The sequence below is a fragment of the Cannabis sativa genome, chromosome 1 (genome assembly GCF_029168945.1).
Source record: "Cannabis sativa cultivar Pink pepper isolate KNU-18-1 chromosome 1, ASM2916894v1, whole genome shotgun sequence".
Taxonomy (NCBI): Eukaryota; Viridiplantae; Streptophyta; class Magnoliopsida; order Rosales; family Cannabaceae; genus Cannabis; species Cannabis sativa.
Window position 1 is genome coordinate 33,660,739 of NC_083601.1, and position 71,186 is coordinate 33,731,924.

The 71,186-nt window shown below is 31.3% G+C and overlaps 8 protein-coding genes across 11 annotated transcripts in view; 3 read left to right on the forward strand and 5 right to left on the reverse strand.

Annotated features, from left to right (window-relative positions):
- The first annotated feature begins 15,751 nt into the window (after positions 1-15,751).
- On the forward strand, positions 15,752-16,701 carry LOC133036636 (uncharacterized). Its single transcript, XM_061113217.1, has 2 exons — positions 15,752-15,927; positions 16,021-16,701. Exons 1-2 carry the CDS (start codon positions 15,793-15,795, stop codon positions 16,444-16,446), a joined length of 561 nt encoding a protein of 186 aa, XP_060969200.1. The 5' UTR covers positions 15,752-15,792; the 3' UTR covers positions 16,447-16,701.
- A 48-nt stretch (positions 16,702-16,749) lies between these two features.
- LOC133036633 (uncharacterized) lies at positions 16,750-18,819 on the reverse strand. 3 transcript variants are annotated; one of them, XM_061113214.1, is made up of 5 exons: positions 18,673-18,819; positions 18,489-18,581; positions 17,871-18,395; positions 17,237-17,727; positions 16,750-17,136 (listed from the first exon to the last, which is right to left on the reverse strand). In XM_061113214.1, exons 3-5 carry the CDS (start codon positions 18,030-18,032, stop codon positions 16,941-16,943), a joined length of 849 nt encoding a protein of 282 aa, XP_060969197.1. In that variant the 5' UTR covers positions 18,033-18,395; positions 18,489-18,581; positions 18,673-18,819; the 3' UTR covers positions 16,750-16,940. The 3 variants fall into 3 exon arrangements, with proteins under 3 accessions (XP_060969197.1, XP_060969195.1, XP_060969189.1); XM_061113212.1 differs by having other exon boundaries at positions 18,489-18,819; XM_061113206.1 differs by having other exon boundaries at positions 17,871-18,819.
- An 85-nt stretch (positions 18,820-18,904) lies between these two features.
- On the reverse strand, positions 18,905-19,749 carry LOC133036637 (uncharacterized). The gene is made up of 2 exons (XM_061113218.1): positions 19,417-19,749; positions 18,905-19,338 (listed from the first exon to the last, which is right to left on the reverse strand). The coding sequence occupies exons 1-2, from the start codon at positions 19,738-19,740 to the stop codon at positions 19,147-19,149; spliced, it is 516 nt and encodes a 171-aa protein (XP_060969201.1). The 5' UTR covers positions 19,741-19,749; the 3' UTR covers positions 18,905-19,146.
- LOC133036635 (uncharacterized) lies at positions 18,905-22,288 on the reverse strand. The gene is made up of 3 exons (XM_061113216.1): positions 21,569-22,288; positions 20,826-20,888; positions 18,905-20,720 (listed from the first exon to the last, which is right to left on the reverse strand). The coding sequence occupies exon 3, from the start codon at positions 20,604-20,606 to the stop codon at positions 19,800-19,802; it is 807 nt and encodes a 268-aa protein (XP_060969199.1). The 5' UTR covers positions 20,607-20,720; positions 20,826-20,888; positions 21,569-22,288; the 3' UTR covers positions 18,905-19,799.
- Positions 22,289-30,324: 8,036 nt separating this feature from the next.
- LOC115706217 (MLO-like protein 11) lies at positions 30,325-37,325 on the reverse strand. Its single transcript, XM_030633795.2, has 15 exons — positions 36,062-37,325; positions 35,306-35,363; positions 34,924-35,153; positions 34,606-34,722; positions 33,969-34,029; positions 33,655-33,749; positions 33,469-33,543; positions 32,988-33,073; positions 32,250-32,299; positions 32,020-32,060; positions 31,757-31,921; positions 31,569-31,604; positions 31,385-31,452; positions 31,239-31,299; positions 30,325-31,006 (listed from the first exon to the last, which is right to left on the reverse strand). The coding sequence occupies exons 1-15, from the start codon at positions 36,185-36,187 to the stop codon at positions 30,620-30,622; spliced, it is 1,656 nt and encodes a 551-aa protein (XP_030489655.2). The 5' UTR covers positions 36,188-37,325; the 3' UTR covers positions 30,325-30,619.
- A 10,556-nt stretch (positions 37,326-47,881) lies between these two features.
- On the reverse strand, positions 47,882-52,556 carry LOC115706218 (nuclear/nucleolar GTPase 2). Its single transcript, XM_030633796.2, has 11 exons — positions 52,153-52,556; positions 51,765-51,898; positions 51,469-51,598; positions 51,201-51,361; positions 50,831-50,932; positions 50,642-50,746; positions 50,391-50,519; positions 49,683-49,826; positions 49,451-49,551; positions 48,985-49,042; positions 47,882-48,499 (listed from the first exon to the last, which is right to left on the reverse strand). Exons 1-11 carry the CDS (start codon positions 52,379-52,381, stop codon positions 48,131-48,133), a joined length of 1,662 nt encoding a protein of 553 aa, XP_030489656.2. The 5' UTR covers positions 52,382-52,556; the 3' UTR covers positions 47,882-48,130.
- A 4,359-nt stretch (positions 52,557-56,915) lies between these two features.
- Positions 56,916-65,719, forward strand: LOC115706220 (plant intracellular Ras-group-related LRR protein 6). The gene is made up of 21 exons (XM_030633797.2): positions 56,916-57,165; positions 57,245-57,308; positions 57,432-57,568; positions 57,681-57,767; positions 58,207-58,282; positions 58,563-58,637; positions 58,759-58,828; positions 58,905-58,982; positions 59,080-59,140; positions 59,237-59,315; positions 59,539-59,629; positions 60,061-60,121; positions 60,196-60,263; positions 60,729-60,799; positions 61,097-61,234; positions 61,832-61,936; positions 62,550-62,674; positions 63,330-63,426; positions 63,893-63,967; positions 64,330-64,385; positions 65,394-65,719. Exons 1-21 carry the CDS (start codon positions 57,101-57,103, stop codon positions 65,467-65,469), a joined length of 1,755 nt encoding a protein of 584 aa, XP_030489657.2. The 5' UTR covers positions 56,916-57,100; the 3' UTR covers positions 65,470-65,719.
- A 2,242-nt stretch (positions 65,720-67,961) lies between these two features.
- The window catches only part of LOC115706222 (uncharacterized), a 4,583-nt gene continuing 1,358 nt past the window's right edge, over positions 67,962-71,186 (forward strand). Inside the window, exons 1-4 of one of the 2 annotated variants that reach the window (XM_030633800.2) lie at positions 67,962-68,297; positions 68,433-69,096; positions 69,761-69,970; positions 70,506-70,616. In XM_030633800.2, coding sequence (XP_030489660.1) covers positions 68,758-69,096; positions 69,761-69,970; positions 70,506-70,616 — 660 coding nt within the window. In that variant the 5' untranslated portion in view covers positions 67,962-68,297; positions 68,433-68,757. Of the gene's footprint in view, positions 68,298-68,429; positions 69,097-69,760; positions 69,971-70,505; positions 70,617-71,186 lie in introns of both variants that reach the window. The other variant, XM_030633799.2, reaches the window with a different exon arrangement.

Sequence of the window (71,186 nt, forward strand, 5' to 3'; positions counted from 1 at the left end):
ATTTGAAGTGTCATGTTTGGATTTATTTATAATGATATATTAAATTAGCGAGTAAGTGGTTTAGTGGCAAAGTGCTTACTCTTAATCAGTAATTTCTATAGAGGTTATGGGTTCATATTTAGATGGCTTAATTCTTTGAAAATCTTAAATGTGAGAGCAATGACAATGACATCCATCTCAAGGGCATTAATGCACAAAGTGCACGGCAGGGCTGACCAGCCTCAGAGGGTGGGCGAGGTTGGAGCTCTCATGGTTATATTGTCCACCATAGGCCTTATAATCCCATAGGCCATAGCTTATTACAGAGTTAATTACAAGACAAGTACTCTATTAAATTTCTGTCAAATAGTAGAATTAATTAACCATTGGTATAATTCCTTCAACAAAAAACATAATGGTATTATACCCTATATTTTACGAGAATAATGGCTAACTTTTTCAATGATCAATATCGCAGCTTAGAGAATAAATAATAAGAAGTCACTTTTCCACTTGTATACAAATCGAATCAATCAAAAAAGTTGAAGGCCCAATTGAGAGAGAGAAAGAAAAAGAGCCAAAATGGAGTCATAATAATGTCCCCACTGTTCGATGAAATGTTGCCAAAAATGTCCACGTAATTAAGTACATGTTCATTTCTCATCACTACATGTTGTAAACACACGCCCTTAGTGCCTTACCTTATGCATCCTGGCATCCCTACTTTACAACCCCATCAGAATAAATTGGCCCATAAAAGAGACACCGTCGGATATATGAGCAATGCCAAGTGTAAAGGAATATTCTACCACTGCTAAGCTATATGCATGTTTTAAGTCACTAACACACACAATCAGCCACACTCTCTCTACGAGGCACCACGAAGTAGCACACCACATATTGATAGCAGGGGACCATATAACAGTCTTTTCCTCTTGTATATAATGCTCAACAATTTAAGCTATTACATAACCATATCTTACATCACTACTACTTCTTACCAAAACACACATTTCTTCTCTCTATTACTTTAATCTCTCTTCCTCTTTAAGAAGATGGTGATGCTTGTTGACCTTGTTGACTCATTGTGGAGCAAGAAGCATGTAAGTGACTTTACTGCCACTACTACTGCCCATAACGTCAACTATGGTTACATTTCAGAGGGATCTATGGATGGAGATGACGATGACGATGATGATACTGGTTATGATTATGCTCCGGCTGCATAATCTATATATATATAATTATATATGTACCTTGTAACTAATTCAGGGCTATCACTTTATAAGTTCAGAGCAAAAAAATTTCTTGGTAGGACAGGCTACATAGTTGGGGTTTAATTTCTTGATTAATTTGTACGCCTTAATGGTTTATATTTATAGAGGTATCTATAATGTAATTGTGTCAATTAGTGAAGTTATTATGTATGCAGCAAGACAGAGATGTTATTGTTTAAGCAATGAAATTAAGTTACGTAATTATAATTTTGTTTTTAGGACCTGTTTTAGTCACTTAGGCTAACTACTTATCTGTTAAACCTAATCAAGGGTCCTGCTCTCATTTGTAGTATCAATCTTCCTTTACAGAGATAAAAGAAACACTTTTGTTTTCAGAGCCATTTAATTCACACCTATCCAAATGATTAAATAGCCGCATGAGATCCTAATTTATATCATCATAATTAATTATCAATTATTTTGTTATTTCCAACAGTGGTTGGATTCTTTACTAAAACATCGCTTTAGCATCCACCCATTTCATGTTTTTGCTTTGGAACTAATTATAATTTTGTTATTGTGGACGGTTGGATGCTAATTAATTAAAGCATGTTCAAGTTTTGTATTTTACGATTTCCCTCATCCAGCATGCTAATTAAGGGTAAAGACTGGAATTTATAAAGTGACGAAATGGCGTGGACAATTGGACATTATTTTTGTAAGAGCCACAAAAATGTGTTAACATTAAAATGTTATTTCAATAGTAAAATGATATTTGCTAGATTTGGTGAGGAGGATCATGATAAATAGGCCGTTTGGGATAAACCCGATAGCAGAGCCATAAGGGTGATCTTGACCCAAAATGGATCATGTCGATTGGAGATAGATGGTGCCCAACATTTTAATAATAAGGCTTGATTACACAAAGTTTCTAGAACAATGACACCTCACCAAAGGGTGAGAAAACTCTAACAACAATGAGAATATACTCTGACAAATGTAACTGAAAGGATAAAGAAAAGTATATTAGAATATTTCTAATTAAGGAAATAAAATAATATTATTGATTCTGATAAATGAATATTTTATATTCATTGAATCTGGACAGAATCAATTACGTAATATTCTATATATGGTCAGATTTCTATATTCATTACCTGATTTGATTTCCTGAATTAATTGTCATAATATTCTGACAATTAATGTGGCATAGATACTGATGGAGTATCTCACCTATAAATATAGGGTCTCGGTCCCCGAGCTCCTCACTCATTCTGTTCATAACAGCAAATTCCATCTAAAGAGAGTTGAGAGAGCGAGGAAGCCCGATTACCCATGGTAGTCAATTTCCTTTGCAGATCAAAGCTTATGTGGGTTTGAAGCTCAAGATTCAATGGCTGGAGGTATTTCGATCCTTATTCATAGTGTATATATGTTTGATTAATTCCGCACTTAATACTTAAACATATACATTTCAGTTTATATATATAAATTATTCTCTAACAGTTGGTATCAGAGCGGTTTTTATCTCTGCCTTGATTTTAGTTTGAGTTTCATATATATATATATACTCGTATGTACAGTGTTTATATATATATATATATTTAATTCAGTGTTGATATATATATTTATTTTCGTTTGTGTATATATTTATATATTCATATTCATTCAATCCCAATTATATATATACATATATATTTTCATACATATATACTTGTTTATTCATTCAGTTCATATATATATATTCATATATATATATATTTTTTCTTCATTTCATTACGTATATATGTTGTATATATATATATTATTTATATATCTAAATGCTATATACAAATATATACATATATACATTTCATGTTTATATATATACATACAGTATTTTTATTTTTCTGTATATATATGTATATATATTTATATATATATATATTGTATATGTATTAATACATTCATATATTAATATAGATTGTTCTAAGCATGAAAATCCACTTTGAAAAAACAAAGAAATCTCAAAATTATTTTTCAGAAAATTTTGGTGATTTTTAAAGTCTTTGTTTTATGTATTTTCGATGCATAAAATCTATATGAATGTCTTAATTTTGCATTTAGATTCATTTGGAATTGATTTCATGATTTTTGGAAGTTTAAGGAAATTTTATTATGTCGTTAATGGCGTGTATTTTTCAAAAAAAAAAAAAAAAAAAGGGAAAAAAATTTCGATTTTTTTTTTATATATTTTTTATTTATTTGGAAATATAAATTATTCTCCTATTGTTAATTTAGTCAATAAATTGCATTCATTAATTTCCATTTTTAATTTAATACATATATTTAGAATTAATATGTTATTTAGTATAAACTGAAAATGGAAATTTGTTTTAATATGGTAATTAATTACATGATTTATTTAGGCATGTAATAATTGTGCAATTTGTATAATTGTGCATTTAATTATTTATTACCAAATTTATGTAATTTATTGTTTAAATTAATAAAATTTGAAAAATCTGCCATTAAGTATAGTCTTTAATTTTGCATTTAATTCATTCCATATAATTAATTGTACTAATTTGTATAATTACCTTATTTATACAAATTAATTATTAGTATAAATATTTAAGATATTATATGGTCATAAATGCATAATTAATTATATATTATGGAATTAAGCATTTAATTTATTATCATACAATAATTGTATTAATTTGTATTTATTTGGCAAATTTATGTTTAATGCAATTAATTTAGATTTGTATGATTTAAATGCTATACATAAATTCCTTTTATAGTGCTAGATATATTTAGAAATATTCAAACATTAAGATAGGTTGAATATTTTATATAGCACATTAAGTTTCATAAAACTTCATAAAATATTCATAAAACTTCCTAAAATGAATAAAATATGAATAAAATGTAAGTAATTTTGTGGTTTGACATAAGAAAACATGAATTTGGGACAAATGCTCATATCTAGAACGGTTTTTAATGATCTTCGGACGACCACACTAGGAGCATTAATCTCAGTGATTGTCTACTATGTTAATAACGAAATTACTTTTAGGTAGAGCCCAATACCTAATGTCAAAGTGAAAATATAATTTTATATAATTAGGGAGTAGCCACAGCATCCTTATTTGTATAAAATTATATATTAATTAAAATTCACCTTAATGGACATAACTTGTAATTAATTATATAGGTATAATAATTTTACCCCACAGGGATTTTATTATATTTGTATAATTAATTAGGATAATATGTTAAATTAAATTCTCTTAATTTACCCCGGGGAGTTATGGGGATTTAATTTAATAGTGTTATCACAAATTTAATTAAAGATAGATAATAAACCTTCATTTTCCAAAACTAATTGTTTAATTAAATCTATCATAAAGTTCATCTAATTTTATTAAATTTAAAATTTAGCCCACAGGCAATTTTGGATTTAGTAAAATTTTAATCTTCGATTTATACTTTGGTGTCTAGTGAACTACATAATTTTAAATAATTAGGGAGTAGCCACTGCATCCTTAATTATATAAAATTATATATATTAAGTGGATTAAGATCACATAATGGACATGAATTATGTGAACATAATAATCTTACCCTACAGGGATTTTATTATATTCACATGATTAATATGTTAAATTAAATTCTCTTAATTTATCCCACAGGAATTATGTAGATTTAATTTAATAATTTTATCATAAAGTATAAAATTTTGAAACATTTATAAATAATTAAGTGTTTCATACCTTTCATTAAGATAGAAATATTAAACTTTAAGTTTTTCATAAATTGTGGAAATCTATCATAATCTACATCTAAATCTAATCTTATTAAATTAAAAATTTAGCCCACAGGCAATTTTTGTTTAATAAGATTTCATATTTAAGCATGTTTATTCATTGGTAAAAACATGATTCATTTAAACCTCAAAACTATATATGTAATTTTATTACATCACTATTCATAAATTTCTTCCATACTAGTAGAAAATTTCTTCCATAACAGTAGAAATTTTCAAAATTTATTACGATAATTTCATCTAGCATATACGAGTTTTTCTTGTATAATTAAGAAAAATAAATCACACTTTATTATCACCAATAAATTTTAATTTATTGTGTATGAATTCATTCTAATATAGTTAATGTGATTATTAACACATAATGGATTATTTTAGATTGTTATTCCACATTCATAATTTCTTGCAAGGTTTACAAATAAACCTAAGAAAGTCAGTAACTGTGAGCAAATCTTATCCACAGACAAGATAACTTCTCACATTTAGAAGTTTAAGGAACGAAGCAATATAGTAGTGACTTTGTTTTAAAATTGGCAAAGATCTTTATGTTCCAAGATTCTATTGAAACTTGATTTAGACACATTTAGAGGTCTTTACTACAAATGATGTCACTCATAAAGATATGCAAGTTCAATCTGACAATAAGAAATGTGTTATTAATAAGAATTCTTCTACATTATAGCACCAAAAATTATGGAACATATCTCCATAAATAGAATAAATGTTAGTAAATGGTGGGGATCTTCATTACACTTGATTTTACTAACTTTATTTAGAACTTGTGTGAATTTCATTAAGAATATGTATTCCAACAAGTCAAAATCGGTGCATACTAGAATTCTATCATATTAGAAATCATACAAGTCAATTAATTTTGAAGACATGGACTCAAATTTTGCATCTCTTTTTAACGATTACTCACATAAATAATTTTTCTACAAAAGTATGGATTTATATGTTTCAAAGACATTTAAATCTTAAGTAGAGAAATGGTGCATTTTGCATATTAAGATAGTGAGATCAAATATAAAATGGAGAATACTACATCAAAATTCGTGAGTATGGATAAACTCCCAGTGTATTTGTAAAGTTTCTTTAAAAGCATGGGTTCATTGCCCGATACATATGCTTGGTACACCCAAATTATAGTGTGTAACAGATTTAAGAAACTAAGCATTTTTTGGACATGGGGTGGAGCCTACATAGCAAACTCCAATCTTTCCTAAATCTTTGTCTATTGATACTCAACAATGGGGTGTACATATCGAATCGTGTTCTAACCAAAGTTGTTTCTCAAACATATTTTGAGTTGTGATAAGGTTGAAAACCGAGCTTGATGACATGTACACATTTTATAAATACCCATATATAGTTAGAGTACAATTGTCAAAGAAAAGATCTGGGCCCTAAACCATAAATGAGCATATTTCATTTGAAAAGCTATAAGGTTTAAGGGTTACATATTTTATTATCCATCTCACAACACTAGAATTGTGGAATTAAGAATTGACTTGATCAGTGGGAGTGATCAATCTAGGAACCTAGTTTCCGAGAAAGATCATTCATATTTTCTCAAACTTCCACCTCAAGTGTTAGATTAATTATGATTCACAACATCCCTTAAGATTAATGGTTATTGAGAATTCATAACTAATCATTAATAATATACAAGTCATTGGTAAAATTCTAATAAGTTATGTTATTTAGTAATTGCTTACAATTTCTAAAATAACATGTTATTGAACCATTTGCTCTTTTAAGAGTTTGTTGGTCCATCCTTAAGATGACTTATTAGAACAGTAAGATCAATGTTTTCTAGTGATTATATTTTGTACAATAAGAGTTCAACTACAATATTAATTTGAGACACAAATTAAATTATAGAATGATAAAGAATTGAAGTTGTAGTACAATATGCCATGAATGAAGAAATGAATATCTTAAATAGCAATAAAGTTTATCTTTAGTAAAGTTGTCTAATGGGGTGGAGAACATTAATTAAGCATAGGTTTTTTCACCAATAATATTCATTAGGCAACATTGAGAAACATAAAGATATAAAAGAATATTCATTGCTAAGAAGTTCATTTTGAACTAAGAATCAATAACAAATGAGATTTACATTCTCACTTGTTTTTATAAAAGATTCTATTATAGACCTTGGCATTTGTTGCTTGTTTCAATTCATTAATCAATTCCAAACAGTGAACTAGAGAAGAAGGTATACAATGCCATAAAGATTTTTCTCTAATAGTGGTGAACATATGCAAGCTTAAGATGTCTACCTATAGATTAAAACAAACATCTCACAAATTGGTATTATATCATCTTTTCCTTTAGGTTTGAAAAGAGAATTATGGAAATAATTATATACCAGAAGGTTAGTGGGAGTAATATTTGTTTTATACGTAGACAATATGTTACTTGCAAATGATGATAAAAGTTTTCTATATAAGTTGAAACAATTCATATCTCAAATTATTATTTTGAGATAAGGAATATAAATAATATATATATTTTTAATTAATTAGAGAGTAGCCACAGCATCTCTGATTAAATAAAATTATGTATTATTCATCTGATATAACTTTTATCTTTAAGTGTGATAAATTCAACTCGAACCAGCATCTGAAAAATGATCTGGAGTGAGAATAAATTAAGAACATTCATTTGCTTCTATTTTAGAAGCCTAATGTATGCCTAAGAGTCTGAATAAGACTTTGCATTTGTTTCAGGATCGTTAAGTAGTATCAGAATAACTAAAGTTAAGACCACTTTATTTTTCATCCAAAGTGATGAGGTATCTTTAAGATACTAAAAATTATATTCATACATATTTTAAGATGAATTGACCATATGGAAATATAGTTAACCAATTAGATTCTAACATACTTCACTGGTTGTATTTATTAACGTAAATCAATATTTTATTACGTCCTTAAGATTACCAGTAAGTTATATTGTAGAGAATCTTGATTGTTATTTCACTATAGAAGTCAGATTCATTTATTGTTTTGAGGATACATCTCGTATGATGTATTATAGAGTTTCATAGTAGGCCTAGAGTTCAGAATTACAGTTTCATTAGGCCATTAAGAAAATTTTGCGATAAATTCAGCTACAATATTTATGGCTAATAACTCTAAGAGTACTGGTCGAAGCTAGCATATCGACATTAAGTATTTAGCCATAAAAAGGCGTGATAAGTGGTCATTAAACTGAATTGGGTGATCGCATAGATCCTTGACTAAAGGCATGCCGCAACACAAATTCAAGGATCATAAAGTAAATATGGGATTCAGTTAACCCATATGCAGTTTTTTTTTTTATTTGTACAACCAAAAATTATTTAATGAAACTCTAATTTCGATATTTTCTCATATTTATGTGCACTTTAATTTCATCTGAGAAAATTATCGTAAGAGGACCTGAATAAACATAAGGGTTAGGGTTTATTCACTTAAGTACATTGTCACATAAAGTACATTGTTATATAATAAATATATCGTAATACATGGAAGATAATACTCGACTTATAATGAGGACATGTCGCTATGATTCGTATGTTTATTATATAATGAGGAACGTTTGGGTTTGAATGTTTTAGTTTAAATGCTGACCAAGTGGGAGAATATTAGAATATTTCTAATTAAGGAAATAAAATAATATTATTGATTCTGATAAATGAATATTTTATATTCATTGAATGCGACGAATCAATTACGTAATATTCTATATATGGTCAGATTTCTATATTCATTACCTGATTTGATTTCCTGAATTAATTGTCATAATATTCTGACAATTAATGTGGCATAGATACTGATGGAGTATCTCACCTATAAATATAGGGTCTCGGTCCCCGAGCTCCTCACTCATTCTGTTCATAACAGCAAATTCCATCTAAAGAGAGTTGAGAGAGCGAGGAAGCCCGATTACCCATGGTAGTCAATTTCCTTTGCAGATCAAAGCTTATGTGGGTTTGAAGCTCAAGATTCAATGGCTGGAGGTATTTCGATCCTTATTCATAGTGTATATATGTTTGATTAATTCCGCACTTAATACTTAAACATATACATTTCAGTTTATATATATAAATGTCTAACAAAGTAGGGTTACATAATTCGCAAATGATTACAAAAAAAGAGCTGTCAAAATAGTAAAGATAAAATCTGCACAAGGGTAACTAATTAGTCACTGGTAACTATATCATTTTCTACCAAAAAAAAACATATATATTTGACATTTATCTTACGTTGGTTGTTTTAAATATAATATTGACGAGATATTAATAGAATTCCAATACCTCAATAATAACATCAGCTAAAATAATGGTTTAAATCTAGCTAGTATAGGGAGTTAATTATATAAAATATATAGAATTAAATTTCTCATTTTTTATTCTTAGCTTAGGTTGACAAAAGAGCTAAATTAGATAAATATTTATTTATATTTAAATGGTATTGACAAATTTTCTAAAAGCTGAAAACCAATATATTTTGTATTTTTTTAATGAAGGTCATCAATTCTTTCAAAATATATTAATTAGTAACTTAAAAGAAGTGTAATTATTTATGTGAGTGTGACAATATGATTATTAAAAAAACATAGTTTAATTTAATTATTTATGTGGGTGTGTCAATAGATACATATAATTATAATTTTTATCTATATATATATATAAGTGCATACATGGCCATAAAATGTATAAAATATTTATTACTGAGTAGTAGCAAAATGATGCTAACATAATTTTGACCAAACAAAAAAAGACAAAAAGAAAATAATTTGACTACGTACCCCCAACCAAATTATTATTGAAAGAAACAAAATCAATTATAATTTTCTTCTCATAATTATCAAGAAACACTCTTAATTATTTTTACATATATTCTTCTATGTCCACGAAATCATAAATGATTTTATTTTTGTATAAGAAATATAAATATTGCATTTCTTTAATCTTTGATAATCGAGAATTATAAGTGGTATAGTATAGCTAATTAATGGGACTTAAAGCATATACAATGTAGTAGGATATTAATTAATTTACATTTACTTGTGTAACCCGAATATGCATGATTCCCAGTCCACACAACATAAATGTAACACCACTTGCACTTTCGAATATTCTACTTTACCAAAACAAAACATTAATCCTCATGCTAGATATTGCACAAGGGGCATTTGTCCCTTCAACTTTATATTTTACAAAATAAAAATAATTATCCTTCAAATTTATATATGGCAATTGTGTGTATTATTAATAAATGAATAATTTTAAAAAATTAAAAAAAAAAAAGAAAGTATATTTATATGTCGGACGTGGCTGGAGCCCTATAATTGCCTTCTTCTGTTCAAAGGGTATCAAATGTTTATTGTTTCATGCACCCTCATACATAAATTATAAATTTTCTACTTATAAAAATCAGGAAATATCAAGTTGGTGATATTAATCAATTACTTTTTTTTTCTAATAATTTGAATAATTCATATTATATGATCGAATAATATAATTTAGCGCATGGGATCATTTGTTATAGTATAATTCAAACATTTCAAAATGCATATGTTTCTCAATATATGTTTATATATAAGTTATAATATACTGTGTGCTCATTTATTGTTATAATTATTATTTTGCTATTTAAAGTATTTGAAAAATTAATGATACCATATTTTTTGTCCTATTTTATTGAAGTGTATAATATTTCAATTGTTATGAACACTATATCATGTAATGTAATGAATTCAAAATCAAGAATGTTACTCAGGTTAATTGACCCTTAAAAAATAAATTCAAAAACGTGTTGATGCTTTTTTTTTAAGCAAACAACTGTGTTGACTTAATTTTCTAACTTTATTATTTTTTTTATTAAAAAATAAGTATAAATATAATATAATTAATGATTCTGCTTGTGGAAAACCACACGCTCACACGACATGCTGCGTGTCAAAAAAACGTACGCGCTAACTGTAATTTTTATCCCTTTTTATCAACAGCAACAAATAGTAATTAAAGGGATACAAATTTATATTATACACTAAAGACTAAATTCTCTTCTCTCTCATATCTAATTAATAATGTATTTAACTATTAATCCAGTCCTATATATAAAGACCAGACTCTTACATATTATTCAGCAAAAAAGAGTGAGCTGACATAGTACAATATACTAGTATCAGCCTCTGGATATACACATACTTGAACTAATTTGTTTCAACTTTCAAGAGTACTGAATTAAGTAACTACTTATCTATATTATCAAAAATGAGTCCCAAATGTAGTATTCTGATTATTTCACCATCGTCCCCATGCTACTATTACTATTATAAGATTAAGAAGCAGGGTGACGGAGATGATGATGGTCCAGATTACGATTATGCCCCCGCCGCATGCCTTCCCGGCCTCCTCCCTGTCCCCCTCGACGGAGACGATGACGACTACGACGATGATGCCCCCGACTATGATTATGCACCGGCCGCATGATTAATTGCATCCACCACCACCACCCTCCGCCAAATTCATGCTTTTTGATATTATTTATATCGACCCTAATTAATTGTGTGACATGAAAAAGTTTTTTTTTATTTATTTTATTATATTATTGTTTTATTTACTAAAGATACTTCATTCCCTCCTACTAATAAATTCGTTTTCTTTCTTATAATAAAAATATATAAATATATGAAAGATGACCTTTTCTTATTTAACCTATACTGTACTACGTACTGCATATTAATTACTTGTTCATGTAATATGTTCTTTAATTATAATTTTGTTTAATAATAATTTTCTGTGTCAATTTCTTGATCATCTACTGTTATAATAAGTTTCATTAATTATTATTAGAGGGTATTATTTGACTCTAATTTTATATATTTATAATATAATGTACGTACGTATAGTTACCGCAATCTCAGACGTTGTCAACCATTAATTACTACTCAGAAACACAAACACTACAGTGATCAGTGTGTAACTAGAAAAATCTACATATATCCATCCAGGCATGTCCACATCAGATTAACTGGTATGGATGAATATAGATAGATATTTATACGAGTATTATTATATTTTCAGTTTTATACATTTATAATATACTGTATGTTTTTTTTCTTTGGATTAAATTCTATATAAATGTTACGTTTTCATTAGAGCTTTTAATCTCAATTTCATTAAATCTTATTATATCGGTCTAAATTAACACGTATCAATTGATTAATTATCTACTGTCAATAAAAAAATTACTAAATAATTTCACAACTTAAAAAAGAACTAAATAATTATTATTAAATTATAAAAACATAATTTCTATTATAATTTTCTATATTTCAACTTCTGTTATTATTTATTTTAAAATATTTAATGATTTTAAAACATATATTTAGACAACTAATATGTGACATTTTATAACTTAATCAAATCAACACTTAACTAAATTTGTAGTTGAAATTAAAACGTAATGTATAATATTTATTTTATCGAAAAAAATGTTGTGTAAATGTATGAAACTAAAAAAGACGATAAAATACTTATATGGTTATTATCTTTATATTTTATAACAATTAAATTAAAGTCATGTATGATCTGACATTTGATTTTACTAATAATTACATAATATATGCTTTTTTTTTTCTGAACAAACATAATATATGCTTTTTAGAATTTCTCACATCTATATATTTACTCACATATAAATATATATATATATATATATATCTGTACTTAAAATATGCCAACAAATTAAATTTATCTAAATGAGGGATAATGTTTATGCATACTAGATAGAGATTTTTTCTATTATAGACCAAAAATAGATGAAATTTACATTTATGGCCCTAAAAAAGGAAATAAACAAAAGTGGAAACTAAAAAGTTGGTAATTACAAAAATACCGGCTGAGAAAACGGAAACCACCATTCTCAACCATTTTTCTTCCAAACAGCCGATCCTTCTTCGTGACCCAGCCGTCCAACCCCAACAACCCAATCTCAACCATTTTTCTTCCAAAACCAGCAAAATCAAAATCTAAAAAAATGTAGAACTCCTAGGAAACCAGCTGAATCCCGAAAATCCAAAATCAAAAACGAAAAGGAAAAAAAAAACCAGGAAACCTCCATTGATGTAAAAAAAAAACTCAAAAACAACAATCATTGAACAAAGAAATCGCGATCAGAGGAGAAGAACCGAGTAGAAGGAGAGCTGGAAATCAAAGAAACTCACCCATGATTGAATCAGAAGGAGAATTGAAGGTAAACAAATTTTTTCATGAACGTGAAAAAAACTTTTAGTGTAGATGAATAGAAATTTGATATTAATTGATGAAAACCGGATTAAATTGAAATAATAATGAAATATTGATGAAGCTGAGAAAAAAACAACAACGGTTTGCATGAAAATAAACATTAACGCATATAAATAGTTGCTACAGTGTTTTATTCTGAAACTGTTGTTTACAAGTTGTTTTACAGTGGAATAATAGTTGTTTGGGATCTACAAACTGGAAAATATGAATCTATTGTTATTAATTACTGATCAGTTTTAAAATAGTTGTTTGATAGTTGATTTAACCTATATAAATAGTCGGCCAGCTGAAAGTGTTAGATGCATAAGTTATTGGTGGAAAGAGTTGTTTATTGGTTGTTTTGGCAGATTAAAATAGTTGTTTGCAACTACAAAAACTGAACCAAGTAAATAATTTACATTATTTCAGGAACTAACCATTACAAATATTGGTGCAGAGCAATGGGCACTGGGATGACAACAAAAACTATGTTGATTATGAATCAAGTGGAGAATTAATTTCGACCAAGTGCACTTTTGAGGAACTAATGAGAATAATGATGGAAGAACTCCAATGCAACCATGAATCAACACAACTACAACTGAAATATCAACTGAAGGAAGGAGGCCAACCACTACAAATCAAGGATGACAAAAGTCTGTTGTTCTACATAAAGCTATTAACGAAGGAGGTTGATTTCACAAGGTATCCATTGTGTGTGAACAAAACCAGTAACACGGCACCACCTAACCAAACAATGGTGTGGAACAATATGATCATGGAATCGTATGAGAACAACGCAGCACAGGAAGACTTGCAGCAACCTGGAAACAACACGGCAACAACTTCCAAGCAACAACTATCTGCGCAGACGATGGGATCTGGGGAAGTTGATACATTTTTCCTAGAAACAGGAACAGTGTCATCAGAATCAACCATACAACAACCAGAAAACAACAGAGAAAAAACTACAGCAGTAGATGAAGATTTCGACTTCACCGACTATGCAAAGCTTGTGGCTGCAGAAATGGTACAGCAACTCGAAAATAACCAGGAAGAAGAAGAGGAAGTGGATAACACAGAAATGATTATCATCAATGACAAACGACATGAAACAATAGAGAAGGGGCAAATTTACAAGGACAAAGAAACATTGATAAGTACACTATGCTACTTTGCAATCAAGAAGACATTTCAATACAAAGTAGTGAAATCTTGCACAAAAGAATACAACATAGTGTGTTTGGACACAAACTGCAAATGGAGTTTAAAGGCTACAAAAAATGGAAACACAGAAACATTCATAATAAGGAGCTACGAAGAAGAACACACATGTGCAGTTACAATAAGATTTGGAGATCAACGACAAGCTACATCAAAGTTGATAGCAGATTTTGTAAAACCAAAATTCTTGAACCTGAAAACGAAGTGCAGCCGTACATAAAGACGAAATGAAAGACAAATACGGAATAAAGATGAATTACATGAAAGCATGGCGTAGTAAAGAGCGAGCACAAACCCAGCTACATGGAAATGCTAAAGAGTCGTACAATCTCTTGCCAAGATACCTGTACATGCTACAGAAAACAAATCCAGGTAAAAATAATTTAAAAATTTTACTTTGAAAATATTTGTGAAAAAACAGTTGTTTTTGCGTTGTTATTTCGTTGCGTATATGTTGTTTGACAAAATCCTGTTTGATTAAAATTCAGGAACATTAATAGACATGGAGAAAGATGATTATGACAGTTTCAAATATGCATTTGTTGCATTGAATGCTGCTATAAAAGGTTGGCCAAACTGCAAACCAATCATCGTGGTAGACGGTACATTCCTAAAGGCCGCGTATGGAGGCACGTTGCTCACTGCCAACACACAAGATGCAGAATCGAAAATTTTTCCACTAGCATACTGCATAGTTGATTCTGAGAACGATAAATCGTGGGAGTGGTTCTTAAAAAAAATAAAAGAAGCATTCGGGGTTCGAGAATGTCAATGCCTAATATCAGACAGACATGAAAGCATCATCAAAGCAACTAGGAAAGTGTTCCCTGAAATAACACATGGCTACTGCATCTTCCACCTCTTGTCGAACCTCAAAACAAAATTCAAAAAAATGCAAAGCATTTCAGAGTGCCATTCTTTGCAGCTGCAAAAGCTTACACAGAAATGGAGTTTGAATTCCATATGAGGGAGCTAGACAACTTGGATAAGCGCATAAGACCGTACCTGGAAAAAATTGGCCATGAAAAATGGTCAAGGTATCATTCAGAAAACAACAGGTGAAAACTAATAAGAATGATAAAATTAATGATATATTCAGATATTTAAAGCGTTGTGTTTGCGTTGTTTTTGCGTTGCGTTTGAGTTTTTTTTCAAAAGTGTAACTATGATAGAAACTGTCCAAATTATAGGTACTCTACCATGACATCAAACATAGCTGAGAGCCTTTGAACTCAGCAAATTTAGCAGCAAGGGAAACACCAGTGACAACATTAATGGAGTGCTTGAGGGCACAAATGCAAGAGTGGACATACAATAATAGAAAGGAGGCACAAAAATGCACAACAAGGCTGACACCATCATCTGAGAAAAAACTCATAGGGAACTATGTACAGTCATTGCGACTAACAGTAAGTTGAGATTATCGTTCGCATAAAGTTAAATGAAAACAGTTGTTTTTGCATAGTTTTTTGGTTGTTTTAAAGCTGGTTTAAAACATGCAGGTGAAACCAGCAAACCAAAACCTGTTTGAGGTGATAGATGAAGACAGAACAAGAATAGTAAACTTGAAGGAGAAGACGTGCACATGCAATAGATTTCAAAAAGATGAAATGCCATGTAACCATGCAGTCGCCGTCATGAAGGACTTGAACATAAACACATACAACTACTGTGCACAATACTACACATCAAAAGCATGGCTGCAAACATATGAAGAAACAGTATACCCAGTTGGAAACGTAAGAGAATGGGAACTTCCAGAATTTTTTGAAGACATCATAGTGTTGCCTCCAAAGGAGAGAATCAAGTCTGGAAGGCCGAGGAAAAGAAGAATGGCAGCAGCTTGGGAAACAAAGAAACAAAACAAGTGTGGCAAGTGTGGACAAAAGGGACATAACAAAAAGACCTGCAGAAGAATTACAGCATAGAAGTGGAAACAACTACACATCAACCAAAAAACAACTATATTAAAACATTTAGAAAACACATACTGCATATTACGATTGGTTGTTACATACATTTTTTTATTGTGATTTTTTATGTGGAGAGATATTGATAATAGGGAATTGGTATTATTATCATTAATATACAAAAGAACATCAAATATTATAGTTAAATAATTAAATGAGTGGAAGAAGGTTGAAATTAATAAGAAGGAAAAAAAACTACATAAAGTGATTAAAATGCAATTTAGTTGTTTGTCCGATGGTTGTAATAAGGTTGTTAATAGTATGCTGTCATGAGTTAAAGTAAATATAAAAATTAAAAATCCAAAAATATGAACAAATAAAAAACCAATTCCAATAAAGAAAGAAACAATGTAGAAACAACAACTTGTCTATGATTATGAACATAATCTGGTAATAGAAAAAACAAAAGCTAAATAAAAAAAGTAGTATTTCCAACAACAACCAATAAATAACTAAGACAAATTCTTCTTTGGACCCTTTGGAGGAGCCTCATCTTCACTATCAATAAAATCCAATTCTTTCATGCGAGCATACTTATAGAACAACACAGCAAGCCTATCACGGTGTTTCTCAACATCAAATATGGGAGGAATCGGTTTCATATCAATGAAGTATTCGGCAAACGATGCAACGAAACAACCACAGTCACTGCAAAAAAACCAAAAAACAACAGCAGAAAAACTTAAAAAAGGAAAATAACATACAAAATTTTAAAAACATTTGAAAATTAAAAATAAAAACAACTTACTTCGAGGTTTGTTGAGGCAAACCATCAACCTTAACAACTTCGAAAGGGTCTAAACAAACCGGTTTGTTTTCCTTTTTGAACTCATCAAACAAAGCAAAAAAGTGGGGCAACAACACCGCAAATGGCTGACAAACTTTGATAGCAGCACTATCTTTCATAGCAGTCGACAAGGAGTTGTACATGTACATACGCCTTTCCTCAATATTCAATCGAGCAAGAATCCAATGTGATTCAGTCTCCATATGGATGATAAACAAAACATGATCGCACAAATGCCAAGGGGAACCACATAACATTTTTCTACCTCTGATATAATCAGCAATGGCATGCTGGGCAGTTATCAAAGAAAGATTTTTTTTCTGTGCAATAAATTTTTCATACAAAGCATGAATAGTTTTGAAGAATAAGCAATCGGTGGTTGTGAACTTAACCTTTGGCTCCTTTGCATACTTTCCTTTTTTACGTAGATAGTAAAAAATGATGTCCAGATGCTAAACAATAAAAAATGAGAAATGTTCGAAAATCAGAGAATGAATTATATTTCAACAACTTAAAAACAACCAACAAACAACGTGAAGAAAACTATAGACTGAAATTTTTGAAAAAAATAAAAAGAAAAAATAAATTAACTTACAGAATTAGTTAAACATTGGTCAGGATATGCAAGCTTGTGGAACCACATCTTGGTTGCAACATCTTCCACGCCAAAACGAAAAGGGGGAACAATCTTATCCTTACCCTTCAAGTAAACCTTCTCCTTGTCATGCCTAACATTTAAAAAAAAAAATTGAAACATAAATAGTAAAGTAAAAAACAAAAAATACAAAAACACAACAAAAATGCTGAAAATAAACACTTACGGATCTTTCTTCGATCGGCGTCCTTCACCAAGCCACAAGTCAAAATCATTCTCGTCTTTATGTTCTACATTTTCACCAATCTTATCATTGAGAGGACACAACCCAGCCACATACTTAACAACTCCATAACCAGAACCATCTTTAGAACTAGAAATGGAAGAGTCATACTTTATAAACGGAGACGTCAGCGCTATGGGTTTCTTAGATTTCCTCTTGTCAACAAGAGGAGTTTCTTCAACGGGAATTGGGTCATCTTCAAGTTCAATGTTAGAATCAACATTGAGACCTGTTGCACCCATCTAATATATTTTTTCCACAAAAATGAAAGAAAATATACAGTGTTAAACACAAAAAGTATGAAGAAACTAAAAAACAACCCAAAAAAAATATACCTCAAAACAAACAAGACGACGATCCGTAACCTCAACATTTTCAGAAACTGAAATCTGTTTACAAGGATCACCACCAATTCCATCTGAAGACATCTGTTTATATATGGTATTAAAAAGTAATTAGAGCATGGGTAAAAAATAACAACCTTTACACAACCAAAAAACAACACAAAAGCAACATTACCATAATCTCAACTGCTTTTACACCGGACTGAACAGTAGCCTCAACATCTATTTGAGTAGGCCCGTCATTGAAATCAACGAAATTCTTGATACAGAAAATAAAGGAAAAAGAAAATGGAAAAAAAGTGAAGTTATTTTTTGTGAAAGACTTCAACAACTAAAAAAAAAACTACATAACAACTTAAAAACAAAATAAAAACAACAAGTAAAATAAGAAGACAAACAATAAATTGCGAGCAACATAATCTATAAACACAGCCATATAAATAACATAATAAATACAAATAAATAGTCTGAAAAATAGTTGCAAATTTCTTAAAAAAAAAAAAAACATAACAAGAACATAGAATTACAAGACCACAACCTAAAACGGACTTACAACAAAATAAACCACACAAAGTAACTAAAACCTAGTTACATTGTCTACTTATCTACCTTCTCCTCACTATCAGTGGATTCATCATCACTGCCCTTATCATTTTTTTTCTTTTGAGTCAGAATCTTCATCAGCTTGACCATCCTTCTCTTCACCTTCACTACCCTCCCCTTCTTCATCACCCATTACATTCTCTTCTTCATTTTCATCAGTTTCTTCAGATTCATTTAAATCAAAATCTGTTTCATCACCACTTCCATCATCATCATTGGTAGAGTCACTGCCTTTGTCCTATATTGAAATTACAAATTAAATTAGTATAAAACAACTTAAAAAAACCGAAAAACAACTATTGAAAAACTAAAATACCTTGGCATAGGAATCGACAAAAACAGTAGAAAACTGTGTCTGCATTGAAGCCATCTGAGCACCAAAAGAAACAAACTGTGCAGACACAAACTCTTTCAACTCAACCAATTCAGATGAAATCTTCTGTTGGGAAGTATGCAACAAATCGATCTTGACCTCCAACCCATGAAATTTCTCAGAAAAAGCATCAAGCTTGACAGAAATGTCACTCTGAGCAACAGTTGGCTCTTCGAGAACAGGAAGACTCTTGTAAGAGTTGTAGTCAGTGTCAAACTTGAAACTGCTCAGTTTCAAAGCTTTGAACTCACCAGCCGTGGGCCTCATATTTGAAAGTTGCAGCTGATCAAAAAACAACAAAATAAAAATTTCAATTGTGAAGATTATTAATAATGAAAAACAACATAAAAACAACTACTGAAAAACCAAATTACAACAAACAGATATACCTTATCTTTGGAAACATCAAAAATAGTAGTCTTCAAAACTTTGAAAGTAGGCTGACTATTGCATGTCCACTGAGTGATCCTTGGAATACGAGAGTTCTCCTTTTGGCAGTACTTACCTTTCATGTACTTACAACACTCGTAAAACCAAACTTGAAGAACATGAGGACAACCAATCAAAGTGTAAAAAACACTCGGCCTCTTTCCCGAACTCCTTGCCTTCCTAACACCCTCAACCCAACTATCAAGCTTACCCTTCAATGAGGAAATAGTCAATTCAAAAGAACTCCGGCCCCAAGCAAATTCATTGTACCTCCCACTATCTACAACATCTAAAATAGACTTGGGTACATTTTTATGCTTAGTGCCACTAAGCAAGAACCACTCCACAAAATACAACACTGCCAACTTCACAGCATCCTCATCAGAATCACCCCACCTCTTGGTGGTAAAACATTCCCTAACAGATTCCTTAGTGATAGAGGACGAAGTTGGCCAATATTTTTCACAAAGACTATTAACCTCTTGCTTAAAATCTAAAACACTACAGTCACCTTCGCAGTCTAACCCAGTAATCAATGCAAACTCCTCAATGCTAAACCTAAGCCTAACACCGCGTATCATTACCCACAACTCAGCATCATTAGGTTGCTGAACCTCCCGGAGCAACAACCCATGAAACACTTGGGGTTGAACTTTAAAATCAGGAAGGTTAAGGAAATGACCAAAACAGGTTTTGGAAAACATTTCAAGCTGTACATCTGAAAGACAAGACTTAATGTTCTCTATCACCTGGAAAGTAGCAGTGGAAAAGGCTTTGGCAATGAATAAATTCTTCTGGTCATAAATATAATCCCATTCCTGTATCAATTGAAACAAAATAAATCAGGACAAAAACAAAAAAAACTAAAACAAAAACAGAAAACAAATAATAAAAATAATTTTTTTTTTTAAAAAAAAGGACACCTTAGGGGGATTTTTCTTTGGTAGGTCAAAGCCTTCAACCTTCACTGAGGTCCTAGCATGGACCTGCAAAAAAAAAAAGAAATACAAAGTAAAACATAAGCAACAAATCTTAGATACAATAACAATGAATAATTAAAAATGTAGTAACCAAATTACAACCAATAAAAAACCTAAAAACAACGTTTATGAAACCCTTACAGTATGATAAATGTAAGAGATAAACAACTTTCTAAAAAATACAGTAACAACACTGTCACAACTTATAAAAAAAACAACTAAAATATTAACAACACTGTACAAGGTCGTTGTTATGAAATTTCGAAAATGGTAGTCGATAATAGTAGTGTGACAAACAACCGAGAAAAAACTCACAATAAACATATACAAAACTAAAGAATAAACAACACTGAAAGATCTTGTTGCAATTGAAAATAGTAAAATGCTTCTCAATACTAGTAGTGTGTAAAACAACCGAAAATAAATTCACAATAAACATATAAACAACCAATGGGGAAAAGCAATTCAAAACTGTAACAAAATACGAATTGAACTGGGCAATTTTTCAACAACCAAACAACAACTGAATAAAAACAACAAAACAACATCAACCACAATACATGACAGAAATACATAAAGAACACCAAAAAAACATAAAAACATCCTAATAAACACCTAAACCAGTGACCTAAAAAGCTCATGTAAAAATTAACACAATAAAATGAAACCAAGCAATTTTAAATTACCTTCGATTCAACTTTAGGCTTTTGGTCCTCAACATGCACTTCATCCTCAAAATCAGAATCTGAGGAAACCTAGAACAAAAAATGGGGAAAACTTTAAACCATCAAATGAAACACCACAAATAAAACAACCAGAAAAAAACTAAAGAAAAATTTAAACACAACAAAGAGAAACTTACATCGCGTGCAGACTTGGAAATTTTTGCTCTCTTAGGCTTATGAGCATCGGGCTTAACTGGAAGGGCTCTTTTCTTAGTGCCCGATGTCTCTGGAACATCACCCACTACATTTTTAGCAATTTTTTTTAACCCCATCTTAGGTTCGACTTTAGAAGTAACAGTTGGAGGCTTCTTCGATTTTTTAGAAAGTTTCTTCGCCGGAGATGGTGATTTCGAACCACTTCTAGTGGTTGCCATTTATATAGAAAAAATATAGTGGAGGATGACAATGTAGGTTGAGGAAATCGTGGGTGAGGGCTTGGAGAAGGTGATCGTGGGAAGAAGAAATGGGTTAGGGCTTGATAATGGTGATCGTGGGAAGCTCGGTTTGAAGAGTGGAAGAATCAGATAAATGAAAAATTCAAAAAAAAAAAAAAAGAAAGGAGTTATGAGGTGGCGTGCGTGTACGTGTGCAAGGAAGAAGGGAAAAGGTAAAATTGTAATTATGAAACTTTTAGAAAAGTAAAATTGAAAAATGTAAAAGTTAAAAAAGTTTAAAAAACCATGTATTGATAAAAATGTAAAAAAGATGTCAATTTTGACATGAGGTGTAAAAATCTCTACTAGATATATATATTATATATTTGACAAAATTAATGTATATATATATATTAGTTGCACATATCATTATTCTTGCTATAATTAGGCAAGAAAAGGTAGCCTCAATTGCTTTTTAATTATATATATATATTTAATTAACTCTAAACTCCAAATCTTGGACTTGTTTATGAATTAAGAACTAAAAGTCAAAGGTTTCCTTAAAAAAGGAAAAAAAAAAAAAAGAAGTCAAAAATACAGTTGTCACGCGCCCGCCTGTTCCCACAATTAAAGACACAAATTATATGCTTGATGCCTCTGACTCTGAGGTCTGTCTTCTATGACATCCTCAATATATCTCATTTATTTAACATCAGAGCATGCATTATTATATATTATGATATATGGGGTATTAACTGATCGATCGATATGACCCAAATTAACAAAAATACTCCAACTTTTGCCGATTATTAGCTCGTTCTGCGATCTAAATCTTATTTTATGTATAAATTAATTCGTTGAAGCTGTCTGTGCCCATATATACATTCGGTTAGTTGATACTTGATTTCCCAGATAATTTTTTTTCTCTTTATATATATACGTGTCTACTATAGTACTGGCAGTTTTCATGCGTATGTACAAACAAGCATCATTAGAAAAGAAAAAGAAAAAGAAATTATTGTATATGTTTGATTAATTCTACACGCTTTTGCTAATTTGGTCTCAAAAATTAATTACAAACTATGTACCCAGCGAGACCAATCTAAGCTTTCTACTACTATCTATCTATGAGTAAGGATTATAATAGTTTAGAGTAGATATTTCTACAGCATTTAGTGTATGCAATATGCTTCGCTGATAAATAACGAACTTTTGACTTTCAGTTTAGTTAGTTATTTTACTAGTAGAGTTAGTTTATTATCTCTGTCTACTTGCCTCTGTTTCTTTATCAGAGTTTGTTTTCTGTTTCTTTGTACAAACTCTTGTAAATCCTTTGCCTATATAATGGAAGGTTCACATTGGAGAATATTGTCCCACATGGATTAAATGTGAAAGTATTGAGCCATATATAAGAAACATGGACTACTCCACTCATTGCCAATTGGTTTTGAGTTGGAATCCCATGATTCTCAACATGGTATCAGAGCCATATCCCTAGTGGGCTTTTGATCCACACCTATCAAAGAGTTAGCCAGCCGCAAGCGAGCAAAATGGAACTCCCAGTCGCAAAATAAAAAAATAAGTGAGCAAATGACACTACTTATGATAAGGTGATTCAAGATTGGTGGCTAAAAATAGCCACCATCTTGAGGGGGGATATTGGAGAATGTTGTCCCACATGGATTAAATGTGAAAGTATTGAGCCATATATAAGAAATATGGACTACTCCACTCATTGCCAATTGGTTTTGAGTTGGAACCCCATGATTCTCAACATGGTATCAGAGCCATATCCCTTGCGGGCCGGTTCAAGATTGATGAGCAAAAAATAGCCATCATCTTGAGGGGGAATATTGTGGACAATGTCCCACATGGAATAAATGGTAGAGAATTGAGCCATATATAAGAACATGGGCTACTCCACTCATTGCCAATTGGTTTTGAGATGGAACCTCATGATTCTCAACAGTTCAACTCTTAATTCATTAGAGCTTTTACAATTTCTTGTGTTCAGTTTTAATTGTTACATATAGGAATTGTATTGATAAGCTACTCTTTCATGGTATCAGGAAGCCATTGACTCGCGTCGATCATGGATCCTCGACACCCAGAGAATACCTCCGCTCACTCCTCCACCACTGCTCCTCTTCCACACCAGTGGAATCCATTTCAAAAGTCTCTCAATTCCTCCCTTACTGTTCGATTAGATTGCAACAATTACCTCGCTCGGAAATCGCAGGTGATCCTTACAGTCATCGGCCATGGGCTCGATGACATCCTTCTCACCGGAGTTGCCCCTGTTGAGCGCCTTGTCAATGGTGCTATCAACCCCGAATTCACGGCCTGGAAAAGAAAGGATCAGCTACTGCTCAGTTGATTACGCTCCTCAATGTCCCAAACGATTCTTGGTTCTCTTGCTCATCACGAATCATCCTTCGAAGCTTGGCGTGCTCTGACCCAACGGAAAAAATGAAAAAATAACTATAGTAATATTTTTTCTTTGGGGGTTTGGTTTAGAGTTTTTAAAAATCAAAAGTTGGCCTTGCTTTTTATTTAAAGACATACATAGATATGTAAAACATGAAAAGGTCATTACTTCGATAATGCGCATGCGATATATACAGAGGTGTAGGACCTTGAACCAAGCTCAAACAAATATAGACCCAGATTTTCATGGCCGAATTACACCAAAGCATAGACCTGATAACCAATAACGCACGTGTTAGTTGGTTTAGTTTTGTCTGTTATTTTCTGTTTTCTTTGTAACAGATTCTGTTCAATAACAAAATTCTTATCTTGTAATTCTCTGGTGTATAAATAAAGAGTTTCCTCCTCAGTTTCAACCAAGGGCTGTTTCTCTTGGTTCTGAGGCTTTCTTCTCTCTGTTTTGTTACTCTGCTTTAAGCTTTCAAGACCCATATGATCTCTTGGGAACACGGGGTACGCTGAAAAGAGCTTTGATTTCATTTAAGAACCTCTCTGTTCATTTACAATGTTATGCTTAATTAAAGATTTAGCTAAACAGAGTGGTTGGCTTGTGGCCTGATGATTTCACTTACCCAATTGAGCATAAATCTCTGTTCATTTACAATGTTATGTATGTAATGTAACTCCTTCATTGACATGTATATATGCTCAATTGGGTTGAGGTTCAATTTTTCACAAAACTGTTCGAGGAAATACCTGAGGGAGATTCTCTATTTCTTGGAATGTCGTGATTTTTTCTTATTGAATGAAGTGATTATTCTCGCGGGTGTTCGGATGCTTCTTGGTAAAATTCATGCCTCTGATGATAGATGATGGGAAGACATGACAATGGTGAGTATTGATGACTTATCTTGTCTACTGTCCACCTATTATTAATTCAGTTATTTACTTTACTTGTTCTGTTTTTCCCCTTTGTAAGAATCAGTTAGTTTGTTAGGACTTTGCTATTTTTCAGGTGTTAGTTTTATTCTTTGTTCAAGACTGTAACAAACTCTATCATATATAAATAGCAGCTCACTTGATCAAATAAGGTGATCAAGCTTTTCCTTCTCTACAGTACTGTTTTCTAAACTAACTGTTCTAAAGATTTATATGGTATCAGAGCTCGTGACTCACGTCCATGGAAACAGCTTCCTCCTATCCAACACAAGGTCAAGGCTCTGCCCTGTTTGACAACAACAACAACAACAACACAACTCCGGCAAGCTCTGCTACACCGGCAACCACAAATTCATCTTGGAATCCCTTTTCGAATTCCCTTACATCATCTTTAACCATCAAACTTGATCGAACAAATTACCTCGCCTGGAAATCGCAAGTAGTGCCAACAGTTATTGGACACGACCTTGATGAGATCCTGTTCAGTAACGTTCGTCCACCGACTACTCTAATCAATGGAGAACTTAATCCTGGTTTCAACCAATGGAAGAAACGTGACCAACTCTTGTTGTCATGGCTGAGATCCTCAATGAGCGAAGGCATTCTTGGATCGGTTGCAGCTTACTCAACATCTTTCGAAGTTTGGAGGTCTCTCGAACAAAAGTTCTCTGGCCAATCAAAAGCCCGATTGCTGCAGTTGAAAAGTCAATTAACCAACATTCAGAAAGGTAATATGTCTATATCTGATTATGTTGATAAAATAAAATCAATTTGTGACAATCTTGCCATAGCTGGATGCATCATCAATTTGGACCTGAGTATGACTCTGTAGTTTCTGGTATTACCTCCAACAATGAATCTAAAAGCCTTGAGGAAATTCAAGCCCTATTGATGGCCCACGAATGTCGTTTAGAAAGACATCATTCCGTTTCAGATATTACCAACAAAATGGCTGCTAATCTTGCTGTTGGAAATTCAAGAACCAGCTTCAACAACAATAGAAATGGAAGTGGGAACTTCAGACCCCACTATCAACAAAATCGATTCAATGAGAGTACAAGAAACTCCAACATCTTTCCCCCAAGGTATCCTAATTCCAATTCAAGACCAATCTGTCAAGTCTGCTTGAAAATTGGTCACACAGCCTCCATTTGTCACTATAGGTTTGACAAAAGTTTTGTCACTCCAAAGAATAACTCACAATCCCCAAAAGCTTACATTGCTGAACAAGAGACATCTGAAGCAAACGATCCACAAGCCTATTCAACCACTACAGTACCAGATTTTGGGGATGACATGAAGTGGTATGTCGACACTGGAGCCACTAATCATGTTTCTCTTGGCATTGAACATCTTGACAGTGCCACTCCTTATCATGGCTCAGAAACCTTGGCTGTTGGAGATGGTAAGCAACTTCTAATATCACATATTGGTAAAAAATTCATTCACTCTAATTCATCCTCTCCTCTGAAATTGAACTCCATTTTAAATGTTCCTGCCATCACTAAAAATTTGATTAGTGTATCTAAACTCACTCATGACAATAATATTTTTCTTGAATTTCACAAAAATTATTGCTTTGTGAAGGACAAGGACACGGGGAAGGTCTTGGTTCGAGGGAAACTTAAAAGTGGCCTATATGTTCTTGATGAGAATTCATCCAAGTTTTCTACAGCTACACTGCAATGTAACCTTGCTACAATTTCGAAATTACATAGTCCAGTAGATAATTCTTCTAGTAATATTTCTCAAAATGATTGTATTTCAAATTCTGTGAACACTAGTTCACAAATCAATTGTACAAATCAATCTATAAATAAAGAATCTGCAGATTCAAATTTTCAATCTCAAGCTTTATTATCTTCTACTGGACATGATATTAATATGTGGCATAGAAAACTTGGTCACCCTGGACCAAATACCTTAAAACAAATTCTATCTCATCTATGTTAATCTAACTCATTAAAAGAACTAAAATTTTGTGATGCATGTCAAAAGGGTAAAAGCCATAAAATGCCTTTTCCTCTGTCAAATAGCCGAGCCACACAGCCTCTAGAACTTCTTCACACTGATGTGTGGGGACCTTCACACACACCTTCTATAGATGGGTTTAGATATTACATACATTTCATCGATGACTATAGTAGATTCACATGGATTTTTCCCCTCACTCTTAGATCTCTGGCATATGATGTATTCACCACCTTTAAAACACTTGTCGAAAAACAATTTTCTTTACCTATTAAATCGGTTCAATCTGACTGGGGAGGAGAATATAGAGTGTTTGCTAATTTTTTGCAGGGATAGGGCATTATCTTTCAACATCCTTGCCCACATTCACATGAGCAAAATGGTCGTGCCGAGAGAAAACATCGCCACATCACAGAAACTGGTCTCACCTTATTAGCACAAGCAAATCTTGATATGTCTTACTGGTGGCATGCTTTTCAGTGTGGAGTATACACAATTAACAGACTGCCTACAAGACTTCTTGACAACAGCAGTCCCTATGAAGTTGTATTCAATAAAATGCCAGACTACAAGTTCTTAAAAACTTTTGGTTGCATCTGCTACCCACACCTTCGGCCATATCATTCTCACAAATTAAGTTTCAGATCTGAACCATGCAGGTTCCTAGGCTACTCTCCTAACCATAAGGGATATATTTGTGGAAGTGTGCAAGGCAGAAAATACATTGTGAGGGATGTCACATTTAATGAGCAGCAATTTCATTTTCCCAACTCCAATTCAACGGACCAGCCATCACCACCAACACAAATGCCCTCCACAAATTTTTATCCACACCAGATACTACCTAGTAATGTCTCTACCTCTCCTACAACTCCTACTACCCATACTTCAGCACCCATCCCTTCCCCACAACCTGACACCTCCTCACCTAACACACCTGACTCATCCTTGCCCATACCCGAGTCTAATCCTTCCCATATTGCCAACACTACCACAGATACTACATCCATCCAATCTCAATCTCTCTTACATACTGCCCCTGCCACCCAGCCCATCATTCGCACTCACCCGATGACCACAAGATCACAAAGAGGCATTTTTAAACCAAAATCCTACTTAGCTACCAAACATAAACTACCCTCTATCCCATTTCCCTATGAACCTACATCATTGAAAGTTGCTCTTGCTGATCCCAAGTGGAATGCCTCTATGACTGAGGAATACCTTGCTCTCAAACGACAAAACACATGGACCTTAGTTCCCTACACACCAGATATGCAGGTTCTCACCAACAAATGGGTTCATAGGATCAAATTAAAGGCTGATGGTTCTGTAGATAGACTCAAGTCTCGGTTGGTTGCAAAAGGTTTTCTTCAAACACCAGGAATTGATTTCGAAGACACCTTCAGTCCCGTTGTTAAGTCGGCTACAGTTCGCACGGTCCTCACTCTTGCTGTCTCTCACGGCTGGGAAGTAACTCAATTGGATGTAAACAATGCATTCCTTCATGGAACATTAAATGAACTAGTTTACATGAAGCAACCAGCTGGGTTCATTGATCCTTCAAAGCCTACTCATGTTTGCAAGCTCAACAAGGCTCTATATGGTCTTAAACAAGCCCCTCAGGCATGGAATGACAAGCTCAAATCGACACTTCTCCAATGGGGTTTTACTCAACCAAAATCTGACAACTCCCTTTTTATTTCTGTCTACTGTCCACCTACTGTTAATTCAGTTATTTACTTTACTTGTTCTGTTTTTCCCCTTTGTAAGAATCAGTTAGTTTGTTAGGACTTTGCTATTTTTCAGCTGTTAGTTTTATTCTCTGTTCAAGACTGTAACAAACTCTATTATATATAAATAGCAGCTCACTTGATCAGATAAAGTGATCAAGCTTTTCTTTCTCTACAGTACTGTTTTCTAAACTAACTGTTCTAAAGATTTATAATGAGAAGGAACATGAATAACTTTGGAGCCAGAAAGGTACCAGGATGTAGTTAAATAGAGATTCACGGTTATTGAGATTGATAGGAGAAAGTTTCAGGAATCGTAACAGCTTGGAAATTTCAAATTATTCAATAATTCAAGAAAGTGGGTTCAAAATTTGGATATTTCTGCAGGGATTGTCAATTATATTGGTGACAGCAGCAAAATTTCAATAGCATTTTCTTCTCACACAATGTTGATGATGAAGAATTAAGCAATCCAACTATGAAGATAGAGGATTTCGTTTTGCAAATACCTCTCTTTCAAATAGATTCAGTGCTAAGGTGGAAATGAGAAAGATGACATGACAACATTCAAGTACAAAATCTCGAAAGAAAGAAACATGGTCCATATTCTTAAATTTAAGGTAGCTAAAAGCCTTTCCTATAAAAACAGTATCAATCTGGTTCAAAGATTGAGTTGCTTTGTCCAACTTGTATTTTACTCTTGTATATTATTTCTTAATGAGATTGCTGTCTTCAACAATGAAGAACATAACAAGTAGAAGCAGTTGGACTCTTTCAAAACTGATGTTGATGTGTATGCATTTTAGATTTTAAAGAGTTTCTCCATACTCGACTACGTATTAGATACTTGGGATTACCTGCAGATTTATTTTAAGCTTGTTTGTTGTATCTTTTAGAGCTTTTACACAATATATTTTTTGAAGTAAAAGTTAACGTTTCTTTTATATCAATAAAAAAACACAATTTCCTTGATCTTTGAAGCATTGCACAGAAACATACATACCTTGTTACAATACATAGATAGAAGTCGATATACAAGACAAACTTCTGGATATATAAAATGTAATGAGTACTAATTCCAGACTACAGATAATCATTAACATTACAATCACATCAGTTAGTTTGGAAAAATGACCAACAAACTTCTTAAGGATGACAAAATGAACTCATCATTCTTTGAAAATACTACTTTATAGTATTAGAGATTAATTAGTAAAGCTCTTTACTGTTTTGTGTACAAGGAAACTAAACCTTTAAACAAATATCAGTCATATTTAACGTTTCAAAATTCAGCCATTCTATTTCAGAAATATTCATTTCAGTAATGCTAACAAGTATGCTGAACTTACATGCCTAGAGAGTATTCTATTCACTTGTATGATTGTATCCTTCATGCTAATATTAGAAAGCACAAGGAAAGGTGACAATTATAAATTTCTCACACTTAAAATCACTCTTAGATACATCTTCCTTTCCTAAAACTTAATATAGTTGATATGCTACTAAATTCACCAACATAGTAAATTTCTTATGTTTCTTTGTCGTCATCGTGTCAATTTGTGGATGATTCATTCTCTTCTCATTGGCATTGAAACAGATCTTGAAGGTTTATTTCCCTCAACATCCAGTGCAGCAGATGCAGGTACTGAAATACTTGGTCGAAGAAGAGGCGAACCTAACCTACTTGAAGTTTCATTCGCACTTACCTCAGTGACTGGAATAATAGAAGCTGGCTGCATTTCTATTCCATTATGTGTAGTTACAGATTCCGGGTGATCATGATAATGATTATCATCATATTCCTCAACCGAGATTACTGTGCTTGCATCCGTGTGTATAGTAGAATCATCATTGAACATTCCAAGCCTTCTTTTCCTCCTAGCTGCCTTTTTCCACCCGTGAATTGTCTCCCTTATTCTGTTTGGTATAAGGGCTGCCTTATAATTTGTTCCCATCTGGGAGAAAACAAAAATTGGTAAGCAGTTAGAATTTCAGTAGCTGAGAACCAAAGCAGCAACTAAAACAAATTTTCTCACAAACAAAACACACAAGAAAGTCATTTCTGTATCCAGATCTTTCACTAGCGGTACTTTAGATGTATACATTTTTTTTTCCTTTGCTAAGAGTATTTAGTCGTCCAAAGAAGAAAGAACCTTCTTCACTATAACCATATGCAAATAATCATACCTGAGTTACCAATGCATACAGTGGCAAGGTACTGTAACTGCAGAGAAACTGCCCAGCAAACCTACAAGTGAAATCCAGAAGATTAACACAAATGACCATTTAACCTATCAAGTAGATTACAGTGACATGATGAATTGTCTGCATACCCCAAAATCAGTCTTAAATACACAAGCAAATGATTCCGAATGAAGCAAGAATCATAACCAAATTGCCACTGCAATCAAATTAGTGAAGAAGATAAAAACTAGTTAAATTACACAGGTTTCACAAATTTTAAGCATAACATGACTGTTTTCTGTAATATTGGCAGTAGGAATGGAAAATAAGTACCCAAAACCAAAAGAACGAAGCCAGTTCAAACGCGTTCTGCAAAAGAGAACAAAAAGAAATTATAAATAAAACAAAAATAATTACACTTTGGCTAATAAGACTGGTTAGCTTGTACAAGCTGTAACAGCAAATTGATGATCAGAAACTCCAATGGGTGCAATCATAGTCTCATAGAGATCATAGCTGACCTGGAATAGAACAAAATGGATCAGTGTTAACAGAAGCTCTGGCTTCTTAAACCAGAAAAGATCGTCCCTTGGCCTCATCCTTTCTCCATGAAGTCTTAAACCAGCATTCTCTAGTGCCAGGGTTGCAATGATATGCTGCAGCTTTGTGCCAATTAGAAGAACTAGCTGCACGTGACAATATTCAAAGGTTATCATTGCTGCAGCATATTGAAATGTATGGTGCTACACCTTATTGAAAAAGGAAATTGAGATTCAAAACTTACCGATATTGGAATGATTGCAATCCAGAAATATAGGTTGGAACCTGTTATAAGGTACACAAAAGGGGAAATAAAACTTTCAGCCAAAGAACAATCTAATGTCAGCAAATTGTCTACAGTTAAAACAATCAACAGAATGGAAAACTTAATTTGAAGCAACTAAGTTTGTATCGAAACAGTTATTTTAATACAAGAACAACTACCTATATGATTTCATTTTAACACTGTCATACCTTTTATATTAAACAGCATAAAAGCAACAACAAATCCCCATAGAAGACCACTGTAAGATTTAAACAAACAGGTATCAGCTGTTAATTTCTTGTTACAGCTTTCCCACATTAGTTAACAAAAAAGGTAAATAATAACACTAAAAAACAGTAAAATGTTCGAATTGAACTGGTGATGACTATATTTGTTTTTTTTTTTTTCTGAGATTAAGCACTTTAAAACAGGATTAACATAAGGCAGCTTCAAGACAGTATCTTAATCCCACCAACCATCATGGAACCCTCGTCAATTTTCAATCATTGTGATTGGTTTTTTTTTTGGTTATTATTATTCACCTTAGAGAGTGAAATGAAGTTTCTTCACAACAGTTTCTCTTTTATAGTATAGACTTCACAAACAGTACTACAGTTAAAGGGTTTACTGTTTGCTGATTAAGCTAGAGATAGGAGCTTTTTATTGTAAACTCTAACTTTGTTGTTTTATATATTAATATACGTGTCTAGTTTCTTTTTCAAAGAAAAGGTAGTAGACCTTCACAAGCACAATTAGATGAAGGTCATATAATTTTTAATCAACCATTTAATCTACAAAGAGCCGAGGAGAACCTGTAGAAGAGTGTAGAGACTGTAACCTCCTATGACATCTTTTGCAGAATAGTGAATATTAGATAACTATTGAGTGAATATTTTGGTTGCAATGTCTACCAGAAACAACTTGTTATAAAGAAGACTGTTGATTACCTCACACCCACTATCCTTTGGAACTCTTCTTCCATGGATCGAATCATATAGCTGTGAAAATCATATTTTGGCGTGAGGTTGTGATTCTGCAAGAAACACACAATCAAGTAGTATTCAAAAAGTAGTATGCAGATGTGAATGACAATCTAAAGAACACATTAATTGATAACAACTCAATGAAATAGAAAATTATTTATAAAAGAATGTAGAACAGTTCAGTGAAAACTTATAACACTCTGGATCTCGCAACAGAAATGGCACTATTAAGATCTGCTAGGAAACTCGTTAAATTTTCCACTTTAATATCCTAAGCGTGTATAATTAATGCATTTCTTAACTTCAAATTATTTGACAAAAAAGCCACATATTAAGATGCATGGTTGACAGAAATTAATAAATATGCATTGAGGACCAGCTCAAAATCAAATGATACTTTGAAGAAGTGAAAGTGGTAGTTCTCTGAAGCAACGATGATGCATACCATTATGAAACCATTGCGCAAAGTCAAGTAATCCGCACGAACAACTGAACGTCCAAATTGGCGGAAGAAGCATGTCTGCATGACAAAGTCTGCAACTTCAGTACAAACTAAGAAGTTTGACCTACTCTAGAAACATAAAAGTGAATGGAAGATCCACATGAACAAATAAAACATGGCTCTACTTACCACCCAAACGAGAAAACTATTTTTTACCACTGGATTTGATGACTGGGCTTTTACAAAGGTTACTTGTCTCCGCATTGTCAACTGCCTTGTCATCTCTGGAATGGAATATAGTCAGTTACCATTTGAAATCTTCATAAAAGGGAAACAGGTTTGCTTGAGTAAGCACACTGAAAAGGCTTATAAAAAATGCTAGCATCCAAGCAGATGTAAGGATCCATAAGTTTGACATGGAACACTCGATAAATACAGAATAAGTATCACAATGAGAGTAACCTGACTTTTACTTGGTCTTCCCAACAACATATTAAGCTTACCAGTTAACGAATCATGCCGCTCCAAGTGTGCCTCCTCCTCCCATTCTCTCCAACTGTGAATCTGGACATGATTACAGCATCAAACAATGCGCTAACATTAGAATTGTAGTTTTCACTCAAAGTAATAAAGGAAAAGAATTTCATCATTTCCTTCAGAAAGCAACTCAGAGATGGTACACTACAAACATAATTAAGCATTCAGCATAGAAGAAAGCAAGTCTCCTTGGCTGATATTAAATGTAAAAGCAACATTTTTTTTAAAAAAATATAGATAGAACAAAATATATAAGCTTCACTGAAGTTTATGAGAGCAAGCATAAATCTCCTTATCTGTTTTCTACCAGATCTAATGGCAAGTAATCAGGCAAACTCATAATCAGGAAATCTGTTATGCTATAATTTTATCTGCTGGACTAACTTAGCTGGCACAAAAAGATACACAAATTCTGTCTTATATATGCCCTCTTTGTAACATCAGGAAAATCAAAATCTACTATTATCAAATGCAATTCGTCACACAAGAAAATTGTTAACATGATCAAATTAAGAAATAATAGGAGGGTTTTAAGGAAAACTCTTCAAAGATGTTCAAAACTCTCAAATTACGTTTACTGAAATATTGTAGAGAATATCTTACCTTAACAATAGCCAGCAACATCGTTAAGCAACTGTAGGATACATGTGTTATTGCCATAACAAAGATGAAGCGATGCAACTGCTCAAGACCTTCATAGGAAACAAAAGGCTCGTGACCCTGACAACAAGAGTAAATTTTCAATCAATCTTCACCATTTCACAGGTCCCATCTGGTCCTTGAAAAGGCAAGACAAAAAATTCTTATCATTTCAATATATTCGTTTCTACCTTTTCGGTATATTATTTTCAAAAGCAAAACAATGCATAAGAAAAACTTTACTTCTCAAGAAAATTACTAATTTAAAGATAAGGGACATGCCTTTTTGCAGGTATTTCGATCAATGCCATTCAATACTCTCCTAACTGTGTGTACTGAAGACATCAATAGTTTGCGTTCATGGGAGGAATGATCCTCATTCTCATCATCAATCTCAGATCTTTTACATGGAGCAAAAGCACTATTATAGAACCTTGAAGGAATGCAAATATTGGCTATCAAGCTTGAGGTAGCTGTTAAAAGCAGAGAGATAAACCCAAGCAGCATCAACTCTGTCATCCAAGTTAAACAGGTAAAAACTTATCAGTGACAGCTCTAAAATATATGAAAGAAACTAATCCATTTGCAGTTCACTAATCAATCACACATAAGAAGGAAGGAATTCCATGAATATTGACATGTTTGCATACAACAGATCAGATACCTTCTTTCATTTTCTCCAATGCTTCAAGCAAGGGTTTTCTCTTCGTTTTCCGTAACCACTGAAACAACAGCACAAAGAGCCTCAAAATAAAACAATTGCTGATATAGCTTTAAAATCAAATATATGAAATTGGCCAAAAAAAAATTGATCATACATGAAATTAGTAATCCATCAGCACAGTTTCTAAATCTTGTGAAGCTGGCTAATCACAGCATGAACACCTGACTCTATATTTATAATAAGACACTTGATTCAAGTTGAGTTGACCCAGCCATACCAAAAAATAATGAGATAGTAAAGGACCATTTTTTTTTTCTATCAAGTAATCTAGACGATTCCATATAATAAAACCACTCAAGAGCTAGCAAGACAAGAAAACAGAAAAGGTCATCCTTAATACAGGTTTGCACGCTAGATGCCATGAAAACTTGAAAAACAAAATTCATCACATGTCAGTTTTCCTAAACTGTTTAACACAGTATGGTTTACAACCCCATTAAGGTTAAATTGAATCAAGCAACTTAATTTTTTGAAGGAGCTCAACACAGAAATGGACAAATGGGTGCCTTAGCAGTACAGAAACCTTACTAGACACATATATAGGGTAAAAAAAGTTCTCTTTTCCTCCACTAACAACCATATTATAATACAAAAATGTAAGAGTGTAGGCTAAAGACTAGCTTAAAACATACCTGATTAAACAGTAAACCCATTGAGGAAAAAAGAAAAAGAAAAAGTGTTAAGAGTGCCACTTACGGTGCTTAAACGGTGGATCGAGCGCTCCACAAGCAAAGACACTGCAACAAAGATTGTCAAGACAGTAGCAACAGACCATGTTGGAGTCAAGGCCAAAGATCGCATTTCTTTGTTATTTTCCTCCATTTTATAAAATCCCCTCTTCAAACACTGCTAGCTATTTCTTTTCTTTCTCTGAAGTAAATCCCAGAAGATAAAAACTAATAATGCCCTTTCCCAGTTGGCCACAATTACACAAACAGAACCAAAAGTTGAAAATCTATACTATATAGACCATGAAATTTTGACCCAAAACTGTTTTCTGCACTGTATGAATAAATAGACCACCCTATATTCTAAGCTATGGGTGTTCTACAGCTATATTATCAGAACTTAGATACAATACACAAAGCATCACAAATATGAACTCAGAAAAAGGTTTTCTTTTTTTCTACCAAAAACCAACTAAAGTAGCTTTCTCTAATTGAATAGTAACCACAAACAGATAAAGTTGTTGTTTTGAGTAAAAAAACTCAACAAAAATGAACAAAGCTTTCCCCGTTTAAGCAGATCTTTTTACAAATTGCAATTAGACCCTCCTCCACTCTCCAGAAAGAGAAATCCTTTTTGTAACCCAAAACCAAGAAGGTTGAAGGAACAAGCAGTTCCCTGAAAATGGCAAATAATCAAACTGCTCCACCTACTCTCTATTTCTCTCTATCTCTAATAACCGGGCTTTAACTCTGTATGTAGCATCTGTTTGTTGCAGTCCGAGGAGGAACAGCTTTTTCTCTTGTTCACATTGTCAGAAAACGGAACAGAATCCTGAAATATCAACCTTTACGAAAACACCACATTGACCTTTGAATGGATCTCTTCCTCTTCGGAAACGCAGCCAGAAAATAACGATAGAAAATCAATGAATTTCCAAGCTCAAAGTAGTAGCTGATTCTTACCCAATGCAAAAACTCTCTCTTAACTCCCCTTCGGTTTTTTATTTTCCTAATAAAACTAGTCCATAAAGAGAAGGAACAAAATAACTGAAACCCAGGAACGGTGATTATGTTTACATCACAATGTAATATAATGGTATTATAATTTATATATAATGCTTCTAGAAGTTTTGCTCGTATTTACAGACAAATTTTCGGAAAAAATAATAATAATAGAAAATATAAACACAGCATTGACCTTAACCAGACGAGATCTCAATCGCAATCTGTGTAATCATTTTTCTTTAAATGGACTTAATCCTGATTATAAATTATAATTTTTTTTTTAGTTTTTGTCTCATTTAATTCTAATTTGTATAATTATAAATTCTTATTTGCCTAAAAATTTGATAGTACATATTCAGCCATTCCGCTCGTCCATAAAAAATAAATATACTTTTTATGGCATAATTTTATCAGCACAAAATAGAAGGAATTTTTTTTCTTTCAAAATTTACGTTCATAATTTGATAGTTAACTTGGATTCTCTATTTTTATTACAAATTAACTTTGAAAATATAAATTTCTTGTCTCAAATTCATTAACTCAGCTTCTAAAATATTAATAATTGTTCAAAAAAAATTGAGAGAAACGGCTCAATTATCCTTATTAATGACAATTATGAAATTATTTCAAAAAAATAAATTATGGAATTAGGTCCCCTAAGAAAATAATGGAATTAGACAGGGACCGGGGTAAGGCGAAGATTACGGGGATTGAATAATTAGAAAGGGCTTCAATACTAAAAGAAAAATAACAGCTAAAAGAAAGAAAAAAGCATTTATATTTATTTTTTTATTTTTTAAAAATTAAAATACTAAAAGCATTTATATTTATTACAAACATAATTATTATGTGTATTCATATAATATAATAATACTACGTGTAAGCCTTGACTCCTTTTGTAGCTAAATAAAATAATAAAATAATATATAATTTATAATATAAATATTTAAATTTAATTTTTAAATATATAAATATTAAAATTTAATTTTTAACGTTATAAAAAATATAATATAAATATTATTATTAAAAAAAATTAAATTTAAATATTTATACCATAAATTAATCCAAACAAATATTAATGCAACTTCTCTAAAGTGTACCAACTATCAAACATATTTATCGTACCTTACCTTTTTTTTTTCTTGTTGGAATATATAAGGAGTTTGTAGGTATCTATTATGTGCGTTCAATGTTTTCTTGGTCTTAAAGGTAAAGAATATATCATTTCACATTTGTTTATCCATTTATTTATCACATATATTCTTTGTTTTTATCATTATTCGTTTTCTAAAGAAATAAAAAACGCTTTTTTAAAAAAAAGAAAAAATTGTTATTTGAGAAATCTCTTTGTCCATTTATTTTTTCAATAATGAATCTAAATAATCTGAAATTTTAGACATATAATAAATATTCGAAGTGCAAACTGTAAGAGGAGACAAGGAGTGAATCTTCTTAATTATTTACAGATTTTTGCAACAACAAACAATTGAATAAAAGAAGCACACACGTGTGCATGTGAAGCACTTGCTTAGTCAGGGTGTACAAGTACAAGTATAATATAAAATAAAATAAAAATACAATTCAAGAATTATATATATATTTTCACCCCTCCCAATTATAAGGAAAGAGGACAAAAAGAAGAAGAAAAAAATATAAGAGGACAGGAAGGAAAAAAAGAAAGAAAAAAGTTTTCCTCATTAAATTGAAAAATATATATCTATCTGGTTATCATTTGTAGAAAATTGACAAGCATATAGCAATAGCAGTACAATTATTAATATTTTTATCAATATCAATTAAATAAGAGTTTCTGTCAACAACAAAGAAACCTTTACTTTACTAAAAAGAGCTCTCTATAAAATATATGTGATTCATTTTGATTATATATAGCTTTTGTAGTATAAATTAACAATAATAATGAACTTTATCATGTATATATAGCTAATAGGTTCGTTTCGCGGTATATATGTAATGTAACACAGATAAAAGAAAAATCAATAAAGTAGTAACTAATAGTAGTACACTTGTGTATCACCAAAGCAATAGTACTAGTATATATATACATATATATAGGCAGGACGGATCCATTAAGAGTGATGTCGAACAAAAATATTACTTTTTAAAAAATTAAATGTAAATTTTTTAATTTAATAATTATAGGCCAAAATAGTAGAAAAGTCCCCACTAAATTAGATAAATTTAGTAAGAGTAATTATAATATAGCTATAAATATTTTTTTTATGATAAATAACTCCCCACAAAGTAAAAATCCTGGATCCGTCACTTAAGACTCATATTTACTTTGAATTGATCATAGAAATTAGAAAAGAGTTGAAAAATAACAAAGAAGGTACATAGACAAAGAAAAAAAAAATTATATACCAAGTCTTTTTTTTTCCATACATATATACGTCATTTTTTTTTCTCTTTTTGACAAAATTCAATGGAGGAGACAGCTAGCTAGCTTAGTTAGCTATTTTAACAAGTTGCATGTGCCTTCCATTATGGAGGATTTTATGCCATCTTCAACGTGTTTACGTAATATATATATACTCATTACTCAATCAACCAATCACAGGCTACTTATTAAGTCCTCTCCCTTTTGGACCCACACACTGTCATATTCAGGTTAACTAATAATTCAATTGTAATTTGTGTATTCCTTTCATTTTCTTATATATATATTTAAACAGAAAATGAGAAAAATAAATTGTCACCATATAGTTAGAAATAGAAACCCACGCGTTTACGTTACTATATTACCTCATCTTTTTCACCAAACATATTAGACAGTATGGCAATTGGCAAAACCATATCTGGGGTCATACTCATGGAGTCATATATATATATATATATATATACTACTACTACTCTAATTTGTGGATTGTTATCATCATATATTCCATATTATATATGTTTTATTTTTATTTAATTTTTCAGAGAACAAGACTGCAATTATATTTCATCACTTTCTATAATATAATTATATCTAATAGAATAGTATTTATATATGTAGTTTTGTTTTTTTTTTTTTGAGATAAAGATAAATCTGAAACTGTATTAATAAATGTTTGAAAATAATCGTTTACTTTTCACATGTATATGCGTACAAGCAGTAAGTGTTAATATATATGGTATGTCCGTGTGTGACTTTATGAGCTCAGCTGCAACTTCCATTTTGTAATTTTAGCCCATTTTTCTATGTTTGCTACTCGTGAGGAGTGAGAGGACTGAGTAGTGCAGACACCGAGTCACTAATCAACCAATCAAAAGAATACTAAATAAGCTTGTGAAATTGTTTCAAGTGTGTGGATTCTCTTTTATTATAGATGTCATTATAAATTAGTTAATTAAAATTATTATAGTATCTCTGTTTACTAGAATCTTGCTTAATTATGGAAATTAGAAACATTCTCATGAAAACCCAAGTATATATGAGACAATAAAAAAGGGAAAAAATGGCACAAAAGAAAAAAAAAAAAAAGTAAACCAATTATCGTCTTTAGAAAGAAAAAATATTAAAGGAAGTATCAAGCACTACAAGTTGTGATATACTGTTACATTTCAATATCAGATCTCATACATTTTTATTTAATAAATAAAATAAAAAATTACTAACTAATTATAAAATTACACCATATACTATTTTTTAATTTTTTTTAAAAAATTTACAGTTTGAGTTATTTTTGTAGTTTTTACGGTAGTTTCTATGTGGATGTCATATGAATTTTAATTGCGATTTAAATTACTTCGTTAGTTGTTGTAAAAAATTTCGTGTATAACTTCGTAAAAATACAAATAAAAAAATGTTTCGAATTTTAAAAATGAAAAAACCCAAAAAGAAAATTGGTGTTAATGAATTTAGCCTATGATGACTTCTGATCGTCCTTGTAAGTGCCATCACTAAATTTTGTTGGAAGTTTTATTGGAGTATATATATTTTTAAATGATTAATATATATTAATTGGCATAGCTAGACATAAATATGAAGCATAAAATGGAACCAATTTAGTAACTAGTAAGTAATGAAATGTTGCATTCTAACGAAAACCAGTAATTAAGCAATTTAACATGTGATACTTAAAGGGAAACTTATAAAAGTAATGCTTTTTTACCAAATACTTTAAAAAAATACTGGAACACGGCAAATTTTACATTTTTACTGTCCAAACCTATTTTTATTTTTTTTATACTGCCCAGGCCCAATATATTAACTTTTATACTGTAAACAGCAACAAAACACAAACGACACCTCTCCTTCGTGGTTAGAGATGGACAAATCAACACTAGAATCATAGAAACATAAGGAAAAAACCATAAAATCTGGCAAAGAGTAAAAAATTACTAAATCAACAACTAATTACTGTTTTGTAGTGTTATTTTACTGTTGTTTTAATATGAAAAAAAGGTCACGTAAATGAAATATTGTGAAAAATGACAGGACATGGAATCTATACCAGTTCTCATAAAGAGCAATGGACAATGGGAAAAAGAACATAATTATTTCAAGAGAATGTGACAATGCTCGAAAACAACACAACAATACATGAAAACAACACAGCAACAACTGAATCATACACATTGGAACACCAATTAGAAGAAGGAGGAGAGTCAAAAACAAGAGAATTTGAAAACGACAAATTCGACATAGTTGACTATGCGAAGCTGGTTGCTTAAAATAATGGTAGAAAAACTTAAAAACAACAGTAAAAAACTAGATCCAAAAATCGACATCAACAACGCGAAGCTAATAACAGACAAACACCACCCAGAAGTTGAAAAAAGTCAGGCATACGAAGACAAGGAAACACTGAAGAAAGTTTAAAGCTACTACGCAATAACAACTTCCAATACAATTTTTGAAAACATATTTAATTGGGTTTCAGTAAGAATTTTTTTAATATCTTCAATAACAGAGTAATAACCAGAGTTTATAACTCTGGAATGGTAGTATTCCGATCGGGTGTACTTGGATTTTCAATCCTATAAAAAAACATAAGAAAACACTACTAAAACAACACAAAAAAAAAAGAACATAAAAACAAGCACAAAAAATTCTGGAATGGTAGTATTCCGATCAGGTGTACTTGGATTCCCAATCCTATAAAAAAAACATAAGAAAACACTACAAAAACAAAACTAAAACAACACAAAAAAAAAATAAAGAACATCAAAAATAAGCATAAAAAAACATTAAAAACTAAAATAATGAAATGACACACCTCAATAACCCTTTTTCCAATTATGTCTTCAAACAGATCAGTTGATTGAACAATTTTCACTTGATATTTACCCTTTTCTCTAAGAGTTAACAAAATAAAACCAAAATAACAACAAGACATGGAGTCAAACAAACAGAAAACTATAAAATAGGACTAACAAAAAAAAAACATGCAAAAAAAAAGAGAAATATGAAACACAATCAACTTGAAAAAAAAAAAAACCCTAAAACAACACAAGATCAATAGAAAAAAACTTTATCAGATTCGGGAGACTTTGGAACTTTGACTCAAACTCAAAATCAAAGTCGGAGTTCTCCAACACAGATTAAGGGTATTTTGATTTAGTGTTCTTTGAAGTACCAGAATCTCATTTTCTTTTAGCAGGAACTGTGGAAGTATGGTTAAGAGGATTATCTTTCAAACTCTTCTTGTCCATTGATGCTCGGGTTTTAAAAATTAAAGAAAAAAAATGAAAACAAGATGAAGAAGAAGAACTGGACAAAGAAATCAAATAAAAAAAAAATATATACGTTAATGGAGAGAGAGAGAGAGAGAGAGAGAGAGAGAGAGAGAGAGAGAGTGTGTTTTTGATGAAGAAAAAAGTGATAGATTTCGAAACAAAAAAAAAAATCCCTCAAAGATGAAGATGAATAAAGAAAGAGAATAATAAAAAGTAATATTAAATAGTGTAGGTGATATACTTATCATCAAAATTAAATTAAAAAAGAGAACATAATTGCTGTCACAGATGTGACAATACCAAGTCAAATTAAACTTTTAAAATGACTTAAAATATAATAATAAAAAAAAAAGCATGCAAGCTGTCACGTTTGAGTTAAAAATGAAACAATTTTTTTATTAAAAAAAAAACAGTATATTAGTATAAAATCAAACTAGTAAAAATGTTATAAAAAGCAAGTAACAGTAAAATTATAATAAAATTAAAAAAAAAATAGTATAGGGTGTAAATTTCCCTACTTAAATTACTAAATAAGTTTTTTGGCCTAATTAAACTATAAGAAAAAATATTTCAAGAAAAAACTGTAAGAGATCACTAAATATTTGAAGCAAATTAATGAGGAATGTATTGTGTAAGAAATTCAACCATTTATTTATTTATCAGACCCACCTCTTTGTATTGTGTAAGAAATCCAACCATTTATTTATTTCATTATTGGTACCCTCTTTTTGTACCAACCAAATGTCAAAGAACCAACCTTTTAGAGGTCAAAGGTGAAAAATATCATTAAAAAACATCTAAATGTTGCACAAATTAATAAACCAGCACACTTCAAACAATTACTAAAAATTCACAAATGCATGCATCGATAAGTATATATATAAAATGGTTATTACAAATTAAGATGAAGCAGTCATATTCATATTAAGTTTGAGTTATGTGTAAAGAAATTAAGTATCTAAAAAATAACATGTGGCTCAATATATATACATAATACATGTGTCACAATTATATATGCTGTACTGGGCGAAATATCTCGAAGGTTTAAACCTATATTAATATTTTAAGCTTTATCTTTATTTATTAAATTTATTTTTCTCATTACTTGTGTTTTATTTAATTTATACAGGCCTAATAAATGCAGATGCGCATATATATGCATATGCATGGAATCTGTCTTACAAGTGAAAATGATAATTTCAAGTTGTTAGCTAATGAAATTTAATAAATTATTGGCTTATTATTATTAATTCCTCAAACAATTATTACGTACCAGCTAGCTAAAGCTAATTAACCAGTAATCAACCCAACTCATCCTCCTCCTGTCTCTACATATTTATAGCTATATTTAGTCGTATATATATATATATATATATATATTCTCAAACTACACTCCACACAACTTTAATTATTGATCACAGAAAAAATCTCTGTTATTTTCAGTTTAGTTTTTATGGGACCTAATTATAACTTAAAATCTATGACGTAATCGCATAATCACAGAATAATATTCTAATATTGGTTAGGCAAGTATTTGATGAGGGATCTTTCATTAAGTCATCTACGGTGTACTGTACTGTATATATGCACTTATGCAGACACGAATAAAAAATTATCTATTGAATATGTAAATATAACTACTAACAATTTATTCCTCTAATTTTTTTTTTCAGTTTGCCCCCATTTCACTGACTACTCTATGGTGTCGATCTTACTGGTATTAAAAGATGTAATGGTTTAGAGAAGTTAAGGTTGATAACTACAGCTTAACCATTCCTCAAATAATAATAAGGTTGACATTAATGCTACCTTCCGATGTTAATTAGTTGCATGTGAGTAGCTGGCCCGGTGGGTCGACCTTTTTTAGCTTTCCAAAATTTCATAATGTTTTTATTTTATTTTCTTTTATTTTTCAAAAATTTTAATAAAAATTAACCTGGATAGTTGGGCATTAATTGTCTTCTGGGCCTGGAGTAAACTTTTCCCTTTTATTGTGTTTTTATTTTTCTTTTATTTTCAAACTTAGAGGATTGCCTGGATCAGTTTGTTGATGTTCATGTTTGGTGTTCAATGGTCATAGTGATTCCTAACAATTCCATGGAGAATGGGAATGGATTTTCAAAAGTTAACAAGAGGAACAAATCTCAATTCTCTCTTGTAAATTTATATATATACACACACATATATAATAGTTATATTTCTTTTGCAGCATTGTAGCTTGGTTCCTAAGCTTGGTTCCTAAGCTTTAACGTTTCCAGCATATTTCAAAATGTGAAAATTACATGAAATATGGGATTTCATAACAAAGTTAGAAAAATATGGCATTTTTAAGTTTACCACTCTTCTATGGCATTTTTGTACATTTAAGATTTTTTATGGTATTTGATATGTCATATTTTTATAAACTTATTATCCAATCCCATATTTTATGTTTTTGTTTTTAGCTTAATTAGTTTTATTTATTTTTTAATTTATTTTACACTTACATTTTAGGGTTTCTTTTTATTTGAAAAATTTACACCAAATATTACATTTTTAATTTGACAAGAACATTTTATTTTTATACTTTTATTAATTTTTTTTTCTTTTTTACTTATTGAAACTTCAAAAAGTTTTTTTTTTTTGTCTTTTTTATATATTTTTTAGTCAATTTTGGCTCTCTTTTTTCTTTTCAACTTTTAAGTCAGTTGCTACTTTTTTTTTTCTTTCTTTCGCTTATTTCTCTCTATTGTTTTTTTTTTAATTTCTTTTTGTGTCTCTCTTTTTTTTTTTTTAATTTTTTTTTTCTCAACCTAATTTTTTTCTCTTAATATATATAATAAGTGTACATTTTTTTATTTCATTTTTTTTTTACAAAAATTAAACTTGTTTTTTATTTAAACTACTATTTTTTTTTTTTTGTTAAAAACTAATTATTCCATTAAAAACAACAGAAAAAAAAAAAAACCAGTTTCATCAACATCATCCTGAAAAAAAAAAAAAAACAATATAAAAAATCATAATCTAAAAAGAGTCCAAACTTTAAAAACTAGTTTCATCAACATTGAAAGAAACTACTAATTTCATTTAAAGAATACAAAAAATAGTTTCATCAACAAGATAATGAAAAAAATTACAATCTAAAGACGATACTAACTTTAAAAACCAGTTTCATCAATATTAAAAGAAACGAATTATTTCATTAAAAGAGGCAAAAAAAAAAAAATAGTTTCATCAATAACATAATAAAAAATACACAATGCCTAATAACTAAACTTTTACAAATTAACGATACTAAATTTAAAAACCAGTTTCGAACATATAAATTTTATATCAATACCTAATAATCAAACTTCTAACTGCATTCTTTATTTTGGCATTTAATTTTTTATTTGCTTGCTCAAAAATTAGAGTTAATTTAAACATACAATATGCAGCAAATATAACAAAGAGAATCATAAATTAAAATGAAAGAGAAAAAAAAAAGAAACAAAGAAAATTAAAGAGACAAAAGTGCAATAAAAACCATAAAATAATAACAAAAAAAAAAACAGTGGAATGTGAGAAACCAGTTAGTAAAACAACCAAAATAAAAACAAACAAATAAAAACCAGTTTCTTGAAATAAATTAATAAAAAATTGAATAAAATTCAATTATGAACAACAATAAAAAAAAAATTAGTTATAAAAACTAGTTACTTAAAAAAACCAGTTATGAAAATAATAAAATAATATGTGTGTCAGAAACTGATTAATTAAAATAAAATAAAAATTGTTGTTCAAATATCATACAATAAGAAAACTGGTTTTATACAAACTAAAAAATATATAATAATATCATAAAAATTGAGCAACCCTATTAAAGAACAGTTAAAATCTGTGAAACAAGTTTCGACATGTGAAACCAGTTTTGACGTTATAAAAAATCATAACAAAATACAAATATTAATAATAAAGTTAATTGAAACCAGTTTCATCAGACAATCAAATAAAACCATACACACACAAATATACAAAAAAAAAAATACTAATTATAAATATAATCAAAACAACACATAATGCCTACCAATAATTTAATAACAAAATATAAATGTAAGTTTCCAACCTAGAAAAAAAATAATAAAAAAGTAACTTGAAAAAAATTCTAATAACATAATGAAACTATTTTTTTTATTCTTTTAATGAAATTAATAGTTTCTTTCAATGTTGATGAAACTGATTTTTAAAGTTTATATTATCTTTAGATTATAATTTTTTATATTGTTTTTTCTTCAGGATGATGTTGATGAAACTGGTTTTTTTTTTTTTTCTGCTTTTAATGAAATTATTAGTTTTTAACAAAAAAAACAAAGAAAAAAAATAGTAGTTTAAATAAAAAAAAACAAGTTTAATTTCTGTAAAAAAAAATAATATCTATAGTTGAGATTATTTTTTATTTATTTTAGTATTTTATTTTTTAAAAAAAGAAATAATAAATAAAAAGAAACACAAATTTAAAGTTTTTTATGGCATTCCTCAAGACTTTTTCCCATATTTGTAAGTTTTTTTAAAAAATGTCATATTTAGTGTAATTAAGTTTTTATGCCATATATATCAAAACTTATCTTATTTTCCCATATTTTTGTAAATAGCACTTTCAAAATTCAGAAAGTTTACTGTTAAGGACTAATGTTGCTCCTTTGAAAAATAAAAAAGGATTGATGTTGCAACTCTTTAGAAATTTCATCCAAAGAAAACATCATTAAATAAGCCAATGCATCTTTTTCATTTTTCGTAAGCCTGTCTTAGGATATATTTATGATATTTGAATCTCGTTTTAAATGATCATATTCATAGATGCAATTTTGCTTCAAAGCATTGACTTCAAGTCTTGTATACATTAGCTATACTTACAGGCTTAATATTCTATTGCACATCATGCTATATATATTAGATAGCACAATGCAAAGATAAGTCCAGTGCAGTGCACAGTATGACCAAAATGACTTGATAACATTACAACAAAATGAAAATTGTTAATAAAGAAAATTAAAATAACGAGGAAACAACAAGCATCCGAATAAATTTGTTTTATTAAATTGAAAAAAAATATATATATATTTTTGTAATTTTTCTGTATTGAACTATTCCAGCATTAGAGTTGGTCTTGGATTGGTATATAACAAAATCACCATATTCAAGATGAGTAGAAGAATATAATCACATTCTTTTCATAAGATACATAAAAAGAAAACACAGGAGTACTTAACATGCACCCTTTGTATAAAAAGCACATACTACTCTCTAGAACTTCACATATTCTCCTAACTCGACTAGAAGTCAAAAACAAAATTCTTGCCCACATAATAAATAGTTGGATACAACTCAAAAAGAATAAATAGGCCTACATTGCTGGACAACAAAAGGAAACAAAGCTCTTTAATAGAAAAATCTAAGACTCGATTACTGGAAGTTGGTTATCTGACATACTCTGATCAGCTGGAAGTTGCTGGGCCGACTCGCTCTTGCTAGTTGGAAGCTGCTCACCTGCTTCACCCCTCAATTCAGTCTCACTGAAAAGATCCCTTTGAACAGGGACAGTCATTTGCTGCTGGGACGAAATTACACCAGCAATAGCTTTAAACGCTGCAGATGCCTTGTTGCTATCTTCTGTTGTATCTGTGCTAATGCCTTTAATGTTGGGTTCAACTGATGCCTCGTCTTCTTCTTGCTTTGGTGGTGGCACGAAAAATGGTATTTTACCCCTCTGCCAGTCATGAAGTACCATCTTTGCTGCCGTCTTCAAATCAGGTTCACCACCCTAAAAAGCCAACATAAATTTTTCAATTGCAGCTATCAACTGTCATAATTTCTTAAGAGCTGCAGAACTGTCACTCATATTTTGTCAAAGTTGAATGAAAACAGTAGTCACGTCCAAGTACTCTTTCACATTGATATTTAGGCAATAGGATGTTAAGGATTAATTCCATTGAAATGTTTGCAGGGGTTAGTCAATAAATTATGGCAGGATCCCTAACAGGACATGCAAAATAAAGCACAGTCAACTCAAACACAGTTGAGCAAACAGACTGAACCTTAAATCATGTACAAACTTCTTCAGCTAAACTAAGGTATAAAGAGAAAAGAGAAGAAAGCTACAAAGGAAAATAACAAAACACATTTTTTTTTTATTTTATCTTTCAATTTTCCTTTCCAAATTGGCAGACATCATCATCGCTACATGTAGACAGTATTAACTTGCAAGCATTTAACAGAAACCATGCAGGAGAAAGATAAAGAAAATACCCTCAAGAGTTTGCCCGACAGTTTGCATAGTTGAACAAGAAAATCGTTGTCATCTTCCCTGAAAATCAAATAATGAAAAAGTTACATTTTTTCTAGTAGGTATAGAAAAAACCAGCAATAATCTTGAGTAAGTATATTTATTATCTGTAACAATAATAAGAAAAAAAAAATTCTTCCAGCAAAATAAAAACTGTTGCAAGCAAATTGGACATTACTTTTTCTGCCATCTTGGAAAACTTGTAGATGTTGTAAACTAGAACTGAAGAAAATTAATACAGCAGCCTCTTATATGTGAAAACAATTTTTTTGGAATTTATAAATAGATAAGAGCCAATTTAGTAGAGGTGTAGTTCATTTAACAATTAGTTCAACAACGGTGGTAAAATATTGCTGTGATAAATTATAATGTAAAAAGTGCTGTGATTAAAAATTAGATATGGTAAACACCAAAGATAGTATAACACACCAGTCTTTAATCTTGTAAGCTCTTTCCAGGTGCTCTTTCTTAACACGAGTCAAAACTTCTCCTATGTGTTCTGAAGCATCTTCCAAGTTTGTGACACGGACCTGACAATGAAGTATCAGCATAATCTCTCTCGTGATCAGTATGACATGACAAACATACAGCAATAAAATCTACCAAAGATTTATGTATATCCCAAAAAAGAGTACTAAGAAAAACAAAAACAGCAACTTACCACTCCCTTCAACACAATATCTGTTTCAGTGTCATGGTTGTTTTGATAAACAACTCCAGGACAGTCAATTAAGAAAATCCTCTTTGTAAGTGTGATATATTGCCATACTTTAGTTTCCCCAGGGATAGGAGCAACCTTGCAAACCTGTGGTAAAATAAAACATAAATAAGCTAACCAATTAAGAAACAAACTACGTAAATCGCAATCCCATGACTATCCAAAATCAGAAGAAAAGGATATGTAAAGAAAAAAAAAGTATAAAGAGGCAACCGAGCATAATTCTTTGAAGTACAGTCAAAGCATTACGAACATATTATTTACAAGGTTGAATATGTGCATCAAAACATCCGAACTCAATGTCAACACTACTTAACATCTCTCGAACAAAATATCATGCATGTTTTTTCAGCATCAAAAGTAAAGCCTAAAATCTGTAATTAGAAAAAGCATGGACAGACACCTTAAAAAATGAATTTCCTTAATTGCAAGGAACCGATACCTCGTTTGATAACCAAAATAACCATGAAATATTTTTCACAACCACAATAAATGTTTTCATTTTATTTTTAAAAATAAGAAGTAATAAATGTTATTATATAAAGAACACAAGCACCATATATGGTCCAACACATTTAGTTCTTTTAGGACACTATTTGACATTCAAAGTAGGATTGAACCAGAAGCATCAAAAGAGATCAAGATTATTACAGTTTTTGTTCGCAATGTGTTGATAACTGATGACTTCCCAACATTGGGATATCCCACAAATCCAACAGAAATTGCTTGCTTGTCACTCTTCAAGCGAGCAAATTGTCTCAAAACTGAGAGAAGAGAACCCTTCAAAAACAAAATTAAAACTAAAATTAGGTGACGATAATATGAACTGATAAAATCAAGCCACAGTTAGCATAGTAAATTGTATTAAATGAAATTATTAATATACAGATATACTAAGCTACCTTGCCAAATGACTTGTTGACACTAGCATGGAAAGCAAGAGTTGGATATTCCTTGGATAGTACCCTCAGCCATCCTTTTGTTGCCCATGCAGGAATCAAGTCACACTGAGTAGACCAACTATTAATATTTTAAGAAGTTACAGGGGAATTTAATAATAAAAAAAAAGGAGCACAAGATGAGATAAAGACCTTGTTTAACAAAAGAATCATGTTTTTGTGTTTGCAATGCTCTTTCAAATGCCTTTCTAAGTGGCGACATCTTGTTCCTTGTGGGTCCCTCGCATCCAAAACCTGCAAAATGAAAGTTGAGAAAGAAATTTAGAGTAAGAATGAAGGATTAAAAAAATCATTCAATAGTGTATTAGCAAATATTTAAGATGATCATATATGGTAGGACAGCAGAAAACTATCTAATATAGCACACTAAGATATAGTGATTTACCGATAATGCTTCTACATCACTAATAAGTAGGAACTGTGACTAAACTAACTGGCAATGCTTCTACATCACTATTTGAATTAAAATCAATTAAAATTATCAATCTAGTGAAGTACACACCTGGACAACAACATCCGAAGAATCTATAACTTTGTAGAGTTCACCCCAAATACGTTTACTTTGACCCTTCTCAAACATATTGTGTCGAACCAGGTCTCTGAATCCATCCCCTTCACCTTCGTCAACATTGACATCATCACCATGCTTCTCCTCAAATGCATCTACACATTACCCCACAATCAAAAAAAAATTATCCTCAAATGAAAGGAAAAGCAATCAGTACTAAATAGAATCTAATAAAGAGTAGAATGCTTATAGCAATGATTACCCTGAGAACCATCAGCTTTTTTGAGTAAAGAATCATAATCAGCAGCTAAGAGTCTTGGTCGCTTCCTCTTAGTTTTTGGTCCAAAAGCATCCTGAAAGGGCTCTCTGTCGAGCAGATGAACTCTCGCTTGCTTCTCATATATGAAAAGAGCAAAATTATGTCAAATATATACCGCTATATAATGTTACTTATAGAAAATCTAAACATTACCATTAGTCTACCTCAAAATGGAAATGGCTATCTTACAATGCCCTGACAGAAAAAATAATAATGCTAGAGAAAGGCATCATTCGTACCTTCTGGTGATCATTCAAGAGAGACAAAGGCAGTTTTCTCTCCTTCAAAATAACATTATAGTTATTAGACATTCGGCTTTGAAGTTCTTCACGGAAAAACTCGAGCTCCTTCTGATTTACAACACGGGTATTTCCTATAGAATGCAAAATAAAAATTAAAAACCATAATTCCTTCACACCATAACTGGTATACAAATATAATAAACTCTTCACAGCCAGACAGAGTAAGTACTTCCACAAAGCACAAACAACAATTTCTGTATGTACCCAGAACCCAATTTCTCACTCTATCTAAGCCCAATACTGTATTCTACAACGGGAAAGACAATGCCCGAAAGTTGTTAGTGCGCCATGTTTATAAATATACAAAAGTATGAGAATTGCGTACCAAACCATCGGCGGTCGGGTTGGATTCGGGTACATGGCAGCTCGTCAGACTGAAATTCATTCCTTAAAACCTTTCCTTTGCGATCACGCTTGGGTCTCGTGTTGTACATATTAAGTCGGCGAACCGTGGCGGCAGTACGAGAACCATTTTTCTTATCAATTCGATTCGCGTCATTAGAGTGCTTCGGCTTCCCCGAAATGCTAACTTTCCTTTCTGTCTTCTTCGTCATCTTGCTAATGGGTGTTTGATTGCTGCGAAATCGCAGAGAAAGATGTGTGCAGACAACGCCTCTGGGAGGCAGCTACTCTGCGAGGATGTTAGTAAAACCCTAACTCTAGGGTTCGAAAAGAGAGCTGCCAGATGAAATGAGATGAGTATTTATATGTTATGGACTTTTGTATTAGGCCTTATTACTAATATTTTCAAGCATTTTGTATTTTAAGATTAGTTGCCTAAAATCTTGTGCTAAAATGGTTGGATTTAAGGATTTGTATCACATTTCAATGTTGTGATTATTCATATCTACCAAAAAGAATAAAGAAAAAATGAAAAAAAAAAAAAAAGTTTTTTTATTTTTAAATTATTTTCATTATATTTAAAATTAAAATTAATTGAACCATTAAAATTATGTCATGTGTATTCTTGTGTAAACGTAGACAGTCTACTATGCTACTTAAGTGAAGATTTTTGACAAAAATATAAAAAGCAAAAGTTTAGTAGGTTTTGCCTTCAAAAAATCAATTTTCGTGTTTAAATGTTACAAAAATATAAAGTTCGTGTGATTTTGCCGTCAATATATTTACTTTTAATTTATATAAAATATCATACACTTTTTTATTATTTTTAAAAAATTATAGAAAGTTATTTTTCATTTTTTCTATTTTATTGTTTAAAATTAAAATAATAATATAATTTTTAAAAAAAAAATATGTGAATCCGTAAAAAAAATGATAATAAAAATATATTTTTAAAATATATACAATGAGTTCAAATTTTAATTTTAATTTAAAAAAGTATATTATATAGTGATAACTCTATGTTATAGAGTTAATTTTTATGCTTTTAAACTAAAGTATTATGAGGAGAGTAGTGAAAATGTGTTTATTTTGCTTAATTTTAATTAGTTTTAGTGTTATTTTCTATTTAATAATCTAACCTTTAAGTTTTGTAAATATTGATATTGTTGGGTGTGTTTTTCCAATTAACTGTGCTTATTTTGTTGAAAAATGAGGAATTAAATTGATAGGTAAAAGAAAAAGAAGCAAGGAAGAAAAGGAGCACAAGCTGAAACTGGGCTGATTGCTGAAGCAATGCTAAAGCAATGCTGAAGTGAATTCAGCATCCTGGCAGTGACGTGGAAACACGAATTTCACTTATCCACCTCAGCAACTTCGGTCCAGTCACTCAAATTGCACCAGCCAGCTGACATGGAAGAAAGGGGTCTAACCCTAGTGGGCCGAAGTGGAAAAGTTTGGGCTTCTATTTTGGGGTATGAAGTTTGTACCCTAAAAACCCAACAACAAAAAGAGAAGGAAAGGGAAGTACACCATCATCATCTTCATCATCCAGTACGTGAGGAGCTGCTGCAACTCTTTTGGAGGAGTAAATGTAGCAGAAAGTACACCATAGAAGAAGGAAGAGGGGACCAAGCCTAGTGTTTGAATTTTCTTTTACCCTTTCTTGATAGTCTTCTTTATTTTCCTCTTTTATTGTTGTTTGTACTTAGTATCAAAAACTTCTTGAGATTGTTAATTTGGGCAGCAGCCATGGATGAATTGTTTTTAGCTTGGATTTTAACTTCTTACTTGAATATGAGCTAAACTTTTGAGGCTTGAATGGCTATGAACTTCTAAGTTGGGTATGATTAGATTCTAAGCTTACTTTAGCATTTGTTTGCCTTTGTTCATTCAAGTGAGTTTCATTTTAATTGATTGTTGTTTCTTGGCCATGAATAACAATTTGCTAAGCTAGATCTTGTACCGGAAGGGCTAGATCTAGTAGTTTAACTTGAATGGAGCCAGTGAAAACCTAGATTTAGGCTTTTCTTTGTAAGTGGAATAGGAATATTTCATTTACCTTGCATAACTTACAAAATTAATGTTTGAATAGTGTTCTGCTTGCTGGTTTGATATAGGAATATATTGAGCTCAATGGTAGAATTAAAGTTGTGAGTGTTGGAAAATTCTCACAAGCCTAGAGGAATTTGTTGTTATCTCTGTGCAGAATGCTAGAGTAATGCTGAACCGATGCTGTACTGACTGTAAAAAAAACCTGACTAGAAGGAATTAGTTATTCAAGCCATTTTTACCATATTACAACTTTTATCTTGCAACCAATTTTTTTTTCTTAGCAGCAGTAGTTTAATTCTAACAAGATTAATTCATGTCATTTCTAATTTTGAACCATTACTCAACCATTTGCATATTATTTCTTTTTATTTTAAGTTGTAATTAGTTGGTTTTACAAGATATTTTTGTTTGCAATCCCTGTGGAGACGATCTTACTTATCACTTTATTATTTGTTTGACTGCGTATACTTGCGTATATAATTTTCACAACATATAGTTATATTTAATATAAGATAAAAATATAAAATTAATAAGCGTAGTGAGCTTAAATTTAAATTGTGATATTTAAAATATATATATATTTTTGTTATATAATCACATTGAGAATAATATAGACATAAATTAATAAAACAGTAAATATCTAAAAGATACACCATAATTCTAAAAAGATAATTTTGAACACAAATATAAATTTTGTCATTATTCAAAGAAAATTATTTTTAAAAATAAATTTAAGAAATAAGAAAACAATTTTTCAAAATTAAGTTAAAAAATACAAATTTTGATAACAACAACAAATTATTTTCTAGAATTTTTATCTATTTTATTTCAAATTAACTTATCACATTATAATTTTTTTTCTGAACAATTTATCACATTATTGTTACAAACTTTTAAATACTTATTTTTATAAATATATGGAGGAGGTTCTAATAGTTACATTTTTTTAGCCATTGGATCACTATTAAATAGTTGTGATTAATTTAGAAATTAAAGAAAAAAAATAAAAAAAATAACCTGTAACCTGATATTAACTTGTTAATTTATTTCCTTTTAAAACTTTAATTAAGATTAATTATATTTTAAAATTAAATTAAGTATAATTATTAATTAATTTTTTGCAATTTATTATTAAATACGAATCTTTTAGTAATTTATTTTTTATACACTTAAATTATTTTAATTTTTATAACAAAACTCTTAATAATTTAAAATTATACACATGTAATTTCATAATTAAAAATTTATAATTAAATAGCTTAATTAAAAAAAAGGTAAAAAAAAAAATGAATTTATTAATTGCTAAAAAAGGTCTTCTCAAATATTTATTTAATTACTTATAAAATAGTTAATTATAATTAATTAATTCTAAAAATAGAATTTTTACTTATTGGTAACCTGCTATTACAGGTAAAAAAAAAATGTAACCATATGGTTACAATAAAAATATAACAATTGAATAGTCACCCATAAATATATTTAGGTAAATGTATATTATATCTCGAAAAAGTTGTTATGATACACTTTTTATCTATCAGCATTCTTAAAATAAAAGTATTTTAATAATCATGTATTTTATTTAAGACTATTTGTAAAAAAAATTAAAAAATTTTAAATAATTTATAGAGTTGAAATTAAGATTCATATAGTCGTTTGTCACTCGTATAAGAAAAAATAATCACGTTTGCATTAAAATAATTTGAATTTTATATTTTTAGTGTTGAAAATTATTTTAAAAAATTTACAAATTTAAAAATATTTTTAAATAAAGTATATATGATTATGAAAAATAAATATAATAAAAAACATGTACATTGTTCATCTTTTTGATTTTCGGCGAAATTAATATGAGTTGAGTTGTGACACTTTTAGTTTCTCAAATCACTTATGTTATTTGAATCACATGTAATTCGTATCTTGTGTGAAGAATAAACTACTAACATAAAGGGACCTTAGTCACTAGAACAACCACAACAAAAATAATATTAACAAAAAAACTAAAATGAAATTTCCCTCCGAATTTTGACATATACTAAATTATGCCACATGAACTTTTAAGGTCGTTAAAAATTCACCATGAACTATTCAGATTGTTAGATTTAAGAACTTTTATCTAATTTTAATAAAAAAAATTCTAACATGGATGAAAGTTCAGAAGGCATGATTTAGTACATATCAAAGTTTGAGGGACATGATTTGGTAGATATCAAAGTTTGGGAAGCATGAAGCAGTAAAATTGAATGAAATTAGACAAAAATTCTTAAATCTAACAATCTCAATAGTTCAGTGACAAAAATTCTTAAATCTAACAATATCAATAGTTGAGGAGAAGTTCAGGGGAATTTTTAACGGCAAAAAAAATTCTGGAGCATGATTTGGTACATGTCAAATTTTAGGAAAAAAAATCCTAATTAGCTTAAAAAAAAATATTATACAAACAAATTAGCCTATAATAATAGTATTTAATAATCGGATAAATATTATATTTAATATGATTTTATTTTTTTTAAGAAAATCTTGTGTATTTGTTGCTTGTTATCCATGTGTAAATAATGTGTGATATTAATATGATTAAAAAAATTGTTATCAAAAGAGTTTAATAAATTATTAGTTAAATATATTTTTTGTTAATTAATATGATATTAAAAAAATTAATATAATAATAAGGAATATGTTTTAGTAAAATTTTTGGTGTTGCGGAGTAAAAATAATTTTTGACAGTGTAACACTAAATTTGGTGTAACCGCTGTCAAAAAGTTGTTGCGGGAGAACAGAAGAGTAAGAATGGGGCCTTTGGCGCTTAATCTACACTCCTTGTCCTTGGGAGTACAGATCTGAAATCGGAAGCTTATTCATCCATTACCTTACCAGTTACTGCCATGGATCGCCTCCTCAAAGCTGCCAGAGCTTCCGGTTCCCTCAACCTCTCAAATCGCTCTCTCAGGTATATTATTTCTCTCCTCCTTTTTAAACCGTCAGATTTCGATTTAATTGACCTAACTGTATTTCAATTCGATTTATAGAGAAATTCCGAACGAGGTCTACCGGAGCTTGGATTCAGTTGAGGACGGCGAGAAGTGGTGGGAGGTAGATCTCCAAAATTTTCTTAGAATATACATTTTATAAATGTTGATGGCAGATGTTTGAAGTGTTTCACGGTCATCACATAATATCATGGAATTAATGGCTTTGTTTCTTCCTATTCTTCAGGCTGTGGAGCTTCAAAAACTCATTGTAGCTCACAACAATATTAAAGTTTTGAAGGAAGATTTGAGAAATTTGCCTCAACTCACAGTCTTAAATGTCAGCCACAACAAACTTACGGAGCTTCCAGCTGCCATTGGAGAGTGAGTTTTCTATTTCTCGACGTTTTGTTTGCCTTAAGCATGCATTTTCTCTAATTAACACAGAACACCTATTGGTACATTAATCTTTATAACATTTTAAATTTTTTTAAAGGCTTCCCGCGCTAAAATCATTGGATGTGTCCTTCAACTCGATACAACAATTACCTGACGAAATCGGGTCTGCAATATCACTTGTCAAGTAAGTGCTCTCTCTTCTCTTCTTAACACAATCCAACAAAACACGAAGATATACGCACCTGATCTCGCACAGGCAATTAACCACTTGCGCAAGTGGTGTTAGTTAGTTTTTATGAGTGGCGTGATTGCTTCACTTATCTCCGTGGCTTTGTGCTGTAGAAAACAAGTATGCTTAATCTTTTTACTGATTTATCGATGTAATTTTCGAGATTACATGAAACTCATGTGTTTTGTTGAGTTTTTAAGTTACCACCCTTATTAAGCGTTGTGCTTGCATTATGCTGTGGTAAAATATAGATAGGATACAGCTGTTTGAAGTTGATTTTGTTTCTTCATCTGTCTATATAATGTTCTTGGTGTTCTTGTCTCTGCTATTAAATTTAGGAGTAAACTTAAATTTAAATTGTTATTTATACAATTTTAATATGTGTTGATTCTAGAATTGATTGTTCACACAATCAGCTTAAGGAACTCCCGACCTCACTTGGAAGATGTGTGGGCTTATCAGACTTGAAGGTGAGCTTTTTTGTGCTAGGATGATAAATGTAGAATTCTAATTATGGCATGGCCATCCCACTTTAACACATAAGTTCTTCTCATTTTGGATCTTACTATAAATGCAAGATTTGGAAGATAGAATTGATATTGGCCTGTTGTCATCAGCCTTTGCAATAATTGTATTGCTTTATACACCAGAGTTCTTAAATTTACTTCTGGCTAGCTTTAGAAAAGGATTTTTTTTTTTTACTTTGCTTTCTGTTTTTTACTGTCTACAACAAAAGCTGCCCTTTTTCAGGCATCAAACAACAGCATCACCAGTTTGCCAGAAGATATGGTGAATTGTTCAAAATTGAGTAAACTAGATGTGGAGGTTAGTAATTTCTGTAGCTTAAGCACTTAATCACTGCTTATAGGATTGTTTATATACTAGAGAAGCAATTGTGAATGACATATTTGGGGCTCAAAAATGTGAATTGTATTATTTATGCCAGGCAAACAAGCTAACTATGCTATCTGATAATTTGATCGCATCATGGACCCAGCTTACGGAACTCAATGCATGTAATTGTCAATTCCTTGTGATTTGAGTATAACTCAATACTTTTGTGCATATAACAGTGAGCTGTAATCTGTGCAGCAAAAAATTTTCTGAGTAGCATACCAGAGAGCATTGGATGCCTTTCACGTATCATTCGTCTTGACCTCCATCAGAACAGTGAGTAATTATGAGTTACCTTCTTCAGTAATTTTTCATTGATTCCTTAAACTCAAATAAACACATTCATAGTTGCATAATACTACAAGTTACGCAGGAATTTCATCTGTCCCTTCATCAATAACTGGTTGTTGTTCCCTTGTGGAGTTCTACATGGGGTATGCGCTGCGACGATCATATTTCATTTATTTTTTAAAACTTCTATCATTTCACATCTATGGCATTTATTGGAATCTATCAATATCAATTTTCAGAAATAATGCACTGTCAACATTACCAGCAGAAATCGGGACACTCTCTCATTTAGGGACTTTTGATCTTCATTCAAATCAGGTAGCTACTAATTGTGAAATTGAATTTTCTATGTTAAGCCACTCATTCATTCTCTACTAGCAGCAATTGTAAAATCAGGATACATAAATATTAATGATAAACAGGTCAAATAAAACTCAGTAACCTCTCAGTGGTGACAAACATTTCATAATGCAAACTGACTTCATTAAGGCATTGTGCAGTCTAACACTGGCTTACTAAACAATCGTTCGTTACTTTTTAGCTGAAGGAGTACCCAGTGGAGGCATGCAAGTTGCGTCTCTCAGTCCTGGATCTCTCAAACAATTCATTGACTGGATTGGCTCCTGAGCTTGGTAAGATTAGCTTATTCCACATGTTTCAGATTAGCACATGTATGTTTTATTTGGAATTAGATTATTGAGCCACATTCCACATGAGCCACAAAAAACTTTTTTGCTCAATAAGGATTAGATTATGGCTCAATTAGAAGGCATAAAAATCATTTTGGGGAAGAGCTTATTCCACATGTTTCATATAGTTTTCTATGACATAAAGATTGGCTCAATTTGTTCAACAATCCTTCTATGTCTTATTTCCAATTAGATTATTAAAATGAAGCAAATTAAATTTGATTCTGTACAGTAATTAAAAAAAAGTTAGCACTCCCTACTTTTTGAGAGAACCATAATTAGCTTACACACACACTCAAAGACCAGGTTTCTCTTAACATTATGAAGTTTGGGGATTAACAAACAATTTTTGGTATTGGCTCTTCTTTCTCTAGGTGAGATGACCACCCTGCGAAAACTTTTGCTTACTGGGAACCCTTTACGAACACTTCGAAGGTGTGATCATGAGACATTTCCTTGCTCATTTGCGTTTAGTGCTTCTGTAATTTAAGCCCTTGTTTTCTTTCCAGCTCATTGGTTTCTGGACCCACACAAGCTTTGTTGAGGTACCTTCGGAGTAGACTGCCTCAAAGTGAAGGTTTGTATTTGTCATGCATGAGCATTGATTACATTTTCTTAATGCTAATGAAGTTGATAGATTCTAGGAGAAACACAGAGAAAGAGTAAGCTGAATGTTATTTCTGTAATGTAGAAATCTGGAAAACGAGAAGTACACAGGTGTTAGACAATTCAAGAGGCTTGGCCTCTCACAGGAGCTCAGCTCCAGTACTTGTTCATTCCAGAAAATCCCTAATCCAATTGTGTCTCTTGCTCTCCTAATAGATCACTCATCCAGCTACAGTAACCAAACCAAAAGACAAAAGTAGCCTATGCACTCAGTTTATCATTTTATTCTTCCTAGCATGGGTAATTCAAATAAGAGTTTACCAGCTAACTTTGTAGGCATTTGGATGTATCTCTCGAAGCAATACCAAAGCTTTATAATCCATAAACTTGAATCTAACTTCTATGTGAAGTAATGGAGTTCAACATTTTCATGCAGAAGCTGAAAACACAACTACATCAAAAGTAGATGTCATTACGATGGCAACTCGGTTGTCTATAACTTCAAAGGTACTGATCATTATAGATACCTCTTTGAACTGGAAAGGCTCTTCCTCAGAATGATCTTTATGTCTTTCTATCGTGATAAAATGATATAGATATATGTTTTTTATTCCTAGCGCATATGTTTTGGTTTCTATTGGCATGTGACTGATGAATAGTGTTGCTTATTGTTTTCTTTTTCCTTTATAGTTAAGTTGTCATGCTAGAGGAGAGCGAGAGCATATAATTCACTATTGGTTCCTATGCATAGTTTTTTGTACTTAACTTTGACATTTACACCAGTAGAAATGGTTTTACTCTCAGGAACTTTCATTGGAAGGGTTGGGTTTGAGTGCTGTGCCCTCACAAGTATGGGAATCGGGTGAGGTCGTTAAAGTTGATCTTTCTAGGAATTCTATTCAAGAACTGCCAGTTGAACTTTCCTCGTGTACATCCCTCAATGTAAGTTAATTAAACAACATATCTTGTTCGCTTAGTAGTTGGAAATAAAAGTTGTAACCAGAGTAAATAAACTTGTGCTTTCTTTTGTCTCTTTTCATTAAAAATCTACTAATGTCATTATCAAATTTATAATATATTCAATAATGAATTGGGGCTGCTTCCACAGCTGCTCATATCTGGGAAACACCAGAAAATTGGCTGTTTAGGGGTACCTAGGTGCTATTTAAACCGGAACTAGATTAGGTTTTGGCTGGAAACGGTTAATACGTTTATCATGGTTTTCTACTATCTATTGTTAGAGACAAAGAACTTAGCAAGAATATAGGCACCAACACCTTGGAATATAATACACCTATGATAGATATTAATACACATGGAAAATAACAGATGCACATTTGATATCTCTCATACAAGTCTTATAACACGATTCTTTCTTAATTTGATCTATTTTTATAGTCTTAAAGTTCAAGTTGTTTATGAGTGTTTTGGCAAGGGGTTTGTTAGAAAGTTGCTGCTGCTGCTGATAGGATGGGCAGGTTATTTGGAAACTTGCTGCTGTGAACTAATAATTTTCTAAATTTTGTCCCAATGTTGCAGACTTTGATTCTGTCCAGAAACAAGATTAAGGAATGGCCTGGTGCTATTTTCAAGACACTTCCCAATCTACTGTCTTTGAAATTGGAAAGTAATTCACTTGGACAGGTAAGGTGATGCATATGTGTGTGTGTTACTACATATTATGCGTCGGAATGGAAGTGTGAAATTAACATTTTATACCATTATAAATAGCATTAGAATTTATGTTAATGAACTAAAAGTTTTTCTGGTCTCATTAGTGGCTCATTCGATCAGTCTATTTTTCAGACTGAACAGAATCTAACTTCTGAACATTTAAGTAGCCTAGCTGTTGCTTAAGTATTTTTCACACGATAGTATGATTATTCACGTGCTTTTAATGTGAAATTCATTCAACTACTGTAGAATAACTAAATGAAATTTTAAGGCAGCATTGTTGTATCTTACAGACGCACAGGTTATTTGTTACGTGATGATCAAGTTTCTTTTTTAAATGCTGGAGAAAATTGTATAACAGGAAACAGGACTGCATGCTAGATTTCACAAGGGTTTATTTTCTAGACAGTACAAACTTAGTGATGAATAAGAACATTAAGCCCAAACTGATTCAGTGATGCCCAATTTTTTCTAACGGAAGGATTCTCTTCCTGGTCCTTGCCGTGCATGTTTTTTTATGCTATGTGTGACGCTTTCAAACAGCTGTACAATCTGATCATCTTTTTTTTCTACATGGCTGTAGATTCCATCAGATGGGTTCCAAGCAATCCCTATGCTTCAGGTTCTGGATCTAAGTGGCAATGCAGCGTCATTGCCAGAGCATCCACCATTTTCTAGCTTGCCACATTTACAGGAGCTATACCTCAGGTCAGTCAACAGAAAACCAGTCATACGTCCATATGGGGACATTGAAGGGCATGTTTATTTGAGCTTATAGGAAAATGATATGTGTGTATAGTTAATGATATTATAGGAAAATGAATGGTGCTGAAAATATATACGTCCATGTGTGTATAGACATATGCTTGTTATTAGGAGAAAAGAGAGTGGTAAAGAAGAAAAAAACATAGAAATCTTTTAATTTTTAAAATAACCCAAAACAAATTGAGTATTGCTATAACCTATAAGACCCTATGATGTCCAACAACACTTGGTGGAACATAATATTGAGTCCCACATGTCAGATGATGTTGGCCAATATTCCCACTTTAAATTAGAATGTGTGTGTGACCAATATTAAAATGCAATGACAGTATGTCATGTCAGATGATGTTGGCCACTCTGAGGTATCCCATAGCAGTATTCATAAAAAAATTGTAATGAATTTTGACCGGAAAAGGAAAATTAAGAAAATGTTAAAGCTAAAGAAAGTAGAGATAACAAAATTACTAAGGAAAATTATGTATAATCGACCATATATTTTCAGCACCCACTCATTTTCCTATAATATCATTAACTATACACATATCTATGTATTTAAAATATCCATGATAGTAATCTTATATCTATTTTAATTTCACAGACAAATGCAGATATACGAAGTTCCATCTGAGATTTTGAGTTTACAGAATTTGAGGATACTTGACCTTAGCAGAAATTCCCTTCAATCAATTCCACTGGTAACACATTTGCCACTAAGAATCAAATACATTGCACGTAATGTTTATTTTGTTGACATCAAGTTTGGAATCATGTCACTATGTGAGACCTGATATTTCAGGTTAATTAGTAGCTGTATCATTTGTATTTAATAGAAACTAAATAACGGAACAGTTTATTGTTGGTGTAACTGTATTGCAGCGATACTTTCCCGGAGATATATAAGTAGGGAAAGTGAATTGTAATGAAATAGGAAAGAAAGGGATCACAATTAATAGTGTCTTGTAGCTCATTTTTTCTATTTATGTTGTTGGGAATTTTCTCGGGAAGTGAATAAAATTTATCTGTATAAACCTTTAACCTTCACTTAGGTGGTTAGAATAGCAAAATTCCACAATCTGAAATCTGCTGTTAATTGGGCTTATTCGGACTTGATAGATCTTCTCTGTAGAAAGTTTTCTAATCTTTGAAATGCATCAATGACAGGGATTCAAAAATCTTACTTCTCTTGTTGAGTTTGATCTATCTGACAATAACATATCAGCACTTCCCGCAGAGTTGGTAAGTATAAGATGCCTTTCATGGTTTGTGTATTGGAAGCATAGTACAGTAACTTCAACAAGTTTGTAATAATATTGCTTGCAATTACGTGTCTTGTATATTGCGTTGTGAAGTTATTGTGTGCATCTTGCACAATGCTATAAGAAAAACCAAATATTTGCTCTTGATGCAAATCACTATAAGAGGCCTATTTAAATATGCAATTTCACAAATCTTACTTACACGTGATGAAGAGTATTTGCAAGAAATATGAAATTAACATTTGGTATCTTGTTTTTCGTAGTTAATATGAAATTTTGTGAAGTTAATTTTATCTAGGTATGCTTTGTTAAATTATTCTAAGCTAGTAGATGTCTTTTCAGGGTTTCCTTGAACCCAGTTTGCAGGTCTTAAGACTTGATGGAAATCCGTTGAGAAGGTATGCTACATTTTTCTTTCTCCTTCCAGTTCTAGCTTCTGTGAGAAGCATGTTCTGTTTTTCATTTTTGCTCCTCGAGCCTTTTAGCTTGAGGCAAAGTGCCAAGCACCCTACCATCAAAATGGGTAGAGGGTTCTGAGAAGCATGCTCTTAATCCTGTTGATGTTAGTGGAAAAATTTCTTAGCATTGTCTTTAAGTGACTTTATTATTTATTTATTCATTTGTGCATGTATGTCTGTATGATTTATTTAGTCTATGAGTTTGAGGTCTGCATATTGAAAAACAAGTCCTTATATATTGATAGGAATGTCCAAGAAAATAAGAATAATAACTGTGGTGATAGAGAACTAGAAGCCAAGCCTGACATTAATCTAATATTTGATCAGACAATGGTAAACACACCAAATATGTCGATGACATAAACTGAGAATCAAAAAAGTAATATTGGAACACAGGATTATCCTGGTTCAGTACAAAATCAATGAAGATCTTGAACCTACATCAAGAACTATCTTGGTAGCTTTATTGGTCAGCAACAAAAGAGTACAACAATCACAGTTGAGAAAAGCTCACAAACTCAAAAGTGTTTTCCTATCTTACCCAAGCTGTACACATTCATCTCGCTTGTGCAGCTCAATAGAAAACCCCGGAAAAATTCTCAATCTGGTCATAGAACAGAAATGTTCTCACTCTTTGTGTGAAGATGTTTCTTGCTTGTGCTACCTCCTATAGAGAAGAAGCTGGACTTCAATATATAGGCAGCAATAGTTGAGTAGCAGCCTTTTGGTTAGGAAAGTTAGACACAAACCACACAACCATTAACAGAAAATTGCTATGTATATATGGTTTAGATTATGAATTTAACTATAGACTATAGTACTTAGCATGACTATTAAACAATTGCAAAATAAAGATTTGATAGAAGATAGAATTGTACTTGTACTTCTTGCGTGTGGGCTGAGACTCCCATGATTCAATTTTCATTATTATATTGATCTATTTTGTAGCATCCGGAGGACAATCTTAGACAGAGGGACCAAGGCTGTCTTGACATATTTGAAAGACAAAATTACAGATCTCTAGTTTAGTTGCAGATCTCTCCGGACATCTCTCACTCTGTTCACTTGTCAGAATTTTTAATTTGAAGATTACGCACTTCTTTACATGGTTGGATTGTGAGTGTGACATTTGTGACCTTGTGAATTAATTTATGATCGTTTTTTGTTTCGTTTCAAATATCCCAATGTTTGCCTATGGGATTGTGTTTCTTGTTGCTGATAATAATGTATTTTATACATGTTTTGAAATTACAAACATTGTTTCATTTTGTGCTCGTATACAGACTAAACAATAATGCTATTTAAATTTTTTTGTTCTTTTTCCTCAAGTCTTACCGCAACATCAATGCTAATGTTGTAAATTTTCAAGTGAGATAAATGGAGATGGTGTGTTAGATTATTATTGTAATCACTTTGTGCTTTTTAATTTAGACTCTTAGAGCAGCTATTGAGATTGTTGAGTGTTCAGTGTAAGAGCTTCACTTGATAGGTTTGTGATGAGAAAGGTAGAGACTAAAAAAATCTCAAACTCAAGTATTTAAAGAGTTTAAAGTGAGATCTACTTAATAATAAGTTCTCCATCAAAAATTATACCAAACATAAATTTAATTTTACGTTTTTTTAATAAATTATGTAATTTTATTAATGACAATCAACTAAAATAATGGTTGGAATATCTCTCTTGTTGGAGACACGGTCAGGATTAGAATTAAAAAACGAGTCAAATATTTAGCCATTTTATTTTTAGATCGTTTGACAAAAAAATTAAAAATAAAATTAGATGAAAAAGATTGCAACATCACAATTGTTAACCTTAAGAACACCTATATTAAGCTTCATCTACACTGCTCAGAAGACATAACAGTAAAAATTATTGCAGCATGTTTATTCAAGCTCGTAGCTTGAGTACTCAATTATTGTGTAAGGTATGTAACTGTACTACTAACAACCGAGCCATCAAATAACAAAGAAGAATTAATAATGAAACAAAACAAAACAAAGTCATGTCACACAAATAAGATTAAAATACTTAAAATCATGTCACAGAGACGAGTTTAAAACACTTAAAATCATGTCACAGTAGTAAAAATTGAATTGTAATAGAAAAATACAACCTTGACCAAGACGAACCTATGCACAGGAATGGCCGACGGGCTTGACTGAAGAGAAAAAAACCTTATGTAGCTATAAATTTAGGAACAAAAAATCCTATTATTTTATTTATTTATTTATTTAATTTTTTGCAACGTCTTGAAAACTATTCTATACGACATTCTTTAGTTTTACATTCTTAGGTCATCTCCAATCTGGTTAATATTTTGTATTGCTCAATTAGGCTTACCTGACTAGCTTTTAAAGTTTCAGTGAGTCAGTATTTAATTATTAAAATAATGAGCATTGATGTTATATAAAGATCACATTATTAATTTTTTTGGAAAGTTTATAATAATATATATTTTTTATATTTAATTTACAATAATAATATTACTATTATTACTGTCGTGCTATTACATTTTTTGATTTTTTTCTATTATTACTTGTATGTATTTTTAAAAATAAATTTTTAATTACTGATAGTGTTCATAAGGAAATATAAGCTGTTAGGCACATACCCGAATTTGATCCTGTTTGGGCTTTCCCTGGACGGGCTGAATTTTTCGGACCAAATCTTGAGTCCTGATTTCATGTTCATGCTGCCGCCTTTGAATACTTCAAAAAGATTATTGTGTTGTATGTACTATTGATGTTTTGTAGTATTTTCTTTTGTTAACAAATTGAGGTTTTGTTGCCTTAAAATTTAAATAATAGAGTCCTTAGCAGTTAAGTCTTCAACACAGGCCAGCGAGCAACTGGCACTCATAATTTGTTTATATATTTTCTTAATGTTCTAATCTTTGACAACCTTTTCCACTTTGACCCTTTCTTTTACCCTCTATGTTTCCTTTCCCTTAGTATATACTTTTGCTACACTAATCAAACCTACTGTATTGTTATTAAGAAATCTTTTATTATTCATAAAATTAAGTTATGTGATATTTAATATTAAATTACCTTAATTATCTTAATAGTTATATGACACTTGTGACATTGAACACTTCTCTTTTAACATTCCTGTATTTGTTGTACTAAATTCTCTTACATCTGCAATCATAAGTCATAATAACAAAACTCAGAAAGGGAATCTTATTAGAACTGAGAAAATAAAAATTATAAAAATGTTTTGCTTGGATAATGTAATTATTATGATTAGAAAAAAAGAAAAAAATAGTGTTGGCAGCGTTTGTGGAGGTTGCAGGGTGCGTGACTCCACGCGCACAGCAACAACGCGTGGTTTTTGTCTTACCTACTTTTGGGTGATTCCTCCTACTGTAATAGGCCTGATGACGTGTCTTCATTATTAGCTTCCACGTGGATTGTTGAAAGAGGGAGAGAGAGAAGTAACAGTGACAGACAGACAGGTACAACCTCATTAAAATTGAGGAAAAACATTCAAAAAAAATTAATAAATAATGTTATTTAAAATTTGAAGAGTTGAGAAATTAAGAGAGGCCATTTTCCTTTGATTAAATTGAAATTAATAATTAGATTTGAAAGTCTTTGCCATTAAAATTAGAGAGAAAGAAAGAATGGATGTGGATTATGACACCACATTCCCATTCGCTTAAAAAGCGAGCTCCAAACCCTAACCTCTGAACTTTCTTCTTATTCTTCTCTCCTGCTATGTCAGTTAGCTACCTACCTATGTGATCTTTTACTCTCTCGAGCTGTGATTCGTTGTTTACTCTTTGCTTTCGGTGGAAAAGTTTGAGATCGACAACGAGGAAAGTTTCCGCGGGATTTCTCTTTTTCTTAGTAAGTTTTGTGATATATTTACATGTATATATGCGCATATTGGTTCACATTTGATCATTTGTGTTTCTCCGCTGTCGTTGTTGTGATTTTCTGTCGTTTCATTAGTTTAAACTTCAATTTTTTTTCTATTAGCAGGTGAAGGTCATCAGTGGTAATAGTGGCCGAAAGAATTTTGATTTTTTTTTTTTTTGACATTCTGATGTTTCATTTGCAATAATTGTATCAATCTGCGGTGAATTTTCATCTAGGCCTCCATTTCTGTACTCAATTTCCGATACCATTCTTCCTTCCAATGTTAATTTCATATGTTGCTTTAATTGCCTAAGATTTCGTCTCAAAATTTGACACTCAATTCTAATCTCACCGGTTCCGATTCGTGTTTGAAACACTGTAGTAGCAAAACTGGCTCTGTCTATTTTTCGGTTCTGAAAGAGTGATAATTTTCTTTTAACCTTCAATAATGGCCCTACGGTATAGGCCGGTTTTGATAGAGGAATTGCCATCACATTTGATTTTGGAAATTTTGATCTGTGGGAGGCTCAGCGCCGTTGATCTTGCATGCTTAGAGTTGACTTCTAGGACCTTTGGAGGAAGTCACGGATTGTACCCTCATAAGTTTCGGTCATTGGTGGATTTTGCTGCATTTCAGCTATGTATCTCCAATTCTACATATTCTCGTCTGGGACTGAATCTTCAGAGGGAACTCTGCAATCGTTGCAGTGGGAATTGGAAACGGGTTTTAAGGTTCTTGCAATCTGTGGAGCAATCTTCTGACATAGTGGAGACCTCAGCAGGCAATGTACTAGTTCTTTAAACTTTGCAATTCCTTTCCAATATAGAAATTATATGCGTATTCTGGTGATGGGGTGGCTTATATGCTGTTTTCTTTCTTGAGTTCCCTATACGTATTGACTACATTGCCAGCAAATAAACTATATGTTTCCTTCTCTTTTTCAATTATACTCTGTTTTTCTAGTTTAACTTAGCAGCGATTCCTACATGTTATTAAGGGTATATAAGGACTTCTGAAATCACGTTCTTCTTTATATTTTAATTTCACAAAATGAATATCCTACTGCTAATTTTATTATTCTATTTGCGTTGTTTTAGATTGGCATAGGCGATGTTGCTTAATTGCTTAATTCTGCCAGTAAATTGCAATAAAAAGAAGGCTTTGTAGTTGTAATGAGGGCATATGATTAGGTGGATTAAAGTGATCCATTAATTTTTCTTAAGCAGCCCAAATCCACATTAATTAGAAGTAATACATTGAAGATAGTATTTATGCAACTTGTATAATCAGTAATTCAATTTAGTTGGATTTTAAATTAAATTGTTCTGAATATTCAGGTGCTATAAGTTCTTATTTATGCTTCTTGGCCTTCTTAATCATTATCTTTTTGCTGTTTCATAGATGCTAAGATAATAAGGTGTTATTATTTACAATTGATATCTATTGGCAGATGCAAATTACCACTGGAAAGTATCACACATTCCTGATCAGTAATTCGTCAGTGTACTCATGTGGTTCTGGCTTGTACGGTCTTCTTGGTCATGGATCCGAAACTACGCAGTGTGTAACATTTACGCGGATTAGCTTTCCATCTAAAGCACACGTGGTCCAAGTCTCAGCTTCCCATAATCATGCTGCTTTTGTCATGCAATCTGGAGAGGTTAGTCTCAGTAACTGGTCATACCATTTACTTAACTGCTGTAACTAAGAGCATCTGATACTGATAGCACTTTTACAAGCTTAGTGTGGGACCATAAAGCGGAGCACTTTTACATATGTTAGTTTTCAGGGTTACATGATATGCTTGGGAAGCTTCTTGCAGAAATGAATGCAAAAATAACATGATCTTGTGATGAAATCTTTAAGTTAGAATCTTTTATGATTAGGAGTGAAACAAAAGCAATATGGTTTGGGCTATTTAATTATTTATAATCTATTGCTTCTCAAATTATTATTATCATTTTATGATCAGAGCTAGCTGTCTAGTTGATTCCCGGTTTGATGTACAATGTTGTATGATGAAATTTTAGGTTGCAACTTTGATTTTGTCTGTCACATGTTTACACTTCGCAATCAAGATAGTGTCCATTGGTTGAAGTTTTTAGATTTTGTATCTTCTCCATTTCAGTATCTTTTAAATTCATTATAATGATGTTGAGATATCCATAATCTAGTGTTGTTTTTAAGTGATATAGGTGTTCACATGTGGGGACAATTCATCATTTTGCTGTGGACACAAAGATACAAATCGCCCCATTTATAGGCCTAGGCTTGTTGAAGCATTGAAGGGAGTTCCTTGCAAACAGGTACACTTTCAAAGTTATTTTGTAGATGAAATTTTGATTTGAAATTTGAAATATAACAGTGTTTGGCTGAAAAAATTTAATGATTACCTACAAATTATTGTTGCTACTAATATTAATTGGTATCGTTTGCTACACAACAATTACTGTAGGAAAAAAAAAATAAAGAAAAAAAACATTTACCATAGTTTATCGGTCGCCAAATATTCTAGTTTCAAAAAATAAAATAAAAATTAAGTGGTTTTGAAGGGCCAGTAGTGTCTCGTGTTTCCATTATTATCCTAAAAACATGGACTCCTGTATTTTACCACACTTGCTGTGAAAAGCTTTTCCTTGAGTCCAAATTATAGTGAGCTCTCCCACCCCTCCAAAATGTTAGTTAAGTTGTTTTGGATCATCTTTCTGGCCAGTTATGCTGTATAATGTGCCTGTTGCACATCAAATGCCAATAAAAAAACCAGTACTTATGTTAGCATTCAAAGGTTAAAAGTTAAAATTTCGAGCTAGTTTTAAAGCAAATCAACTACCTTACATCATAATTTGTTTTCTAGAGTACTTGTTGTGTTTGCTTCA

What these genes read in the sequence shown, in the direction of transcription:
- LOC115706220 (XM_030633797.2), top strand. Translation starts at nt 57,101, where the DNA reads ATGGATCGCCTCCTCAAAGCTGCCAGAGCTTCCGGTTCCCTCAACCTC. An exon ending in CTCTCAAATCGCTCTCTCAG is followed by an intron (nt 57,166 to 57,244) that starts GTATATTATTTC and finishes TTCGATTTATAG; the next exon opens with AGAAATTCCGAACGAGGTCT. An exon ending in TGAGTAAACTAGATGTGGAG is followed by an intron (nt 58,638 to 58,758) that starts GTTAGTAATTTC and finishes TATTTATGCCAG; the next exon opens with GCAAACAAGCTAACTATGCT.
- LOC133036635 (XM_061113216.1), bottom strand. Translation starts at nt 20,606, where the DNA reads ATGTTTTCCAAAACCTGTTTTGGTCATTTCCTTAACCTTCCTGATTTT.
- LOC133036637 (XM_061113218.1), bottom strand. Translation starts at nt 19,740, where the DNA reads ATGAGGCCCACGGCTGGTGAGTTCAAAGCTTTGAAACTGAGCAGTTTC. An exon ending in TTGTCGATTCCTATGCCAAG is followed by an intron (nt 19,339 to 19,416) that starts GTATTTTAGTTT and finishes ATTTCAATATAG; the next exon opens with GACAAAGGCAGTGACTCTAC.
- LOC133036636 (XM_061113217.1), top strand. Translation starts at nt 15,793, where the DNA reads ATGGAGTGCTTGAGGGCACAAATGCAAGAGTGGACATACAATAATAGA. An exon ending in TACAGTCATTGCGACTAACA is followed by an intron (nt 15,928 to 16,020) that starts GTAAGTTGAGAT and finishes TAAAACATGCAG; the next exon opens with GTGAAACCAGCAAACCAAAA.
- LOC115706217 (XM_030633795.2), bottom strand. Translation starts at nt 36,187, where the DNA reads ATGGAGGAAAATAACAAAGAAATGCGATCTTTGGCCTTGACTCCAACA. An exon ending in ATCGAAATACCTGCAAAAAG is followed by an intron (nt 34,723 to 34,923) that starts GCATGTCCCTTA and finishes TCTTGTTGTCAG; the next exon opens with GGTCACGAGCCTTTTGTTTC. An exon ending in TATTTAAGACTGATTTTGGG is followed by an intron (nt 31,300 to 31,384) that starts GTATGCAGACAA and finishes TTTCACTTGTAG; the next exon opens with GTTTGCTGGGCAGTTTCTCT.
- LOC133036633 (XM_061113214.1), bottom strand. Translation starts at nt 18,032, where the DNA reads ATGTTTCAATTTTTTTTTTTAAATGTTAGGCATGACAAGGAGAAGGTT. An exon ending in ACCAATGTTTAACTAATTCT is followed by an intron (nt 17,728 to 17,870) that starts GTAAGTTAATTT and finishes TTTATTGTTTAG; the next exon opens with CATCTGGACATCATTTTTTA. An exon ending in TTGCCTCAACAAACCTCGAA is followed by an intron (nt 17,137 to 17,236) that starts GTAAGTTGTTTT and finishes GTTTTTTTGCAG; the next exon opens with TGACTGTGGTTGTTTCGTTG.
- LOC115706218 (XM_030633796.2), bottom strand. Translation starts at nt 52,381, where the DNA reads ATGACGAAGAAGACAGAAAGGAAAGTTAGCATTTCGGGGAAGCCGAAG. An exon ending in ACCCGACCGCCGATGGTTTG is followed by an intron (nt 51,899 to 52,152) that starts GTACGCAATTCT and finishes TGCATTCTATAG; the next exon opens with GAAATACCCGTGTTGTAAAT. An exon ending in ACACATTGCGAACAAAAACT is followed by an intron (nt 49,827 to 50,390) that starts GTAATAATCTTG and finishes ATTTTACCACAG; the next exon opens with GTTTGCAAGGTTGCTCCTAT.